We start from the raw sequence: 70952 nt of genomic DNA, 5'->3' as shown, positions 1-70952 counted from the left end.
CCCTGCCCGGTTGCACCGACCTCATAGAGCACCACATTGAGACGCCCCCGGGGGTGGTAGTGCGTAGCCGCCCTTACAGGCTGCCCGAACACAAGAAAAAAGTGGTTCGGGAAGAACTCGAGGCCATGCTCGAGATGGGCATTGTCGAGGAGTCCCACAGTGACTGGAGCAGCCCAGTGGTCTTGGTTCCCAAGGCCGATGGGTCGGTCCGGTTCTGTGTGGACTACCGAAAAGTCAACGCGGTGTCTAAATTCGACGCGTACCCAATGCCTCGTATTGACGAGTTGCTCGATCGGCTAGGCACGGCTCGCTTTTACTCGACACTGGATTTGACAAAGGGTTATTGGCAGATCCCCTTGACTCCATTATCCCGAGAAAAAACGGCCTTTTCCACACCGTTCGGCTTACACCAGTTTGTCACACTTCCTTTTGGGCTGTTTGGGGCGCCCGCTACATTTCAGCGGCTGATGGACAGGGTCCTCCGCCCCCACGCCACTTATGCAGCCGCATACCTCGACGATATCATTATTTATAGTAATGACTGGCAGCGGCACTTACAACACCTGAGGGCCGTCCTTAAGTCGCTGAGGCGAGCGGGTCTCACAGCCAACCCAAAGAAGTGTGCGATTGGGCGGGTGGAAGTACGGTATCTGGGCTTCCACTTGGGCAACGGGCAGGTGCGTCCCCAAATTAACAAGACAGCAGCAATTGCGGCCTGCCCGAGGCCCAAGACCAAAAAGGGGGTGAGACAGTTCCTGGGGCTGGCTGGCTACTATCGTAGGTTTATACCTAACTATTCGGACGTCACCAGCCCGCTGACTGATCTCACTAAAAAGGGGGCACCAGATCCGGTCCAGTGGACGGAGCAATGCCAGCGGGCTTTCTCTGAGGTAAAGGCTGCACTGTGCGGGGGGCCACTATTACACTCCCCTGACTTTTCTCTCCCTTTTATGTTACAGACGGATGCGTCGGACAGAGGGCTGGGGGCCGTGTTGTCCCAGGAGGTGGAGGGGGAGGATCGTCCCGTGCTGTACATCAGCAGAAAGCTGTCGGTACGCGAGGGGCGCTACAGCACGATAGAGAAGGAGTGCCTCGCGATCAAGTGGGCGGTCCTCGCCCTCCGCTACTACCTGCTGGGACACCCTTTCACCCTCTGTTCGGACCACGCGCCCCTCCAGTGGCTCCACCGCATGAAGGATGCCAACGCGCGGATCACCCGTTGGTATCTGGCACTCCAACCCTTTAATTTCAAGGTGATCCACAGGCCGGGGGCGCAGATGGTTGTGGCGGACTTTCTCTCCCGTCAAGGGGGGGGGGAGTCGGCTGCAGGCCGGACAGCCGCCCGGCCTGAGTCGGGCGGTGGGGGTATGTGGCAGCGGGGGCGTGGCCAAGCATCAGTCTGTGACAGGAGGGCGGAGTCAGGGAAGGTAAGTGGCAAAATCACTACACCTGATGTCAATTAACCTGTGTTTGTGTGTCTTCCCAGTGACCGCACCCTATATAAAGAGAGAGAGAGCAGAGGAAGGCAGCTCTCTCTGGAACCAGTCAACTGGTGTGTGTGGTGTGACTGGAGAGATTTGTGTCTGAAAAGAACGAATAAAAGAGCATTATGGAACTTTATTCTGGCCTGCCGTCTTTCTGTGCTCCTCCCCCTCGTACGAACTGCCACAGCTGCATTGTAGGTGGCTGATAAAAGATGTCTTAGACACCCACCTCTGTTCAGTGATGGTCGTTCCAGGTTGACAAAAATAAACGATCCTCTCTGGCTAAGATGTCTGCCAGTTCTCTGGAAGTCCTCTCATTCTCCCGCACCAGTCGAAGGGATCTCATCCCAAAGTGCGTAGAAACATATCTGTAAAGAATCTCAGTCATCCAGGTACATAGTAATCTGTGGTTGGTAGAAGAGAGCAACTGGACTTGCTTGAAGATTCTTGAAAACGTTTCACCTCTCATCTGAAAGGCTGGTGCGGGAGTATGAGAGGACTTCCAGAAAACTGGCAGACAGCTTAGCCAGAGAGGATCGTTCATTTTTGTCAACCTGGAACAACCATCACTGAACAGAGGTGGGTGTCTAAGGCCCTGTTTACATTATTTTGAATCAGCGGATCATCAGATTAACGTTTTTAAAACGATTCGCGTACACACACAAAATTTCTGTGCCCGCAACAAAACCGTTCCCCGTGCACACAGCAACGCCAATACACGGATACGCTAATCACATGACTAATTAGACGGCACATCGCATGATCCCAGTGCATATCGGGCATACGCAAGTCACTCACCACTTGCAAGTGGAAGGATGGCAAGCCTAAAGACCATTTTTTCATGGACGGACGACGAGGTCCAATTGTTACTAAACGTAACACTGGATTATAAAACAACGGTGTCGGCTCAGGGTGTGGACTGGGAAAGTGTCCAAACAAAATATGGGGACATACTGGGCCGTTTTTTGGACCACTACCCCTCGCCAGAGGATGCCCGCGCAAGTGGGAAAGACTTCCCTCACACGAAGGAGGAGATGTCAAAAGGTACACATTTGAAATATGTCTTTGTTTAAAACTGAAGTAAGTAACTAACCCTAGTTTTTCAGCAGTCGCGTCACATGACCAACGTGGCATGACCAACGCCAGCGAATCAGGAAGGTGGATGTCACAGTGACGTTGTCCAATGACGACGTCAGCTAGAGCTCAGCACTGCGTATCCTCGTTCCTCAATGTTTACACAGCACCGGATCAGATACGTACTGGGTTGAATACATGGGCCCTGGCGGATTCAAATTGTTCCGCCTGTGGAGTCGTTTCCCGGCGTTTTAATGTGCACGGACAGTGCATCCGCAACGAAAACAATACGGATACGGTCTAATGTAAACACCACCTAAGACATCTTTTATCAGCCACCTACAATGCAGCCATCAGCATTCTGATTCGGATTCTATGATGATCCATGCGAGGATAAATACTTGATGCTCCCTATTAGTCAGACAGAACTGAGGAAGCCTTTCAGATGAGAGGCGAAACGTTTTCAAGAATCTTCAAGCAAGTCCAGTTGCTCTCTTCTACCAACCACAGATTACTATGTACCTGGATAACTGAGAATCTTCACAGATATGCTCTCTTTTGTGTTATTTTTGACAGAAGTAAAATTCATACATGAACAAATTTTGGCGAGTTGATTTTCTGTTTGGCTAGTTACTTTGGAAGGTAACTAGTCCGGCTGGTGAAAAAATATATGAATTTCGAGCCCTGGAAAGTGTTTGAGAATAACCATTTTCAAATTGTATTAATATTTTTCTTAAAAGCATTATTTTCTTGTGTAGCATTAGTATAGTGGTAACTCAGAAATTGTTTCTTTTTCTACCAGCACAGCACAGGGAATAATGATCTGCCAGCTCAGCCGATGCTTGGGCAGGTAATCTGACCAAAGCTGCATTTTTCATCAGGAACTGTCTTGAGGCAGTTGTGTGATGACAGGTTCGCAAACCAAAACTGGTAGCTGTAGTTGCCAGTTACTCATTAACTCCATTAGCTTTATAGATTCTGTGCAAAACTAAAGATGCGAATGGACCACAAACATATTTTGTCTGATTAAGTATATCTGTTATGGTTGTAAGGGGAAAAAAAAAACAACCAAAAAACATTTTGAATAAAGAAAGCTGTCCAGGCTCTGATATGGTCATATCAGTTTACAAGCCTAGATCTGGTGTGAACTGAAAACAGCTTGTGTGAATTTTTTTAAGGGCTTGCTACACCACCCTTCTAGGGTGACATAATGAAAGAACAACTATGTGGCACCTGGGACACCCCATGACATCACGACAAGAAATTTAGCATGTCAGAATATTTTGTATTTTCTTGCTTAGTTTGACAGCACCTATGATGCGTTCCTTGATAGCCAGGATGGACAATTTTGCAAGGATGTGAAAGATGAATGGTTTGGGTCAAACTGGTAATGTTGCCAGTCTCCTAACCAAGACATGACAATTTATAGAACTATTAATGATCTATTGTAGAATCTGACATGGTTGACCATCGTCCATCCATTATCTGTAGCTGCTTGTCCTGTACAGGGTCGCAGGCAAGCTGGAGCCTATCCCAGCTGACTATGGGCGAGAGGCGGGGTACATCGCAGGGCTGACACATAGAAACAAACAACCATTCACACCTACGGTCAATTTAGACCTACCAATTAACCTAACCTGCATGTCTTTGGACTGTGGGGAAAACCTGAGAACCCCCACGCAGACATGGGGAGAGCATGCAAACTCCACACAGAAAGGCCCTTGTCAGCTGCTGTGCTCGAACCCAGGACCTTCTTGCTGTGAGGTGACAGTGCTAACCACTACACCACCGTGCCACCCTGGTTGACCATCTTGAAAGACTAAAATATTATGCAATCTGTTCTTAACATATCTCCCAAATAGGAGGTCAAATTTAACTGAACAGAATTGTATCGGTGCTAAACCTAATTATATATGACCAGTCGCGAATTCTTCTTCTTCCCATAGGCAGCAAGGGCCGTAGGGACACCACTGATGACATTTTAACAGTCCATCAGTGGTATGTCTAGGACATTTAACCTTGGCAGAGCTCATCCTTCTCACAGCTTGATCAATGGGCAATTTAGAGTAGCCAGTTACCCTAACTGTGGACTGTGGAGGAAACCAGAGCACCTGGAGGAAACCCATGCAGACACAGGGAGAACCCCTCTCCAATCCCTGGAACAGATCTACTCTACCAGGCTGAGAAACAGAGCCACAAAGATTAGGACTGACTGCACTCACCCCAGACAATGTCTTTTTGACACCCTTCCCTCTGGCAGGCTTAGGGTCATAAAGTCACAAACAGCAAGACACCAAAATAACTTCTTCCCCAGGGCTGTAAAAGCTCTGCTGGAGGCCTGATCCGGACTTGGACTCTCACTCTGCACCTTACTGTGTTTGGTTACTTTGTGTAATTACATACTGCAATTTATACTGCTGCTTATATGCCATTATGGTGCCTTTTAAAAGGTTATATATATTATTTATTTTATTTTATTGATATGCTGCTGGGCGGCACGGTGGTGTAGTGGTTAGCACTGTTGCCTCACAGCAAGAAGGTCTGGGTTCGAGCCCCGTGGCCGGCGAGGGCCTTTCTGTGCGGGGTTTGCATGTTCTCTCCGTGTCCGCGTGGGTTTCCTCCGGGTGCTCCGGTTTCCCCCACAGTCCAAAGACATGCAGATTAGGTTAACTGGTGACTCTAAATTGACTGTAGGTGTGTATGGTTGCCTGTGTCTATGTGTCAGCCCTGTGATGACCTGGCGACTTGTCCAGGGTGTACCCCGCCTTTCGCCCGTAGTCAGCTGAGATAGGCTCCAGCTTGCCTGCGACCCTGTAGAACAGGATAAAGCAGCTAGAGATAATGAGATGAGATATGCTGCTGTGATCTGAGCCTTCAAATAGTGTTTCATTGGATAGTAATGTGCAATGACAATAAAGAATCAATCTATCTAACATGCAAACTCCACACCGAAAGGCCCCCATCAGCCGCTGGGCTTGAACTCAGAATCTTCTTGCCGTGAGGCGACAGTGCTAACCACTGCATTAGTGAATTAACATGCATCAAATATTTACTTTTTTACTGGACTGTTTTTGTATCGTATTGTGTACTATATATCGAGATGTGTATCTCTGACAGAGGAAGACTCACTCGCTTAAAGGGCACATCTTGGGTATATTTAGGAGCAAGATCAATGTAATTCTCTTATTTTATATTAAACTTTGGTCAAATATCTGTCACATTTTGCATTTTGTGCAATTTTTTTACCTTGCGCAATACCAGAAAAATTCAGTTGAAATCGAGCCATTTGAGGTGAATTGGTCCGCCTCTGAAAAAACTTGGCATTTGGATTTCCTGGCAAACATTGATTTTCGTGACATCACGTGTGGGACGCCTCCTTCTGAATCCTATGTCAGCGTTGGTTTGTTTATGAGAATATGATCTGGTGGTTTTCTGCAAATTTCTTCAACATTATCACGTAATTATTAAAATGGTTAACAGATGTATCGTAGGAGGGTGGAGCAACACCAATCTTGATAGGATTAGTACTCATCATTTTCCAAAAGACCGGACAATGAGAGAGAAATGGGAGCGCTTCATGTGAGGCTCCCGGAAAAACTGGCAACATGCAACAGACCACAGCATTATATGCGGGGCTCACTTCATAAAGCCTGATGACTTTGAGAACTATTTGCAGTGGGAAACGGGCTTCAAGAAGCAACTTGATCTGAAAAAAGACGCAGTTCCATCTGTTAGAATGCCCAAAGCAACACCGCCTCCATCTGTGTCAGCATCACCAAAGGAGCCAGCCGTGTTCGTCTCCCCTGACAGAAGGCAAAGTGCCATCAGTGAGGCCTCAGTGGAGGGCCTCATCCACTGAGGCCCTCGAAGCCAAGGACCAAGCAGAGCCGAGAAAAAGACCAAGAAAATCAGCGATTCACAAGTTGGCTGTTGCCAGGGTAAGAAATGAGAGACTATACTCTAAATTAGGTGTTCCTGTGTTTGTGTGGTACACGGATAATGTTATTTATTGACACACACAAAAGTAAACAACACGAAAGCTCTGGGCAATAATACATTTACTTCACATGTATCAAGGGATATGCGTGTCAGGGCTTGAGATCTTGGGACCTGTCAAACACAGTAAATGTATATACAACCCTGCTTAGCCGATTCCATGTGTGTAGCTTATGAAATCTTTCTCCTACAGTAGCCAGTACTCTTCTAAATGAAGAAATATATAAAAAAAAATTTTCGTGGTGTGGTTTTCATCAAATCCTGCGCTCTGATTGACTGGCGAGCAGGTCCGTATCCTACGGTACGGACCCCAGTTATGGACCTCTGGCAACTCGCTCATTCACAACAACAACAAACATAGTAGCAATTTTTGTCAACATTTATCTTTTTTATAAGATTTATTTATAAGATTTTTATCAAAAATCTTATAAATTTTTGCCAGCATTTCTCAGCATAATAGCATTAATTTTACATCATGGATAGCGATAACGACAGTCTTCACAGCGAAAGCGAGTTTTACTGACCTGAGGAAGAAGAAATAAAAGAAAACATTTCAGGAGAGCATGTTGGAAGGAGAATGTTGAGGATGGAGCTGCCAGGCAAACGAAAACGAGGAAGGCCAAAGAGGAGATACATGGATGTGGTGAGAGAGGACATGAAAGTGGCAGGTGTGGTAGAGAAGGAAGCGGAATACAGGGAGCAATGGAGACAAAAGATCCGCTTTGGCGACCCCTAATCGGGAGCAGCCAGAAGAAGAAGAAGAAGAAGATTATTTCAGGAGAAAGCTAAAAACCTGTAACTGTTGCTAACGCCGAGCAAAAACATGGCTGAATCCTGAATGACTCCTATTTGTATAAATAGGGGACTACATAGGCAGCAAAATGTAGTTGTTTTCCTGCCATGGAAGTGCACTTGCATACCGAGGATGAAGCAATTTGCATTACAGCCGTGAATGAGGATTCAAAATGACGGCTTGGCTCGCCTCGGTTTTCCCTTTCGGGTGCTCTCGTTTTCTGTTAGAATTTGGTAAAGAAAAAAATAAATATATTATTTACCAGCTTAAGGTCGGTCTGTATGGTGAAATACCGTGACCTCGGCCCAGAGGACCTCACTCAGTACTTTCAAGACCTCGGCCACGGTATTTCACGATACGGACCTCCCAGCTGGTAAATAACATGCATGTAATTTTGAATTACTTTTGAATACTTGAATCATCATCAAGTCCAAACAGATGAAGCCCCAATTCTGACATCTGAGGTGCCCTTGAGCAAGGTACCGAACCCCTGACTGCTCCCCGGGTGCTGTGGTGTGGCTGCCCACTGCTCTGGGTGTGTGTGCGTGTGTTCACTGCTTCAGATGGGTTAAATGCAGAGGATGAATTTCAGTGTGCTTGAAGTGTGCATGTGACAAATAAAGGTTTCTTCTTCATCCGAAGGTGAAGTAACATTGCGCTCAGGTGATGTCATGAATCTGGCTCCAGACTCCCTTGGGATTTTTCCAGACGCGTTTTGTTATGGGTTGTTTTACAATCAGGGTACGCAAGCTAAAAATCACATTTAACACTTATTATCTTCAATATCAAAAGGCTTGACTCAATAAACTTGGTTGTTTATTGTAGCCCTGTGATAGCTCTATTTACCATGCAAAAAAAAAAATTGTGATAACGTTATTTTTGGTGAATGTAGGGCAATGTGTGTCATATTTAGAAAAAATTACTCGTGTCATTTAGAAAAAGTGCTTTTTTGACCACAGGTAGCTCCAAAAGGGATGCACTTACATCATTCTTTATACCATAAAACAAATATTTGGTTCCATATCATTGGAAACATAGTTAAGTTTTAATGTTGAATGCCAGTAAGTTTTCAGACTATTTTGATCAAATTAGTATGCAATTGTGTCAAAAAAATGTCCTCTCTGAGACAGCTAATTTTTCAATATAAAATAACATATCTAAAATGATTATTTTCATCCTAAAATGTGGTCAAGATATTGGGACATAAATATTAGAGACAACTAACACAAAGCTTGCAGCCTTATATTTAAAAGCACTATGGAAGTAGTGGATTCTGAATTGTCAAAAAAAAAGTTCAAATGAATCACTTCATTTGTTTCTCCCAGCCCTGCTTACAGCTACACTTAATCTTGTTATAATACAAACTATTACACATGCCTCTCTGTTCTTTAACTTGTCCTTCACTTAAAAACTGGTACAAGAACCATCTCATCATCTCTAGCCGCTTTATCCTGTTCTACAGGGTCGCAGGCAAGCTGGAGCCTATCCCAGCTGACTATGGGTGAAAGGCGGGGTACACCCTGGACATCGCTGAGGAGGAAGCGATGAGCCGCACTGACACATTTCAACTTACGTGCCGAATTAGTCATGTGATTAGCGTATCCGTGTATTGGCGTTGCTGCGTGCACGCGAATCGTGTATTGGCGTTGCTGTGTGCACGCTAATCGTTTTTAAAAACGTTAATCTGATGATCCGCTGATACGGTCTAATGTAAACCCCACCTTAGAGTCGCCAGTTAGCCTAACCTGCATGTCTTTGGACTGTGAGGGAAACCCACGCGGACACGGGGAGAACATGCAAACTCCACACAGAAAGGCCCTCGCCGGCCACCGGGCTCGAACCCGGACCTTCTTGCTGTGAGGCGACAGCGCTAACCACGACACCACCGGGTACAAGAACCAGTTTGAATCAATTTGAATTTTGGACCCCTGTGACGCAAACTTTGTACCCTGATTGTAAAACAACCCTTATTTTATTTTTTTCTGCTGTAGACAGATGGCCTTGTGCAAAATTACCCTTCTGGATGAGTGTGTAAAGGGAGATTCTCATCTCGTCTCATTATCTCTAGCCGCTTTATCCTTCTACAGGGTCGCAGGCAAGCTGGAGCCTATCCCAGCTGACTACGGGCAAAAGGCGGGGTACACCCTGGACAAGTCGCCAGGTCATCACAGGGATGACACATAGACACAGACAACCATTCACACTCACATTCACACCTACGGTCAATTTAGAGTCACCAGTTAACCTAACCTGCATGTCTTTGGACTGTGGGGGAAACCGGAGCACCCGGAGGAAACCCACGCGGACACGGGGAGAACATGCAAACTCCGCACAGAAAGGCCCTCACCGGCCACCGGGCTCGAACCCGGACCTTCTTGCTGTGAGGCGACAGCGCTAACCACGACACCACTGGGTACAAGAACCAGTTTGAATCAATCTGAATTTTGGACCCCTGTGACGCAAACTTTGGGCCCTGTCACACTATAGCGTTTTGTTCGACGTTTGGTTGCGTTTTTAAAAATTTGAGAAACGCCGGGGAACGTCGACGTTCTTCAAATTAAGTTTCTAGGTCAACGATGTTGTAACGTTCTTGTAACGCTTGGGTAACGCTCAGCCAACGTTCCCTCAGTGTCAGGCGACGTTTGTGGTCCAAAATAGCAGCAAAACCTAGCGTTCTCATAGCGTCCACAGCGCTTTGATAGCGTTATCATAGCATTTGGGTAGCGTCTGCCTTGCGTCCAGGTAATGTTCTGGACGTTACACAGACGCTGGAAAAATTCAGAACGCTGACAGACGTTAGAAAGATGTTGAAAGAGCGTTACATGAGCGTTAAGAACGCTCGGCGAACGCTGACGAACGCTGAAAAACGTTGGCGACACGCTGGACAGACGTTCGATGGACGTTACACAGGCGTTAGGCAAGCGTTACCCAAGCGCTAGGCACGCGCTGGACACTCGACCCTGATGGGCCGGCGTCCGCCTAGCGTCCAGGGAACGTCCTGACTTTCGAGTAACGTTCGAGTAACGCCCGCAAACTTTCGTGTAACGTTCCTCTAACGTGTAAGTAGCGTTTTGATAGAACGTCCTGAATTTTTGTGCACACCCAAAACTATTTTTCACCCTCAGCGTTCGCCGACGTCCCTCGACGTTCCCCAACGTTTGCCGACGCTCGTCTAACTTTCTTGTAACTTTTTTCTAACGTTCTCGACGTTCCTCTGCGTTTCGCAACACGTTACTCGAACGCTGGTGAGAACGTCGTAGTGTGACAGGGCCCTTTGTACCCTGATTGTAAAACAACCCTTATTTTATTTTTTTCTGCTGTAGACAGATGGCCTTGTGCAAAATTACCCTTCTGGATGAGTGTGTAAAGGGACATACTTTCATATAAAAAAAAAAACTAAATTGGTCCAGGATATTTGTGCTCAGGGGGAAATGCTGTGGATTTACGGTAATTCTTGGCTGAACGGGTCCTTTAAAGCTGTGTGGATGCGTTATGAGACATGTATTGCAGTAGATTTCGACCTCCTTTATACCGGAAGTGGATAGTAGTGTTTACGTTCAGACCTTCAGCGCACGCGGTTCCTGTGTTGGTAAAGCCGGATACCGGAAACAGTTATTTTAAAGTGATTTTAATATTTACGTTTTTATCTGGAGTTTTTCAAATGTCTGTCCTGGTATCAGATGAACGCGGCTGGCTGCTGGACGCATGGTCTTTCATAAACGAAGGATTTCAGCGGTGTTACAGTGTGAACAAGGGACACTTGAGGTGCGAGTTCAAAAAGCAGTACTTTGCTATAGTGAAGCCTCATCTAGTGAGCAAGTCCAGGAATGATTGTGCTCAGACAAACACAGAGAGCCAGGCGGCTGCCAGAACCGGGATAAACACACGAAAGGTACGATACACTGGAACCATTTCATTGTGTTCTGTTTTGCTTGAGCATAAAGTCAGCGGCGTTCCTCAAACGGTCTGGAAAAAGTTCAGATCTACAGTGGTGCTTGAAAGTTTGTGAACCCTTTAGACTGTTCTATATTTCTGCATAAATGTGACCTAAAACATCATCAAGTCCTAAAAGTAGATAAAGAGAACCCAGTTAAACAAATGAGACAAAAATATTATACTTGGTCATTTATTTATTGAGGAAAATGATCCAATATTACATATCTGTGAGTGGCAAAAGTATGTGAACCTCTAGGATTAGCAGCTAATTTGAAGGTGAAATTAGAGTCAGGTGTTTTCAATCAATGGGATGACAATCAGGTGTGAGTGGGCACCCTGTTTTACAACCCCGATTCCAAAAAAGTTGGGACAAAGTACAAATTGTAAATAAAAACGGAATGCAATGATGTGGAAGTTTCAAAATTCCATATTTTATTCAGAATAGAACATAGATGACATATCAAATGTTTAAACTGAGAAAATGTATCATTTAAAGAGAAAAATTAGGTGATTTTAAATTTCATGACAACAACACATCTCAAAAAAGTTGGGACAAGGCCATGTTTACCACTGTGAGACATCCCCTTTTCTCTTTACAACAGTCTGTAAACGTCTGGGGACTGAGGAGACAAGTTGCTCAAGTTTAGGGATAGGAATGTTAACCCATTCTTGTCTAATGTAGGATTCTAGTTGCTCAACTGTCTTAGGTCTTTTTTGTCGTATCTTCCGTTTTATGATGCGCCAAATGTTTTCTATGGGTGAAAGATCTGGACTGCAGGCTGGCCAGTTCAGTACCCGGACCCTTCTTCTACGCAGCCATGATGCTGTAATTGATACAGTATGTGGTTTGGCATTGTCATGTTGGAAAATGCAAGGTCTTCCCTGAAAGAGACGTCGTCTGGATGAGAGCATATGTTGCTCTAGAACCTGGATATACCTTTCAGCATTGATGGTGTCTTTCCAGATGTGTAAGCTGCCCATGCCACACGCACTAATGCAACCCCATACCATCAGAGATGCAGGCTTCTGAACTGAGCGCTGATAACAACTTGGGTCGTCCTTCTCCTCTTTAGTCCGAATGACACGGCGTCCCTGATTTCCATAAAGAACTTCAAATTTTGATTCGTCTGACCACAGAACAGTTTTCCACTTTGCTACAGTCCATTTTAAATGAGCCTTGGCCCAGAGAAGACGTCTGCGCTTCTGGATCACGTTTAGAGACGGCTTCTTCTTTGAACTATAGAGTTTTAGCTGGCAACGGCGGATGGCACGGTGAATTGTGTTCACAGATAATGTTCTCTGGAAATATTCCTGAGCCCATTTTGTGATTTCCAATACAGAAGCATGCCTGTATGTGATGCAGTGGCGTCTAAGGGCCCGAAGATCACGGGCACCCAGTATGGTTTTCCGGCCTTGACCCTTACGCACAGAGATTCTTCCAGATTCTCTGAATCTTTTGATGATATTATGCACTGTAGATGATGATATGTTCAAACTCTTTGCAATTTTACACTGTCGAACTCCTTTCTGATATTGCTCCACTATTTGTCGGCGCAGAATTAGGGGGATTCATGATCCTCTTCCCATCTTTACTTCTGAGAGCCGCTGCCACTCCAAGATGCTCTTTTTATACCCAGTCATGTTAATGACCTATTGCCAATTGACCTAATGAGTTGCAATTTGATCCTCCAGCTGTTCCTTTTTTGTACCTTTAACTTTTCCAGCCTCTTATTGCCCCTGTCCCAACTTTGAGATGTGTTGCTGTCATGAAATTTCAAATGAGCCAATATGTGGCATGAAATTTCAAAATGTCTCACTTTCGACATTTGATATGTTGTCTATGTTCTATTGTGAATACAATATCAGTTTTTGAGATTTGTAAATTATTGCATTCTGTTTTTATTTACAATTTGTACTTTGTCCCAACTTTTTTGGAATCGGGGTTGTATTTAAAGAACAGGGATCTATCAAAATCTTTCTATGCCAAAAGAGCAGCAAGTAGGGACAATATAGATATTAATATACAGTATAGTAAGGTGGAAGTCAAAAGCATCATTAAGGCCAGAGTACATGGGAGATGGCAGCACCTTTGGGAGAATGGGTCTTCTGGGAGGCATCTTTTTAACATTCAGCCTGAAATACATAGAGCTATTGGTTCACTTAATGCAAGACAGGAGGAAGTGGCATTGGCCAGACTGAGAATTTGGCACTCCCATCTTAATAGTACTCTATTATGAGTAGGCATGCTGATAGTAACTGCGAGTATTGTGCATCACAAAGCCCAGAGACTGTAGACAGGGGCGGTTTTAGGAAATCTGAGGCTCTGGGCAAAGGACAATTTGGAGGCCCCCCTCAACCCCAACCCATACATCTGTAATAATAATGAGATGATGAATCATACGTACTGACGAACAATATTTATTGTGAACACATGGAAATGATTGAAAAAACCCCAATAAAGATCACTGAATATCAAGCTGTGTGTGTGTGTGTGTCAGTAGAGGAGTGTGTGTGTGTGTGTGTGTGTCTGCCTGTCTGTCTGTGCACTGCTGTCGGTGTGCCCATTTATCAGTCTCATGGGTGGTGGTGGCTACAGTGGATGAGACCTGCACAGAAAGACAGGGAGAGAGAAAAACCAAACGTGGATTAATATACAGTGTAAGATTTAAATAAATGAAATTATTAGTTATTAATTATTATAATTTTACTTACTGTGCGCTTAAAACTTGATTTTTTTCTTGCTTTAGCATTGGCAAATGCAGTGATGACATCTTCCATGTCCAGTTTCCTTCTCACGGCTTGCTCAATGGATATTACCGCCAGATCTGATAGTCTCTCCTGTCAGATTAATCACATTAATGTTTTCAGCTTCACTCACTGATTCTGTGGCCATGTCATCAGTGGATTGATTGCCTGCTTTTTCTTCTGGCTCATGCTCATTGCGAGACGAGTTAATTTGTGATGCTGGTGGTATAATATCGATATCTCTACGACTACCACTGCAGCTAGCATTGCTGTTGGCAAAACCCAGCTCATTAGATCTGCTGGCCCTGGGTTCTTCTTTGGTGGAAGAACTTGTGTGGAAGAAGGTTGTTAATTTCGGTAGCTTTTCAACAAACTGTTCGCTATCCTTTTTCCTCTTCCTTTTCTCACTGCCACTTAGAAATCGTTTCATTCTGATTTTACTTTAACAAAAAATTTTACGAGGGCTCTGCAGCTAGAGCTAGATGGGGCTGGTTCATGTATTCAGCCCGCTCGCGTCGTTGCCTAGGTTACTTCAGACACGGCTCTGAGAAAGAGCGAAGCCAGATAGCTGTGCATGACATCACGTCACATACTGGTGGTTTTGCTTGTGAATCTAGCTGTAGGATTACACGTGAATCATGCTTTATTGCTTTTATTATTTTCGTAGCAATGTGGTTCATGTCGAGTGGAAAATATGTATAATCACAATGAATTATTACATAGTAAATGATGTATAGCATGCAGGAAAACAGGAATACCGTAACGCGACGACGAGGCCCCTGATTGGACGAAGCTCAGGGCAGTTGGCCGACTTTGCCCAATGGAAAGACCGCCTATGACTGTAGAGCATGTTCTTATTCATTGTCAAAAATGGGAAAATTTTATCTTATTTGTTTACTTTTTTGAAAAACACAGGATTATTAAAACGTATTTAATTTCTAGATAAGCAGCAACTCCTGTTCCACACTCCAGTGGTGGTCATACACCATTACTTCTTTGTAAGATATTTCTTTTTTTTTTTTTTAAGGATTTTTTTGGGGACTTTTTTCATCTTTATTGGATAGGACAGTGTAGAAACAGGAAATGGGCAGGAGAGAGAGACGGGGAGGGATCGGGAAATGACCTCGGGCCAGAATCGAACCCGGGTCCCCGGATTTATGGTATGGCGCCTCATCCACCTGAGCCACGACGCCCCCCCTTTGTAAGATATTTCTGACATTAAAGGGTGTATTTATTGGCCTCGACTTGAGCAATAAAATTCTGTCTCTCTTGATAGTATCCGAAACAGTTGTCAACCGCCGTATAAATCATAAGGGGAGAGAGAGAGAAACCCCATTCTTTTTCTCATGCTCTGAGGTTAACAGGTCAGATGTTGTTGGTTGCTCCACGTACTCTGTTCAAAACTCGTGGGGATCAGGTGTTTCAGGCAGTGGCACCAAGACTGTGGAACTCTCTCCTGCTTTCCTTACACTGTACTGACTCCATTGACTCTTTTAAAAAGCAGCTGAAGACATTTTTATACAGAAAAGCTTTTAATTAATTAAATTGGTGTTTCACAGTGTATTTTATTTTATTGTTTTATCTGTAAATCACCATGTTTTATTGTGTTTTATCTGTGAAGCACTTTGTGTTTTGTTTTTTTTTTTTATCTGTGAAAAGTGCTATATAAATAAAGTTTACTTACTTACCCAGTCAGACAGATTGTATACAAATGGAAAGTCAAGACCATTGTTACCCTCCCCAGGAGTGGTCAACCAACAAAAATCACTCCAAGAGCAAGGCGTGTAATAGTCTGCGAGGTCTCAAAGGACCCCAGGGTAACTTCTAAGCAACTGAAGGCCTCTCTCACATTGGCTAATGTTAATGTTCATGAGTCCACCATCAGGAGAACACTGAACAACAGTGGTGTGCATGGCAGGGTTGCAAGGAGAAAGCCACTGTTCTCCAAAAAGAACATTACTGCTCGTCTGCAGTTTGCTAAAGATCCCGTGGACAAGCCAGAAGGCTATTGGAAAAATGTTTTGTGGACGGATGAGACCAAAATAGAACTTTTTGGTTTAAATGAGAAGCGTTATGTTTGGAGAAAGGAAAACACTGCATTCCATCATAAGAACCTTATCCCATCTGTGAAACATGGTGGTGGTAGTATCATGGTTTGGGCCTGTTTTGCTGCATCTGGGCCGGGACGGCTTGCCATCATTGATGGAACAATGAATTCTGAATTATACCAGCGAATTCTAAAGGAAAATGTCAGGACATCTGTCCATGAACTGAATCTCAAGAGAAGGTGGGTCATGCAGCAAGACAACAACCCTAAGCACACAAGTCGTTCTATCAAAGAATGGTTAAAGAAGAATAAAGTTGATGTTTTGGAATGGCCAAGTCAAAGTCCTGACCTTAATCCAATCGAAATGTTGTGGAAGGACCTGAAGCGAGCAGTTCATGTGAGGAAACCCACCAACATCCCAGAGTTGAAGCTGTTCTGTACAGAGAAATGGGCTAAAATTTCTCCAAGCTGGTGTGCAGGACTGATCAACAGTTACCGCAAACGTTTAGTTGCAGTTATTGCTGCACAAGGGGGTCACACCAGATACTGAAAGCAAAGGTTCACATACTTTTGCCACTCACAGTTATGTAATATTGGATCATTTTCCTCAATAAATAAATGACCAAGTATTCTACTTTTGTGTCATTTGTTTAAGTGGGTTCTCTTTATCTACTTTTAGGACTTGTGTGAAAATCTGATATTTATGCAGAAATATAGAAAATTCTAAAGGTTTTACAAACTTTCAAGCACCACTGTACTTATAGTGGGGCAAAAAAGTATTTAGTCAGTCACCAATTGTGCAAGTTCTCCCACTTAAAAAGATGAGAGAGGCCTGTAATTTTCATCATAGGTATACCTCAACTGTGAGAGACAAAATGAGGAAAAAAAAAATCCAGAAAATCACATTGTCTGATTTTTAAAGAATTTATTTGCAAATTATGGTGGAAAATAAGTATTTGGTCAATAACAAAAGTTCATCTCAATACTTTGTTATATACCCTTTGTTGGCAATGACAGAGGTCAAACATTTTCTGTAAGTCTTCACAAGGTTTTCACACACTGTTGCTGGTATTTTGGCCCATTCCTCCATGCAGATCTCCTCTAGAGCAGTGATGTTTTGGGGCTGTCGCTGGGCAACACGGACTTTCAACTCTCTCCAAAGATTTTCTATGGGGTTGAGATCTGGAGACTGGCTAGGCCACTCCAGGACCTTGAAATGCTTCTTACGAAGCCACTCCTTCGTTGCCCGGGCGGTGTGTTTGGGATCATTGTCATGCTGAAAGACCCAGCCATGGTTCATCTTCAATGCCCTTGCTGATGGAAGGAGGTTTTCACTCAAAATCTCACGATACATGGCCCCATTCATTCTTTCCTTTACACGGATCAGTCGTCCTGGTCCCTTTGCAGAAAAACAGCCCCAAAGCATGATGTTTCCACCCCCATGCTTCACAGTAGGTATGGTGTTCTTTGGATGCAACTCAGCATTCTTTCTCCTCCAAACATGACAAGTTCAGTTTTTACCAAAGAGTTCTATTTTGGTTTCATCTGCCCATATGACATTCTCCCAGTCCTCTTCTGGATCATCCAAATGCTCTCTAGCAAACTTCAGATGTGCCTGGACATGTACTGGCTTAAGCAGGGGGACACGTCTGGCACTGCAGGATTTGAGTCCCTGGCGGCGTAGTGTGTTACTGATGGTAGCCTTTGTTACTTTGGTCCCAGCTCTCTGCAGGTCATTCACTAGGTCCCCCCGTGTGGTTCTGGGATTTTTGCTCACCGTTCTTGTGATCATTTTGACCCCACGAGGTGAGATCTTGCGTGGAGCCCCAGATCGAGGGAGATTATCAGTGGTCTTGTATGTCTTCCATTTTCTAATAATTGCTCCCACAGTTGATTTCTTCACACCAAGCTGCTTACCTATTGCAGATTCAGTCTTCCCAGCCTGGTGCAGGTCTACAATTTTGTTTCTGGTGTCCTTTGACAGCTCTTTGGTCTTGGCCATAGTGGAGTTTGGAGTGTGACTGTTTGAGGTTGTGGACAGGTGTCTTTTATACTGATAACGAGTTCAAACAGGTGCCATTAATACAGGTAACGAGTGGAGGACAGAGGAGTCTCTTAAAGAAGTAGTTACAGGTCTGTGAGAGCCAGAAATCTTGCTTGTTTGTAGGTGACCAAATACTTATTTTACCGAGGAATTTACCAATTAATTCATTAAAAATCCTACAATGTGATTTCCTGGATTCTTTCCCCCATTCTGTCTCTCATAGTTGAAGTGTACCTATGATGAAAATTACAGGCCTCTCTCATCTTTTTAAGTGGGAGAACTTGCACAATTGGTGGCGGACTAAATACTTTTTTTGTCCCACTGTATATACCAATTGACAAGGTCCATTTAGAGAAACGGTCACAAAGATGTACAGATAATGGTATAAGCCACTAGTTTATTCGTATCACTTGAAAATTTTTGTAAAATGTAATATAGCACATACACTATATGGCCAGAAGTACATACAGTATGTAGACACCTGACAGTCATAGCTGTAATGTGGTTTTCCTCCACATTGTTGCCACGAAGCTGGACGCACACAGTTGTGTCTTTGTATTCTGTAGCCTTATAGTTTCCCTTCACTGGAAGTAAGGGGCCCATAAGAGTGGCAGCAAAAAAGGACTAAATCTGGAATGTGATATTCAACAAGCACATATGGGTATGATGTTGCTGGGTTTCACGTGACGTCACATCCGCCTCATTAGTTCTTCAAAACTTTAGCTGGTGGTCTACCAAAGCTCAGTTGACAAAGCATATGTACAAAGAAGGTGCATTGCTCGCATGAGAAATGCCTTAAGCTTGTGTTGTTTTTGGTTGTTTGAATCAATCAAACCATGAAACTGAAAAGTTTCTTCAGGGTTCCCCGTGAACTAATAAAAAAGGGTGAACAAACACAGGATTTCACAAAAAGACGTCGAGAAAGGTGGCTTTTGAACCTCTCACTGAAATCAAAGAGAGCCAGTCGAAGCATGCTCGAGTTTGCAGTGATCACTTGGTGAAAGGTTTGTATCTCCCTCTCAGCAATGTCCTTAGTGTTTTCCAAGTACTTTTCTTGCTATGTGTTGTTATTTTACGGTATTTTTTTCGTTACGAAGTGCTGAAGTCCCCAGCTGTTTCTTTGTTTACTCCTCACAAAGTCCATATGCATGAAGGTCGTGACAAAATTCTTACCCAGCCATAGTTACGATGCGCCATGATCACTTCTCCATTTTGTTTAACTAATGCCGCTTTTCCACTACAAACGCGGCTGAGCCGTGCCGTGCTGAGTTGGGCTGAGTCGAGCTGAGTGGGGCTGTTGGAGTTGCATTTCGACTACAACCGCGCTGAACCGTGCTGGCTGGAAGTGGGTGGACACATTGGGTGGAGTTAGCGAAAGTGGGTGGACGTCACGTGATGTCGTTAAGCAGCACAAACAGTGACATCAGTGAGCTTTTAAGCGGTAGTCTCACAACCCGGATAGTAAACAATAAACATGGAGGACATGGAGTCGTTAGTGTTGCTGGTCTTGGTTCTGTGGCTTTTTGTCACCGACAACGCCAACAGATACTGGCAAGAGCGTATAGATGAGGCGAGGCGCATAAGGCTTCAGAAATTCTCGTAATTCTTCTTCCGGGTTTACGGTGTTTACAGATCCCAGCGTGCTCGCGGGGCGTGTGTGGGCATGTGAGGACACTCCTCCTCACCAATCAGTGCACAGGGGAATGTCTGCTCACGCCCCCAGCCTCACTCGGCTCGGTTTGGCTTGCTTCAGCCCTACTCCAAAACCGTGCGAGTTTTAGGGGCTAAGCGGGGCTGAAGCGAGCTGAGTCGTGCTGTTCTTTGGTAGTCGAAACGCGAGCCGTGTCGGGCTGAAGTGAGCTGAAAAAGGGTAGTGGAAAAGGGCCATAAGATCCAGGTCTTTAAAGGAGTTTCTGATGATCTTTGTGAATGATCTTACCTGTGTGATAAGAGCCAACACAAGTGAGAATCAAGCCAACTGTTTGTTTACACTTCAACTTGCAGCGCTTCGTTGTAAAGACGCGAACAAAAAGCTTAAAAAAAATACTTCCACGGGCAAAAACAATACAGGATTCATTCGGCAGTGACTTGATACCGAGGTCCTTTACCCAGCCACATACAAAAAAAAGTTGTAAGGCTCCATACTCTTCCACACTTTCATCTGTTTTGCGGTGTAGAAGGACGTCTGCAACACCAGATAGTTCGAGATGTCGGGGAACTCAACTGAAGGGTAGTTTTTGAGATCATATGACCAATCCTTCTTTCACAGACTGTAAGGGTCGATTCCATTGCACATAGCAACCTTCTGATTAGATTAGATTAGATTAGATTAGATTAGATTAGATTAGATAGAACTTTATTGATCCCTTTGGGCAGGTTCCCTCAGGGAAATTTAAAATATATCTAAAGCGAGCAGTGGCTTCTAGATTACGAGCGTACTCTGATAAGTTATCGCTAGTTATTTGCACTATGGCAGCCGTTTAGACCACCAGCTATTTCACTTCCGGTAAAACTGTGAAGAAAAGTCACATGACTGAAACCCAGCAATTTAGGTGTCCACAAACTTTTGATCACAGTAGTATTAACCTTAATTATGGGCGGCACGGTGGTGCAATGGTAAGCACTGTCGTCTCACGGCAAGGTTCCGGGTTTGAACCTCATGGCCAGCAGAGGCCTTTCTGTGTGGAGTTTGCATGTTCTGTGTGGGTTTCCTCTGGGTGCTTTGGGTTCCCCCCACAGTTCAAAGACATGCAGATTACATAAAAATACCCAGCCACTGGGGTTGCACAAGCCAGTGCATACTTGGTGTCAGTCCCAAGCCTGGATAGGTTGGGGAGAGTTGCGTCAGGAAGGGCATCCGGTGTAAAACCTATGGCAAATCAAATATGCGGGTCATAAATTGATCCGCTGTGGTGACTCCTAACGGGAGCAGCTGAAAAAAGAAGTATTAACCTTATTTATGGTTTTTAACATCCCCCAATCTAACTGTATTGTTTTTCTTTGATTTGCAGATAGTCATGCCTACTTTATATTTGGTACAAGAAAAAAATGACTGAAGTTTCTTGTTAAGAAAAGAAGTATGTTCATGCTTATTCTGATGCCGCTTGTAATTCTGCTATAGCTCCTATTTGTACTGATTTCTAACTAAAAGAATTCTATTATTAACTTGTTGTTACACAATATATCTATTAGTTTGGTGAATGTGCCCATCCTGTTTTATTAGATACAAATGTAACTGGAACCTTACCTGCCAGGTTTGTATAGAGAATGTTCCTTTAATGATTAAGGAACATTCTCAGAACCATCCCAGATTTGTGCAAGGTTCCCAAGAGGTTCAAATTATTTAAAGGTTACAAGAACATTGGGGGAACATTGTCTGAACCATCATAAATTATCACAAGTTTTTAGAGAGGTTCAGATTATTCAAAAGTTATAGGTATTGCTTGATTGGTAAAGAAAACATTCCTGAAAAACCAAACAGGAACTAAAAGCATCTATTGTCAGAACAGTTAGGGAACCAAAAACAAACATTCTGGGAATGTTCTGGAAACCAACCAGTTGTTTGGGAACTAATTTGATTTATTTAGGACAGGTAGTTTATTGGAAGAACTACTGTATATAAGGCAAAGCATGACTTTCTTACAAGCTAAGATTTTAATGACTTTTTTTTTTTTTTTTCATGTTGCAATTAATTTCTTTTGTAGAAGAGGAAGCGTCAACGGAGTGAGCTGAATCAGGGGGAGTTAGATGCTGAAGTGTACCATAAAAAGGTGACTTTTATTATTGACAGACCTCAGTCTGTTTTCAAAAATGCTATTCTCTTTGAAATGTTAAAGATTCAGTAGCCCTGACATTTTGGAAATTGCTGCCCTCTTTCGCTTTGTCTTTGTACAACAGGTCAGGTTGTTGGTTCTGGAGGGCATTCGTTCTCTACTGGAAGCTGGGCATCACTGTGGTTATCTGACAGAAGATTTACTTACAGTGCCAACTAAACAAATGCCTGTTCATGAGTGTCAGCTGGCTGCACTATGTGACATGGCCAAGCAGCTGCTGAAAATGGAGAATTCTGATGCCCCATATGTACAGGCTGTTAATGGCCATGCAGACTTGGATGCACACCTTGATTTGTTCTCATGCCTCACAGAAAATCCAGATGACTGTGCCCGTGAGGTAACCCTAATGGGGGAGACATATTTCCTGCCTCCTCGCAGCCGTTTTCTGTTGTCTGACATCACGTGTTTACAACCCCTTATCTGCAGTAAGTTCATTATAGATTTGTGAATAGCCTCAACTCTTGCGTATCTGAATATGTATTATACAAAAACAGTGAAATGATTGTGCTCTAGTAATGCTCCTGTAGTGACCGGAGTGTGGAGACAACATAAGGAGAGAGCTGCTCATATAGTACATGCTTGAGATTGCATGTAATATGAATAGGGCAGTTTATGTAATATTGATGCAGTCCACTAACTTAAAAAAAAAAAAAATCTGGCCTTATCTCATTATCTGTAGCCGCTTTATCCTGTTCTACAGGGTCGCAGGCAAGCTGGAGCCTATCCCAGCTGACTACGGGCGAAAGGCGGGGTACACCCTGGACAAGTCGCCAGGTCATCACAGGGCTTAATAATAATAATAATAATAATAATAAGGTTAATTGGCAACAGGTCGTTAACATGATTGGTGATAAAAAAGAGCATCCCAGAGAGGCGGAGTCTCTCAGAAGTAAAGATGGGGAGGGGTTCACCGCTCTGTGAAATACTGCATGGGCAAACAGTGCAACAATTTTTAAGAATAAAGTTCCTCAATATAAAATTGCAAAGAATTTGGGGATCACATCATCTATGGTACATAATATCATTAAAAGATTCAGAGAATCTGGAGAAATCTCTGGATGCAAGGGACAAGGCTGAAAAATCAACAATGGATGCCCGTGATATTTGGGCCCTTAGGCGACACTGCATTAAAAACAGAGGTTTCTGTAGTGGAAATCACTGTATGGGCTTAGGAGCACTTCAGAAAACCATCATCTATGAATACAGTTTGTCACTGCATCCACAAATGCAAGTTAAAACCAAATACAAACAATATCCAGAAACGCCGCCGCCTTTTCTGGACCTGAAGTGAAGTGGAAAACTGTCCTGTGGTGTGATGAATCGAAATTTGAAATTCTTTTTAGAAATCATGGACACCATGTCCAGGCTAAAGAGGAGAGGGACCATCTGGCTTGTTATCCGTGCACAGTTCAAAAGCCAGCATCTGTGATGGTATGAGGGTGCATTAGTGCACAGGGCATGGGTAGCTTGTACATCTGGGAAGGCACCATTAATGCTGAATGATATATACAGGTTTTGGAGCAGAATGCTGCAATCCAAACAGCATCTCTTCTCAGGGAAGGCCTTGCTCATTTCAGCAAGACAATGCTAAACCGCTTTTTGCACATATTACAACTGCATGTCTCCATAGTAAAAGAGTTTAATAATAATAATAATAATAATAATAATAAATTTATATAGCGCCTTTCAATAAACCCAAGGACGCTTTACAATATAGACAAGGAAAGAAAATAAATAAATAAAAATATAATAAATAAATAAAAAGTCCACCAAGTAGGGGTCAGGATGTAATTCCCATGGTGTAGCAGCCACAGTCCCACCAAAAGGCGCACGAAAACAAGTCCCACATCTCCAGCACCGCCACCGTGACGCCATCAGCAACATCACTCGAACACCACGCCATGGATCCACAAAGCGAGCAGAGAAGCTCCGCCATGCAGAGTGCTGGTGTGTCCCAAACCGCCTGCACAGCCGCTGCGACGCCACCGAGCAACATCGCTCGGAACATCATGCCAAGCGTTAAAGCGCAGAGCGCTGGACAACCACGATGTAAAATGAGCAACGAGCTCACTGCAGTCCACAGCTGGGAGCGCAGGCATCGCCCACGGCGAACCAAGGCCTGGAGGGAATCAATGCCCAAAACTAGGTCCGGAGCTACACCACAACCGGTGGAAAAAACACTCAAACAAACCTCAAACTACACAAAAAAATAGAAAAAGAAATTTAAAAATAAAAAAGCTCTGGTGAGAAGCGGCAGCCAGAACGCGCACGACGTACTCTCAACCGGAAATAGACACGAAAAGTTTAGGTGCTAAACTGGCTTGCCTGCAGTCCAGACCTGTCTCCCATTGAAACATTTGGTGCATTAAGAAGCACAAAATACAACAAAGGAGATTCCAAACTGTTCAGCAGCTGAAATTGTATGTCAGGCAAGAATAGGACAACGTTTCACTTTCAAAAATGATCCACTGTGGCAATTCCTAATGAAAGAACCTGGAAAAAGAGGAAGCAGATATTAATACTAGGTATGACCTCCCTTTGCTCTCAAAACAGCCTCAATTCTTTCTGGCATGGGTTCCACAAGATGTTGGAAACTTTTCTTTTAGATTCTGCTCTATGATCAGAGCAGAATTGTGCAATTGCTGCAGATTTTTGAGGTGCACTTTCATTCTGCAGTCTGGTGTTTGGAAAGGTCACTGAAGAACCTTGAACTCCTTGTCATGATCAGGAAACCAGTTTGAAATGACTTTTGCTTTGTGACATTGTCATGCTGGAAGTAGCCATTAGAAGTCGGGTAAACTGTGGCTATGAAAGGATGCATGTGGTCAAGAATACTCAAATAGGTTGTTGCATTCAAGCAATGATTGATTCGTATTAACGGTTCCAAAGTGTGCCGAGAAAACATTCTCCACACCATTACATCACCTCCACCAGCCTGGATTGTTGTTTGGCTCCCTGGATTCATGCTGTTGGCATCAAATTCTGACCCTAACATCTGTGCGTTTCAGAAGAAATCGAGATTCATCAGACCAGGCTAAATTTTTGCACAGTCTTCAACTGTCCAGTTTTGGTGAGCCTGTGTCCACTGCAGCCTCAGCTTTCTGTTCTTGGCTGACAGAAGTGGAACCCAGTGTTGCCTTTTGCTGTTGTAGACCATCCGCCTCAAGGTTCTACATGTTGTGTATTCTGAGATGCTCACCACAATTGTACAGAGTGATGATCTGAGTTACTGTAGCCTTTCTCTCAGCTTGAACTAGTCTGGTCATTCTCTGTTGACCTCTCTCAACAACAAGGCATTTCTGTCTGCAGAACGTCCCCTCACTGGATGTTTTTGCTTTATTGCACCATTCTGAGTAAACTCTAGATACTGTTGTGTGTGAAAATCCCATGAGATCAGCAGTTATAGAAATGCTCAAACCAGCTGATCTGGCACCAACAATCATACCACGGTCAAAATCACAGACATTTTCCCTTATTCTGATGGTTGATGTGAACATTACCCAAAGCTACTATCATGTATCTGCATGATTTTATGCATTGCACTGCTGCCACATGGTGTAGTGGTTAGCACTGTCGCCTCACAGCAAGAAGGTCCTGGGTTCGAGCCCCGGGGCCGGCGAGGGCCTTTCTGTGTGGAGTTTGCATGTTCTCCCCGTGTCCGCGTGGGTTTCCTCCGGGTGCTCCGGTTTCCCCCACAGTCCAAAGACATGCAGGTTAGGTTAACTGGTGACTCTAAATTGACCGTAGGTGTGAATGTGAGTATGAATGGTTGTCTGTGTCTATGTGTCAGCCCTGTGATGACCTGGCGGCTTGTCCAGGGTGTACCCCGCCTTTCGCCCGTAGTCAGCTGGGATAGGCTCCAGCTTGCCTGCGACCCTGTAGAAGGATAAAGCGGCTAGAGATAATGAGATGAGATGAGACTGCTGCCACATGATCGGCTGATTTAGATACTGGAAATATATGAATAGGTACTGTAGGTGTTTAGATGTTTGGTGAGTGTAGATCTAAACTGACCAAGTTTACATTAGACCGTATCTGTCTCGTTTTCTTCGCGGATGCACTGTCCGTTTACATTAAAACGCCGGGAAACGGGAATCCTCCAGGGTCCACGTATTCAATCCAGATCGTGTCTGGTCCAGTGCTGGTAAACATTGAGATACGCGGATACGCTGTGCTGAGCTCTAGCTGGCGTCGTCATTGGACAACGTCACTGTGACATCCACCTTCCTGATTCGCTGGCGTTGGTCATGTGACGCGACTGCTGAAAAACGGCACGGACTTCCGCCTTGTATCACCTTTTCGTTAAAGAGTATAAAAGTATGAAAATACTGCAAATACTGATGCAAATACTGCCCATTGTGTAGTTATGATTGTCTTTAGGGTTGCCATCCTTCCACTTGCAAGTGGTAAGTGACGCGCATGCCCGACATGCACTGAGATCACACACACAGCGGCTCAGTCCCGAATCACTGCTCGTGCGCTCCACTCGCGCGCTCTGTGAGCTGCACAGGGCCGGAGTGCGCACCCTCCAGAGGGCACTCGCTGTTCAGGGCGGAGTGATTTGGAGCGCAGGATGCCTGCGGAGCTGAGCGTATCCGTGTATTGGCGTTGCTATGTGCACGCAAATCGTGTATTGGTGTTGCTGTGTGCACACTAATCGTTTTAAAAACGTTAATCTGATGATCCGCTGATACGGTCTAATGTAAACCCCACCTAAGTACCAAAACATAAGTGAACAGCAATCACATAATTCATATTTTTAGATTTGTTTTTTTTTTATATACATTTAACATTCACTTGGTTCAGAGTTTAAAAAATTGGATTTTTAAAGTGTATGTACTGTCTCTAAACCCCACTTTTTTCCTTGTACAAAGCAACATTCATTATGTTGATTGACCATGTGTTTTCGAACCATAGCTGATCCAAAAGGCCATAAATTGATGGAAAAAAAATCAATAAGATCAGCCGATTTTCATGGAATCTGCTGAGACTGAACCAGAAGATCCCGAAGGGGCGCGTGACGTCACACGTGTAACAATCCAGGTATCATTTTTGTTCATGTGCGCAGCAGTGGTTAGACCAGTCTGGATATGGAATCACGTTTTGGAGAGAATTCTGATAGTGATTGGGATTCTTATATGTCGGATGAAGGGGCGGATGATTATCAAGGATATTCCGGAGCAAATGGTTATCTTTTCGAGGCCCCAAGGCAAGAAACTGCCAGTTCACTCAGTTCATGACAGTTTTCCTCTATAGCGCGCACGAGATGGGGAGAGAGAGAGAGAGAGATGTGCAGAACGCGGTGGTTACCTTTCATCATGTTTTCCTGAACAAAACTAAAAACAAATAGTCTTGTAATATTGCAATCTGCGAGCATTTACCACGTTTCAGTTAATAATTAATGATGATGATTCCACTCACACATTTTTCTTCCTGTTAAAGTGCATCAGATATGATAAGATTGGATGTTGCGAGTGTGTAAATGTTGCTTATAATCCTGCGTCTGGTGCACTGTGTGTGTGTGTGTGATAATGGGGGAATCGATGAACTGTACAAATGTCGGATCAAATGTCATTTATTAAATAAAGGGGTTTCTTTTTTGCTCCGATAATTCCCATGTGGTTGTTCTGGTGGTGATGAACACTTGATGAATCAGATTTATTATTAGTAGGTGACACAAAATCTGCCCACTTCGTTTGCACAAACCTCACCCATTGTCACTAAGTTTTTTTTTTTTTTTTTTTTTTTTTTTTCCCCCCTTGGAAATTCGTGAACTGAATGTCCTGTTTATGGATTTGAAGATCCAAACACAACTCGGCGCTTTCACATAGTTAGTTATTTTTGTAAGATTCCTACAACAGTATCCAATCTCAGTGAATAAACAAGCATGGAGTCAGATGAATGGAAATGACCCAGATAACCAGGGTTCCACGTGTGACGTCATGCGGGATTTGCCCTGAGGCAAGGCTGCCTTCTTCCAGGATCCGGAAGCCGCGATTTATCAATAGTTTTGTGCTTGATAATAAAATAACAAATTTTTATATTTTTCTCCCTGCTTTATTAATTCATTTTGGTCGTTACTAATGATGTATGTTCATTGTAAAGCATTACATTCACTTTAAAAAGAAGTACAGATCAAGATAAGTCAAGCATAATTCTTCCCTATATACATTCAATAAACAGTCCTGACAGAGTAACACAGCAGGACTAGCCTATGATGATTTGGAACTGTTTTTAAAATGTGCATTAATTTTTGCCCTAGGTGGAGACAAATATGACTTAATTGTTATTGATCCACCGTGGGAAAATAAATCTGTGAAAAGAAGCAGTAGGTAAGTTTAACATGTTCTCATGCTACGTATATGTACAATATGCTGTCCATATGAGAAACAATACAAGCTCCTTTAAAAGAAAAAAAAACTCAAGCTGATTTTTGAATGGTCAAATCAAAAGTACATTATGTAAACAGCTAAGGGCTCCAATGTGCCATAATATTAGTCTTATTTTATTTATTTATAAGTATTCATTTTAAGTTTACACAATGGTTGCTTTGCATTACGCCTAGAGATGACTCAAAATGCACACACGAGTATTCTGACCTACCAGTCATAACTGCACAGCGGTGGCTTGTGACCCTAGATAATATCTGGATGATATCAATAATGACCCATCCTCAAGCAAAATTAAGTTCAGAGGTGATCACACTTGACCGAAGCTATTGGCTACGATGTTTAGAGTAGGCAGTTGAGAGTTGACATTGTACAGTCATCCAGCAGTGTAGCAGCTTGTTTTCAATGGTCTTAGACATGTGTTTGTTTAGCTGTGTTTATTGAGCAGATATGTTACTGTAATCATTAACAAGGCATGCCAGATTACAGCAAAATTTCAAGCCCAACTTCACCTGAAGAAGTACACAAAAGACCTGAAACTAGCCCAAAAATTTCAGCCCCTGAAAAAGTGCCCCCAATCCCCCACCACCACCTTTGCATGGGAAACAATGTCCCCTTGGTGCACATACTGTACTGTGCATGGTCTTTAACCACTTCACAATACCTTTTTCCCTCTCCCTATCATTGCAATATATCACTTTGCATTTGTTTGCAGAAATCTATTAGATTTAAAGCTGTACTGCCTTTCAGATTTTTCAAGTTTAGGTCATAAAAAGAATTTTTCCTGACACCCAATTATTTTTGTTTAGTGGATCGAAAGTTACAGAATTTGAATCACAGACTTCCAATTTTGTTAATCTTTTTTTTTTTTTTAAAAATAGAACCATTAATGAATTTAGGGCCACATGGCCCTAAATTCTCAGCTATTTTTTCCTGCTTCACCATGATCCATTTCAAGATACTATGTCATGCATCACGTGGTGGGCTTTCCCCGTTCGTGCAAGGCATTGTGGGATACAAATTTGAAACAGGAGAGAAAAATGGAAGACGCGAATGAAATGTGAAAGACTGACTACAGTAACGGAAAGCGAGAAGAAAAGACGTTATGTTGGGAAGGAAGGGAAACGCAGGACCAAACTAATAAATATCGGTGGTCAGCGAGCACCTCGGTGTGATCAGCTGTTCGTTTAGCGACAGAATGATGGGACTGTCAGTGCACGGTCAAGGTAAACCTGTAGATGGCAGTAATGCAACACTGTGGATGCCAGCTGCCGTAAAACCCAAAAGAAGAGCGTGCGCACACAGACTTCCTGTGCCTGCTTGACTGTGTGAAGTGAGCGATTTCATGCACATTATTTGCTCGGGAATCCCCTCAAATTAAATAACTTCCCAGCCACAGAATGGCCTGTGGTGTGGTTGTTTTGTTTTTTGAGATATTGCAGAAATAAACATATCACAATGACCAAGTTTCAGAGGGAACTAAATTTCACCGATTTTATGAAATCGAAAGGCCGTATAGCTTTAATTATGATTATTTGCTAGGCGGCACCAATATCTTGTATGCCAATCCTTTGCCTTTATAACTCCCTCCAGCCTTTTTGTGTCCTCCGAGCACTTTTGGATCTTGTCAGTTGTAAAATTCAGTGGCCGCACATTCCTCCTTGCATTTCTGTTAACTCATGTCCTACACTTCCACTTCCTTTTTCAAATCAGACCTGGAGACTGAATGGTCATAACGTTTTGACTTTCCTGTTGATTTTGTTTTGGTCTCTTGACTCTTATGTCTGTAAATGTGTTCAGTTCACCTTTGCATTTATGCCAGCTTAAGTTTGAGTTGTATGTACTGGCATTGTAGTGCTTGTGTGTCTGTTCCTAGATCAAGGACCCCTGCTCTCAGCAGATCTCTTATCACACCTCCCTCTTTCTCTCCATTATACTAATTATATCAATTTTGTTCTCCGACTGGTTTGAACTGGATTGGAGAGGGCAATTCTGAATAATTGAGATGTTATATTGATCATCTGTGTGTGCCTAATTAAAGAATATCTGAATTCCACTGTGCAGTCAGTCTTTAGAGTCTCTTGTAAAAATGGTTTAATGAAGCACGAACCGCAACTGATAAATGATAGATGTCAATGCTTGATGCCAGTTAGTCACTGTTATGTGAATTAGCGACTTTCTTTACTTGTAGATTACGGTCTTCTCTATAGGTGCACGAGTACATTTTACATTTCCGTTTTCTATTTTTTCCCAAAATTATATTTATTATGTAATTTTAATATGAATTAATAATAGCTGTGCAATATATTCTGACCTGCTGATCAATCGTATCATTTAATCAATGCAATTTTGCCATGTCCACCCAGCTTAAGCATGCACAATAGTTTTAGCTATAAAAAGTATCTGCAAGAATGAAAGTAATTGTCATCAGTAGTATTCAAATATTTTAGTACATTTTTATAAATATTTAAATGTGTCATGTCAGCCTTTTGTTAAATGTTAAGCTATTTACCATTTCTTATGCTATATGAGTAATTCTATGCTTAGGTATAATATTCAACAACAAAAAAAGTCATGCAGTTATTTGAAGGATAATCAGCAAGTGAAATTTTGTGATCATGACCATGTAATTTTAAATTTAAACAGCCTGAACACTAGGGCTGTAACGATATGCGTATCGAAATCGAAATTGCGATACGCAGAGCCACGATCCATATCGCGATACAAGAAGGCAGAATCGCGGTACACCCTTTCAGACTTCTCCTCAGCCCCAAAACGGAGGCGCTTCCAAACTTCAATTTATGAATACTTTTTATTTAAATTACATTTTAAACTTACTTAAATTACTTTTATTTTTTTATATCTATTCGTAAGTCGTTTTTTCGCCGACCTGCGACAATCTTCTGCGAGTCACGCAATGTTCACACTCGCCACTGGCAGAGCATTCATTTCTTTTAAGCGGTCGCCATTCTGGTTGCGACGCGGGGAGCGAATCTGTAAACAAGCAGCTCATTGGCTGGCTAGGTGTGCCACAAGCCAATCACAATCACTTGACCGGAAAGGCATGCAGTGTTGCCAGATTGGGCAGGTTTAGGTGCTTTTTGGCTGGTTTTGAACATATTTTGGGGTGGAAAACATTAGCAATATCTGGCAACACTGAAGGCATGTCTGCTTGGGCGGAAGCCTTCTGCGGCAGTTACATTTTGACACGCGAGCAATGTTTCACCATAAAAATTCCGTAATTTCCGTCTGTTTTCCGCGATCACAGAAAATCATTGGCCCTATGAGAGTGAGACAGTGAGAGAGCCATCCCCCCCAAAAAAAATCTTAACGGATTTACACGATTTGGAAAAATGACTTTTTCAGAACCGAAAAAAACAGAGCTTCCGGCTCAACAGTATTATTTTGAGAAATAAAACAATCTTTGGATATACATTTGTTCTTTTTTGCATACATATTACTCATTCTCTGCAGTGGTCTGAATTATTTGTTATTAAATAGTTAATGTAAGTAAGTAAATGTTAATAAGTCAAATTTACTACTTTAAAAAAACATTTTTAAAAAAATCGTGGGCGTATCGAATCGTGGGTCAAAAATCGCGATACGAATCAAATCGTGAGTTGGGTGTATCGTTACAGCCCTACTGAACACATTGCCTAAAAATCTAAACTATAACTCCCATTACCTTGGTTTGCAGATACAGTTTTCTGCCATCCTCTCAACTCAAACAACTTCCTGTGTCAGTGTTGAGTGCAGCAGGATGTATGGTGGTTACTTGGGTAACCAACCGTCCCCGCCATCTCCGGTTCATCAGGGAGGAACTCTATCCTCACTGGGGCGTGAAACTGCTTGCAGAGTGGTTCTGGGTGAAGGTGCTCTAGCCATCATGCATACAAAACATACTCTTGGGACAGGAGTTACAATATGTTCATATTCTTATCAATCTCTTTCCACTGTATGTAGTCTATATGTACACTCGCTGTCCACTTTAATAGAAACATCTGTATACATGCCCATTTATGCAGTTAACTAATCAGCCAATCCGGCATAAAATCATGCAGATACAGGACAAGAGCTTCAGTTAACCCTTTGATGCAAAACATATGCACAGCCCTTCTAATGCACAACATGGGTCAAAAATGACCCGCATTCATTTTCCAGGTTATTTCATGCTGACTGAGTTTTTCTTTGCTCTATCTTTTGAAATCAATTTATTTTATGATTGAATATTCCAAGTATTCTTTAAATATCTTGTTTTTAATTACCACAAATCATTAATTTTTTCTTTCCTACTTTATGAACAAATGTACTTTTTATATTACTACACATGGATCATCCAAGTGTGATTTAAAATTAAATGTCTTAATACTATAATAATTTGTTTCAAGTAATTACTTTAGCAGTGAATGGGGCCAGTTATTTATTTATTAACTATGTAGTTAGCTAAGCCAACTACAATAAAATTAGCTAACTAAAGTAGAATATGTCAACAGCTCAGTAGCTAATAGTAATTACTTGTAACTTTCTGACGAGTAATCTACTCACTCTCAAGGTAACCTAAACATCATCAATTTTTTTCTAAGGTAATGTTAGAACAATTGAAAAACATTACTTGCATGTATTAGATGGGCAAAGGGCGCTGTGCTGTGCTGAGCTGTGAAATGTCTGACACAAGCACAATTCACAGTTCCCACCAAACGCTGGAGTAAATGCATGCGGGTCGGTTCTGACCCATGTGTGTAAACTTGATGTAGAATTACAAAAGCTGTGCTTGTTCATAACTTAAGAAAGGAAAAATAAAAATGATTTGTGCTAAACAAAAACAAGATATTTACTGCATATTTGGAAAAGTAAATGACAAAATGAATTTATTTCAAAAGTATATCATAGAAACACTGAGCCATACATGAAATAACCTGGAAAATGAATGCAGGTCGTTTTTGACCCATGTTGTGCATTAGAAGGGTAGTGATACAAAAAGGGTTTTTATTCAAAAAGTAAGAAAGGAAAAAATAAAATAAGGATGTATGACGATCAAAAACAAGTTAATTGAGGAATACCTTGAATACTGAATGATGGAATTAATTTATTGCAAAGATATAGAAGATAAAAACTCAGCCGGGTCACTTTTGACCCATGTTTTGCATCAAAGGGTTTTAATGTTCACATCAAGCATCAGAATGGGAAAAATGTTTTCTTTGATCCTGGTATGGTTGTTGGTGCCAGATGGGCTGATTTGAGTATTTCATAAACTGCTGATCTGGGATTGTTAAATCTATTAAACTAGATTGAGAGTGTATATATCTGTATATCAAATGCCAAATAAGTACAGTATGATCTCAATATTTGTAGCAAGTATCTGCGATTTTCAGTGTCATCTGAGATTTATAGTTGTGGTTGTTTTGCCAGCTGAATATCTTTTTCTAAAGTATGTTCAAACCACTGTTTTGTGTTTAACTGTGTGTAGGTGACCCGGAAAGGGGAGCTCGTTTTCCCCCTGGATTCGCCACACAAGAAACCTTATGAAGTGTTATTACTTGGAAGGTTCTGTGATAACAGTGACAGCACAGCTAGGTAATGGCCTAAACTTGAACCATTTAGAGACATGAACATCATAATGCTGTTGTTAATTAGCATCTGCTTTAAAGCTTTGTAGAAGTTTGTTTGTTTGTTCATTCGTTCGATCATTCATTCATTTATTCGTCTCCGGTAGTCACTTTATCCTAGTCAGAGTCATAGTGGATCCGGAAAACTGGCAAGTGGGATAATTCACCCTGGATGGGACACTAGGCCATCACAGAGCATCATGCAGACACACATTCACACAATCATTCATACCTAGGGAGGAGTCCCATGTGGACACAGAGAGAAAATTTGCTTTGTGGATGTAATTATCAATTTCTTGTTTTTGTTGCAGTTAATTTTAAATGACTTGAAATGGCATACAACATTTTCTTTCTATTCCAGTGTTTATATAATGTTAAATGGTTCAAGGCAGCTTTCACAGAGGCAGGTGTTGTACTTATTAAGGATGGGAAGGGGGGTTCGGGGGAAGGGGGCACTGACAGCTTAAAATATGGTGAATATCGAAAATATCCTTGTTCTTTATTGGAGCAGCTGACACATATGTAACTAGAAGGGCACTTGGTAGAGTGCATACCTCCGCCAAGCCACATATTAGAATATCCACAAAAAAAAAAAAAAATCCTGGATCCACATACACTACCGTTCAAAAGTTTGGGGTCACCCAGACAATTTTGTGTTTTCCATGAAAAGTCACACTTTGATTAACCACCATAAGTTGTAAAATGAATAGAAAATATAGTCAAGACATTTTTCTGGCCATTTTGAGCATTTAATCGATCCCACAAATGTGATGCTCCAGAAAGTCAATCTGCTCAAAGAGCTCAACTGTTTTCAGCTGTGCTAACATGATTGTATAAGGGTTTTCTAATCATCCATTAGCCTTCTGAGGCAATCAGTACGTTTACATGCGCATCCAAATCGAGCTGCTGTCGGTAATCGAGGCAGGGGTGCCAGAGAAATCCAATCCTACATGCATACTGTGAAATCGAACTATTGAGTGAGGTGCATTGTGCACCCGAGCCACAGGTGGCGCTACATGCCCCATCGTGTTGGTACACTTCCGGTTGTCGTCATGAAGAAGAGCTATTCAAGAGTATAAACAAAGGGACTACAGGCGGAAATTAGCATGCACTGCTATAACCTGGTACAGACATCTGTCCTTACCACAAGGATAATGTTTAATTTGTACACTGTCCCTTTTAAAAATAAAATAAACTCTAAGAAGAGTGTTTGTAGTTTGTATGTACGAACAGAAGTGTTCCTAATAAAGTGGGCGGCTAAGGTGAAGTGTCATGCCGACCGAGGCTGTTGTGTTTCCCGCTTGTGGTCTCGTCACTCGTCACTTCCGGAAGGGGCAGCGCTGAAGTAAGTAGCTCGACTACGTAGCTCGATAGGGTTTACATGCACTAAGTAGCTCGGCAGAAATCGCATAATCTAGGTCGTGTAGCTCGATTGCGAGAAATCAAGTTCGGTTCAATTTCAGCCTAGCTAAGGTGTTTACATGCCATTTAGAACTTCGATTTCAGACGAGCAACGGCAGAAATTCGATTTTCTCTGTGCATGTAAACGCACTGAATGAGCAAACACATTGTACCATTAGAACACTGGAGTGAGAGTTGCTGGAAATGGGCCTCTATACACCTATGGAGATATTGCACCAAAAACCAGACATTTGCAGCTAGAATAGTCATTTAGCACATTAGCAATGTATAGAGTGCATTTCTGATTAGTTTAAAGTGATCTTCATTGAAAAGAACAGTGCTTTTCTTTCAAAAATAAGGACATTTCAAAGTGACCCCAAACTTTTGAATGGTAGTGTACATATCAGGATTTGAATCAAAATCTAATCAATTGTTCCATGGCCAATCTTTCCTCAAAATTTCATCAAAATCCATTCACTACTTTTTGAGTTATGTTGGAAACAGACAGACAAACAAACAAACAAAACGGAGCTGAAAACATAACCTCCTCCAACAAAGTTGGCGGAGGTAACTAGACACAAGGTGGTACAGTATGTTTCCTTTATTACTTCTAAAACAAATCCATTTAGCTGACTTTTGACTGGTTGGTTGTAACAGATTGCGAATCTCTTTGTAGGTTATTCAATGTGCTGCCTGGTCCCATTATTCACTAAAAGTTTGTACACATGATAATGATTAACTGCAGCCTGGTACTTTTATATACAACAACTTTCTATTGGCTGTTTTTGTTTTATTCATAAATATGGGCACCCTAAAGGCTTGGTCTTTGTGTATGTGTTTTTAAGTTATACCAAATGGCTCACAGTCTATCCCATTTCTTTCAGATCTGATGTGCGCGAGATCCCAGATCAACGGCTCATAATTAGCATTCCCTCAGCACTGCACTCTCAGAAGCCAGCTCTATCAGGTACACAGAACCTTTTGCATGTTGATTTATAACTGTTTGTGTGTAAAGTCTACACATAATATCAAATGGCATATGAGGCCAGTATGTGTAGTGAGTGCAAGTGGCAATGACTTCTATTCTCACATACACCATCACTATCAGGGATAAAAAAAAGTACATAGCTTTTCATGTTGATGAGACATAATTACCTCCATGGCAGCACACCATGAATTTCAGTTCTCACTTTAAAGGCTATTTAAATTCTAGACCCCAGTCAAATTCTCGTAGGGAAGAGTTTGAGTGACAGAACTACGCTCCAGTGTCCATCTGGTATGAAATTAGATGAATGCTCACATTTTTCCCTTCAGAGAAAGAATAAAGGTGCTTAAACAGACGGTGTATTCAGTTCACTGTTTTACAGTTATAATTGGTTAAGCCTAGGTAACACTTACCTGATCTATTAAAAAAACCCTGCAGATTTTTGTCTTTGCATTAATGTATTAGTAAAAAAGAGCAAATGTTATAGAGAATTTTTTGCATATCATTAACCAATATTAATAAAAGATTTAGATTAAAAACCCAATGCAGCATGAAATAAGGAGAACTACAGCAAGTTGTCCACGATGTTCAGAACCTACCAACTAGTTTCCTTCTGTAACATCATGACAGCAGTATGGTGGTTAGCACTGTCGACTCACAGCAAGAAGGTCCTGGGTTTGAGCCCAGTGGCCGACAGGGGCCTTTCTGTGTGGAGTTTGCATGTTCTCCCTGTATCTGTGTGGGTTTCCTCCGGGTGCTCCGGTTTCCCCCACAGTCCAAAGACATGCAGGTTAGGTTAACTGGTGGTTCTAAATTGACCGTATGTGTGAATGGTTGTTTATCTCTGTGTCAGCCCTGTGATGTGGGAAAGATACTGTGGGAAAGATATACTTTCCCTGTGTCTGTGTGGGTTTCCTCAGGGTTCTCTGGTTTCCTCCCACAGTCCAAAGACATGCGGTTAGGTTAAGTGGCTACTCTAAATTGCCCATAGGTGTGAATGTGCTTGAATGTTTGAGAAGAGAGAACCTCTATCATAATCCAGTAGAAGGCAACGGGAAACCAGTAGTGTAATTCTTCCCTAGAAACTTTGGCTACATCCACACGACAACGGCAACGAGATGTTATTTAAAAAAGTATCGCGTCCACATGGGCAACGATCAGTAAAATATCAGGTCCATATGGCAACGCAACGCTTGCTGAAAACGATGCAATACACATGCCACACCTCTAGGGGCGCTGTAAGACGGTCCCTTCGGAGACACCAGAACAATAGAAGTAGTAAGGACGCACGCGCATAAACTATTATGCGCGAGACTTCATATTAGCCACAAAGTCAGGAAAATCTGTTCGTAAAATTACATTATAATGACCAAATACAATGAAAAGTATTTTTCCAGTCTCACCTGTGAAAGGTAATCCCATGTGATCTCATTTGGATGTCAAACCTGTTGGTACAGTTAAACGCAGCTAATCTTTATTCTCCACTTTGACCTATCCAATATGGCGGCGAGGATGACGTATGATTCTACACGGAAGGTGGCGTCTTTAATGGTCCGGAATAAATTGAATACTACACGTTGATGGATTAATTTGCTCTTCTACGCCCTTTTTGAGGAATGTATTGTAGGACTTAAACCAACATCTGAAGAGGTGAGATCGCTCCTTTTTTTCCCTATTTTTGCTGGCGGGATTGACTCTGCCCTAAGGGCAGAGTCTCTCTCTCTCTCTCTCTCTCTCTCTCTCACTTTGCACCATTACACAATAAATATTCACAGTGAAAATATTTTGTAAGTGCGTTTCATGAACCAAGTTATAGGATTTGTTGACCACTCGCATCGAGTTCGTTACACTTCTACCCGCCGTGAAGCACTCACAGTCATGTGGTTGTGACGTCATCGTAAACAAATCCGTTCTACTCATCCAGATGACTTTGCAACGGCAACGTTGCCAGATCTTTCCACTCTGGAACCCGTTCTCAAAAAGATTGCGTTTTGGGGCACCCAATACGCCGGTGCCGTGTGGACGCCAGGCCTAAACGATAAGCAATTGTATCGGAGTCACCTGAATCCGTTGCCGTGTGGACAGGGCCTTTGATGGCTGGAGCAGACAGAGCAGCCACACCACTGCAGTGACATGCCAAATAGATAGATGGAATATTATCACAGTGTAGTTGAAAGAAATTAAGCATTTTTTAAAGGAAATATATACTTTCTCTGTTTTTTAATAGTATTTGTTTTATAACATTCAGATATTTAGAAATGATATTTATGAAGGACCTAATAAAGTGACTTTGGTAAGGCTCCACTTTAAGGTTCCCTAACTGACATTATTTAATACTTTTAATTAATGAATCACGCACACCATAAGTAACATTAACCAACTTTTTTGCCATCCATCCATCCATTATCTGTAACCACTTATCCCGTTCTACAGGGTCACAGGCAAGCTGGAGCCTATCCCAGCTGACCTGGACAAGTCACCAGATCATCAAAGGCTGACACAGAGATAAACAACCATTCACACCTACGGTCAATTTAGAGTCACCAGTTAACCTAACCTGCATGTCTTTGGACTGTGGGGGAAACCGGAGCACCCGGAGGAAACCCACGCAGACACGGGGAGAACATGCAAACTCCACACAGAAAGGCCCTTGTCGGCCGCTGGGCTCAAACCCAGGATCTTCTTGGTGTGAGGCGACAGCGCTAACCACTACACCACCGTGCTGCCCCCAACTTTTTTTAATTAACCAAATAAGGCAAATGATAATTACCTATATTAACCAATATTCATAGTATGTTCTAATATTTAAATCTGGATAACAGAGTCTGAATATTTAAGAACATGTTGTAATTTAATTTTACTAAGTAATGGCAACTTCTTTTCAATTATGGATTGATAGTCAATGTTCATATATATCCATCCATTATCTGTAGCCGCTTATCCTGTACAGGGTTGTGGGCAAGCTGGAGCCTATCCCAGCTGACTATGGGTGAGAGGTGGGGTACACCCTGGACAAGTCCATCGCAGGGCTGACACACAGACAAACAACTGTTCACACTCACATCTATGGTCAATTTAGAACCACCAATTAGCCTAACCTGCATGTCTTTGGACTGTGGAGCACCTGGAGGAAACCCACACAGACACGGGGAGAACATGCAAACTCCACACAGAAAGGCCCTTGTCGGCTGCTGGGCTCGAACCCAGGACCTTCTTGCTGTGAGGTGACAGTGCTAACCACTACACCACCGTGCTGCCCTCATGTACATCATTTAAGACAAATTAATACATGTGCTAACAAATTTCCTTATGGTTTATTAATGCTGAAGTTCATGGTTTGGTAACATATTAACTAATGCAGTCAAAAATGTTAGTTAGGTTAATGTAAAACATGACCATAATTTTCAACCACAATTCAAGGATGACTTGTTTAAGTTGTATACAGGGAATATGGGATATCTAGCACAAAATAAACACTCGGTTGTAATTCTCATCTCATCTCATTATCTCTAGCCGCTTTATCCTTCTACAGGGTCGCAGGCAAGCTGGAGCCTATCCCAGCTGACTACGGGCGAAAGGCGGGGTACACCCTGGACAAGTCGCCAGGTCATCACAGGGCTGACACATAGACACAGACAACCATTCACACTCACATTCACACCTACGGTCAATTTAGAGTCACCAGTTAACCTAACCTGCATGTCTTTGGACTGTGGGGGAAACCGGAGCACCCGGAGGAAACCCACGCGGACACAGGGAGAACATGCAAACTCCACACAGAAAGGCCCTCGCCGGCCTCGGGGCTCGAACCCAGGACCTTCTTGCTGTGAGGCGACCGCGCTAACCACTACACCACCGTGCCGCCCGGTTGTAATTCTGTTCATACTAAATATTACAGAATGTTAAGGGAAATAATTAGCTAGTATTATGTTTTAAAATTGTGCAGCCCTTCTATAACATTGTAGAAACTGAACTGAGGTAGTGATATGTAGGCTGTTTCATTCTTTGAAATAACTGCTCAGGAAGTCCCCACCCAAACCCTGATTTTCAAAAAAACCCACCAATGGTATTCAAGAATATATTATTTGGAACTGCGAAAACAACATTAAAAGATTTCATATTGTATTATATTTCATTCAAATAATAACAGTGCTAATAACAGTAATTTCTTAATGAATGATAAATAATTAAGATGTTGATGAGCAGAACTTTATTATTTTTCCATATTGATGGTGATAATTTAATAGTGTAATAGAGTTTAATAGAGTGGGCCATATAATATTTTATACTCTACTACTCTTCTTTATTCTGTTTCAGCTGTGCTGAAGCCATACATTAGGCCTCATGCTAAGTGTCTGGAAATGTTTGCTCGAAGTCTCCAGCCTGATTGGACAAGCTGGGGAAACGAAGTCATCAAATTCCAACACCACAGCTATTTTACCACTGAGAGTAGTGTGTGTGCATGTGACACATTTACGCATACTACAGATGCAGATCAACAGGTAGATACTAGACATATGGAGAAATCTGCCTGTCTGTGAACCGAAGAACAATTTTAGAAACATAAATCACGTAATATTTATTTTTTTCGTAATGGAAAACAGCATTTGATATTAAACAAGTTTTGTACAATACCTCGCCTATTGTTTCTTCGTTTGCTTCTTCTGTCTAGAATTAATCACTGCTGATCTGTAGACTAGCATGTACACACTGTACATGCTATAAGCCTTGACTTCCTGATGCAGGGGCTCAGGAATGGATGTGTAATTACATTATAAGGGTGGATGGCTTTAATAGGCTGGAGGTGGCCCAGCACATGACTGTTTGGATTAGTAACTGAAAGGGTGGCCCTTGAGTCGGAGTCTGTGAACAGTTATACAGTTGTCCCTCATCTGCAACTCATTGCCCTCAGCCAGAACAAACATCATGCTAGATTTCCTCATTCGCTCTCTCACCCTGCACTTGCGTCTATTTGCCCTGGTTTGAGATTTTTTCTAACCCCAGTGTGAATTTGCATCCCTGTTTGTTCTAAACTGTTGGTGTGGCCCAGCTGCATGTGTCCTTCCTGCATTTATTCACATGCACATGAGCTCACCTTCCTGTTCAGAGAGAGAGAGAAAAAAACAAACATAAATCAGACCTGAAATAAAGGCACGCCTCATCAACCATCACTGTTTTGCCCTGTCTCCTAAATCATCCCCTCCTACTGCAGGCTCCTGTTAAGCCACCTGCTACATGCTTATTTAAGGGGTTTATAAATCAATCAAAAAGTTGCAGAACAAATTTACTTGCTGTAAAATTACTTTATGGCTTTTTGGCAGAATTTAATGATGCAGATGAAGGGGAAGTTAATCCATCTTCATGGTGTTTGGCTCTATCTGCTGGCCACCCATTGCACTACCAATCTCATTATTAGAGCTGTGAGACCAGCAATCATTCAGTTTGGTCCTGCATAATAATAAGTATGCATAAACATATGCTCCTACAGTCAAGAATACTTTTTTGTACACTATAACCACGATTAGGCAATTAGTGTATATAGTACAGTGTGTGTGTAGTATATTATATATGTCTCATCTCATTATCTGTAGCCGCTTTACAGGGTCTGTTCTACAGGGTCGCAGGCAAGCTGGAGCCTACCCCAGCTGACTATGGGCGAAAGGCGGGGTACACCCTGGACAAGTCGCCAGGTCATCACAGGGCTGACACATAGACACAGACAACCATTCACACTCACATTCACACCTACGGTCAATTTAGAGTCACCAGTTAACCTAACCTGCATGTCTTTGGACTGTGGGGGAAACCGGAGCACCCGGAGGAAACCCACGCGGACACGGGGAGAACATGCAAACTCCGCACAGAAAGGCCCTCACCGGCCACGGGGCTTGAACCCGGACCTTCTTGCTATGAGGCGACAGCGCTAACCACTACACCACCGTGCCGCCCCTGTATATTATATATCTCATCTCATTATCTCTAGCCGCTTTATCCTGTTCTACAGGGTCGCAGGCAAGCTGGAGCCTATCCCAGCTGACTACGAGCGAAAGGCGGGGTACACCCTGGACAAGTCGCCAGGTCATCACAGGGCTGACACACAGACAACCATTCACATCTACGGTCAATTTAGAGTCACCAGTTAACCTAACCTGCATGTCTTTGGACTGTGGGGGAAACCAGAGCACCCGGAGGAAACCCATGCGGACACGGGGAGAACATGCAAACTCCACACAGAAAGGCCCTCGCCGGCCACGGGGCTCGAACCCAGGACCTTCTTGCTATGAGGCGACAGCGCTAACCACTACACCACTGTGCCGCCCCTGTATATTATATGTTTTTCTTTATTTTTATTAATTAAAAGATGCTTCATATCTTAAAGTAATGATGGCCTGTCATTTCTCCTTACTCAAACACATTTAAGAAGGCAAGAAATTCCACTAATTAACAAATTTCATCTTTTGTCTGGTCAACTTAATATCGTTTGTTAATATACAGTATATTCATTCCTGCATTTCAGGTCTTTCACACATTCCAAAAAAATTAGAACAGGGCAATTCTGGGCTAGTAATGAGGTAAAACAATTAAATAATCATGTGATTTGAAACTGGTGATGGCAACAGGTGATTGTAATCATGATTTGGTACAAAATTGGTATCCAGGAAAGGCCTGGTCTTTGAGGAGCAAAGCAGAGGATCTCTAGTTTGTCAACAAATGCATGAAAAAATTGTTGAAATGTTTAAAAACAATGTTCCTCAAAGAAAGATAGGAAGGGATTTGGGTATCTCACCCTCTACTGTACACAATATCATGAAGCAATTCAAGGAACCTGGAGGAATTTTGCTCCATAGCAAGCGCACAAGCCTAAGCTGAACACCCATGATCTCCGATCCCTCAGACAGCACTGCATCAAGAACTATCATTCATCTGTAGCTGATATAACCACATGGGCTCAGGATTACTTTGGCAAACCTTTGTCAGTTACTACAATACAGAATTACATCCACAAATGCCAGTTAAAACTTTTCTATGGAAAAAAAATATTCTAACTGTGTCCAGAAGTGCTGTCAACTTATTTGGGCTCAGTGGCATCTGTGATGGACCATTACACAGTAGAAATGTGTACTGTGGTCAGACGAATCAATATTTCAGGTCTTTTTTGGAAGAAATGGATGCCGTGTGCTCTGGATCAAAGACAAGAAGGATCATCCAGAATGTTACCAGCAACAAGTCCAAAAGTCAGTGTCTGTCATGGTATGAGGTTGTTTCAATGCCCTTGGCAAAGGTAACTTACACTTCTGTGATAGCAGCATTAATGCAGAAAAGTACATTGAGACTTTGGAGCAACACATGCTGCCTTCAAGACGACATATTTTCCACAAGACAATGCAAAACCACGTTCTGCATTACAAAGGCATGGCTGTTGAAGAAGATGTTTGTCCCCTTTGCCCTCAATAGAGAATGTATGGTGAATTTTGAAACAAAAAATATGACAGAGACGACCCTGTACTGTTGCACCAATAAACCAAACCCAATATAATTTACGAGATAAACCATCAAATAACATGTTGTTATATTGTTTTGAGTGCAATAAAGGCCAAGGATTATTTACAAAGCATCATTTTACTTTTTTTTTTTTTTAAATTTCAACATGCTGTCAACTTTTTCTGATTTGGGGTTGCAAATATGAACTAAATGAATTTATTATGTGCTGATGTCCATAAGACAGTCTCACATTGGAGCTGATATTCTCTTTTTTTATTTAAAAATATGTTCAGATACTTTTTAAATATTAACTGTTGTCACCTACTATAGCCCTGCTGGAAGAAAAGCAGCCTGGGACAGTTAGCTGGTCATATCCCCCTCAGCTGGTCATGGTTGGGTTTGATGGTTTTATATGGATTTTTTTTTTCATTTTCACAATGGTTCTAGGTGGATAAGTTTATTTGTTTTAAAGGGAACCTGAGCAAACGTTGCAAAATTATAAAGTTACTGTCTTCCAGTTCAAAAGCAAGTCATCATCACTTGCTTCTGCAAGGTGATACTGGCCAACAGCATGTGTAGTGTAATCTGAGGAATGCCATTTATGCATACACAATCTGTACTGGAAAAATTGACGGTTGATATCAGTTAATGCCTGTTCAGTGTTTAAAGATCAGCAATAATTTACCTTGTCATGTTTGGAGAAAGAAAGGTTGTATGATCCCAAGAACAGCATAACCATAGTGAAAATCAGAGGTAGGAGCATCATGAAAGTATTGGAATGGCAAGGCTCCTAACTAAGTGAGAAAAAATAGATCTTGAATCTGAGAAAAATCGATAATAGCCATTGCATGAGCATTGGGGATAACCAATACAACAATTTGGAACGTCCTGAAAAAGAAACAGGCCTGCCAAGGAAAACAACAGCAGCTGATAACAGAACCATTGTGGGAGCTCATCTCATTATCTCTAGCCGCTTTATCCTGTTCTACAGGGTCGCAGGCAAGCTGGAGCCTATCCCAGCTGACTACGGGCAAAAGGTGGGGTACACCCTGGACAAGTCACCAGGTCATCACAGGGCTGACACATAGACACAGGCAACCATTCACACTCACATTCACACCTACGGTCAATTTAGAGTCACCAGTTAACCTAACCTGCATGTCTTTGGACTGTGGGGGAATACGGAGCACCCGGAGGAAACCCATGCGGACACGGAGAGAACATGCAAACTCCACACAGAAAGGCCCTCGCCAGCCACGGGGCTCGAACCCGGACCTTCTTGCTGTGAGGCGACAGCGCTAACCACTACACCACCATGCCACCCTATTGTGAGATCTGTGAAAAAAACCCCAAAAACAGTGAATGACCTTACAAACAACCTCAATAGGGCAGGGGTGAAGGTACCACAATACACCATTTGAAGAAGACTTCAAGAGCAGAAATATAGAGGCCATAACACAAGATGCAAACCACTTATCAGCAGCAAGAATCAGAAAGCCAGATTGGAATTGGCAAAGAAATACAGAGATGAGCCACAAAGGTTTTGGAGCCCAGATTAACTTCTACCAAAGTGTGGAGAAAGAAAGAATCTGCTTATGATCCAAAACATACAAACTCATTGGTTAGGCATGGTGGAGGTATTGTGATGACTTAGGCTCACATGGCTGCTTCTGGTACAGGCTCACTACTATGTATTGATGATGTAACTCATGATGGTAGCAGCAGAATGAATTCAGAAGTCTACAGAAATTACACTGCAACGCCACTATAATTCTTTTACTGTGAATTTTCACATATAAGGAACTAAGTTCCTCCCCCCGCCTTTAATGACAATGAGTCAGAGTCTTAAAAAAAATCACTGTGTCCCCCGCATGTAGCACCATTAGGACTAATTACCATGCATCTGTTCTGGATTAGAGCACAATCACAGTGTGCGCTTAAAAGGACTCTCTAAACACACAGATTTGGCAAAGTATACATGCTATATCTAATGTCTTACGTTACCAAGCCTTTAATCTGTGTATTGCCTTTCTGGTTTTGACTTTGTTTTTTGTATTTGGACTCTGCCTTTTGTCTTTGCCTCTGCCATTCTGTTTGTGCCTCGTGTGACCATTGCCTGTTTCACGACCCTGCATTTGTCTTACATTTTTTAACTGTTTGCCTCCCTGTTTGTAAATAAACACTCCTCCTGCAATTACATCCATCATTTGCCTCTTTACATGACACACTGAGCCATGCGTTCCTCTTCCCACCAGAGACAAACAATAAGTAATCAAGTCCACAGTCAAGTTAACAATATGTGCTAATGCCATAAAACAAAGGCTAAACTAGTTTCTCTTTGGTGTTGATCACAAACAATTATCGAGAACATTGATCAAATGATTGATAAAAGGATGAAACTAGAAAAGCACTCGAAGAGCGCAGACCTCCGCCAAGAATCCTTTAAAAAATTCCAGGATCCAGACGGTGATCCGGATCACTGCCAAAATTTAATGGATTGTTACTTGTGCCCAGTCACACCTCTGGAAAAAATTTCAGAACAATCCATTCATAACTTTTTCCGGAATGTTGCTAACAGACAAACCAACCAACCAACCAACAAACAAACAAACAAACAAACGCTACCGAAAACATAACCTCCTTGGTGGAGGTAATGACTGCTGATGCCTCTAAACTTAACACCTATTTAAAGCATACCGGCAGCATGTTTATACCCCCCACCCAGCCCCACGGCACAACGTAAATGACATCATTGGTGATTTGCAACACATGACTGAACTGAATGGTGAAGATTTAGAAACATAACGAGTCAGTGGATGGACACTGACAACGATACACCAGTAATCGCCATCATTTCCATAACAGATAAAGAAACCATCACCTCCATTCCTGATCCTTTAACTCAGTCAATGAACTGCGACAGTGACACAGAAGAAAAAATTTGTGATCAGGAGAATGTGCCTAGAATTTTGCATATAATGTGAGTGCTTGTTGTGACAAGTAAGTCCATTTCATTTTCATTTATGAACTTTTCAAGATAATGAACTATTTGGATATCCCCTAAGGAATTCGTTATAGCAGGGTTGCAGTGTATTCTCTCTGCCAGTTTACACAGAAATGCATCCACAGAGATGCCAACATGTATGATTTGGCATCTACTGATTTAAGCTAAAATTACGATGCTATGCTCAGACCTGAAAAAAATTTTTTTTGAGGGTAATTTCCTCCAACTTGTTGATCAGACTCAACATTCCTTTGTTCCATGTGTTGCTTGTTTACGTTTAGCACCGAAGCCTCATGGTAGCTGCACTGTAATTGGGAAGCAGCCCATGCATGGCTCTGGGCCAATCACAGCACATTTTGTAAATGACGCTGACCTAGATTCCGGGAATGCACAGTAGTGATGCGCACTCATTTTTCCTGGAAGGTCAAGTCTTTCTTGTGCATGATACACACTCGTCTTTCCTGGAAAGTCAGGTTTCATGAGTCAGTCTGAGTCTGCTATCACACACACAGATGGCGGAGTCTCCAGCAAAGAGGCAGCGGCTGGCTGAGGAGCATTTTTTTTTTACCAAAATACATGGCTGAATGGGCGCCACGGTGGTGTAGTGGTTAGCGCTGTCGCCTCACAGCAAGAAGGTCCTGGGTTCGAGCCCCGGGGCCGGCGAGGGCCTTTCTGTGCGGAGTTTGCATGTTCTCCCCGTGTCCGCGTGGGTTTCCTCCGGGTGCTCCGGTTTCCCCCACAGTCCAAAGACATGCAGGTTAGGTTAACTGGTGACTCTAAATTGACCGTAGGTGTGAATGTGAGTGTGAATGGTTGTCTGTGTCTATGTGTCAGCCCTGTGATGACCTGGCGACTTGTCCAGGGTGTACCCCGCCTTTCGCCCGTAGTCAGCTGGGATAGGCTCCAGCTTGCCTGCGACCCTGTAGAAGGATAAAGTGGCTAGAGATAATGAGATGAAATGAATGAGACATGGCTGAATGGCCGCTTATTGTGAAATCGAAACTTGACCCTTACCATGCCTACTGCATATTATGTAGGTCAGACTTCAGCATCTAGCATGGAGGCAGGAATGATGTGGCAAGGCACACCAGAACATCAAAACACATGTCTTACAAGTCAGCGGTTGAAACCAGCATTTAAGTTACAGGGTATTTCACTGCAGATTAGGACACCAGTGTTATCAGTTCCAAAGTTCTCATGATGGACTTTATGGTAGAACACAACCTACCACTGTCAGCGGCTGACCACATTGGGCCTCTGGTCAAAAGGATGTTTCAGGATTCCAAGATAGCAGGTAAATAGACCTAGTACATTGATACCAGTACACTAATGGCCCTTTTCCACTACCCTTTTTCAGCTCACTTCAGCTCGCTTCAGCTCACTTCAGCCCGACACGGCTCGCGTTTCGACTACCAAAGAACAGCACGACTCAGCTCGATTCAGCCCTGCTTAGCCCCTAAAACTCGCACCGTTTTGGAGTGGGGCTGAAGCGAGCCAAACCGAGCCAAGTGAGGCTGGGGGCGTGAGCAGACACTCCCCTGTGCACTGATTGGTGAGGAGGAGTGTCCTCACATGCCCACACACGCCCCGCGAGCACGCTGGGATCTGTAAACACCGTAAACCCGGAAGAAGAAGAATTACGAATTACGAGAATTTCTGAAGCCTTATGCGCCTCGCCTCATCTATACGCTCTTGCCAGTATCTGTTGGCGTTGTCGGTGACTACAAGCCACAGAACCAAGACCAGCAACACTAACGACTCCATGTCCTCCATGTTTATTGTTTACTATTCGGGTCGTGAGACTACCGCTTAAAAGGCCACTGATGTCACTGTTTGTGCTGCTTAATGACATCACGTGACGTCCACCCACTTTCGCTAACTCCACCCAATGTGTCCACCCACTTCCAGCCAGCACGGTTCAGCGCGGTTGTAGTCGAAATGCAACTCCAACAGCCCCACTCAGCTCGACTCAGCACGGCACGGCTCAGCCCAACTCAGCCGCGTTTGTAGTGGAAAAGCGGCATAATACCAGTAATAGGATACTGTAGTACACACAGAACACAGATGCATGTTCTCCACTCATATTTTACCCCATTCATAAGAGAAACAGTAAGTGGTTTGTACAACCCCAATTCCAAAAAAGTTGGGACAAAGTACAAATTGTAAATAAAAAAGGAATGCAATAATTTATAAATCTCAAAAACTGATATTGTATTCACAATAGAACATAGACAACATATCAAATGTCGAAAGTGAGACATTTTGAAATTTCATGCCAAATATTGGCTCATTTGAAATTTCATGACAGCAACACATCTCAAAAAAGTTGGGACAGGGGCAAGGAAAAGTTAAAGGTACAAAAAAGGAACAGCTGGAGGAACAAATTGCAACTCATTAGGTCAATTGGCAATAGGTCATTAACATGACTGGGTATAAAAAGAGCATCTTGTAGTGGTAGCGGCTCTCAGAAGTAAAGATGGGAAGAGGATCACCAGTTCCCCTAATTCTGCGCCGACAAATCAGAAGCCTGCATCTCTGATGGTATGGGGTTGCATTAGTGCGTGTGGCATGGGCAGCTTACACATCTGGAAAGACACCATCAATGCTGAAAGGTATATCCAGGTTCTAGAGCAACATATGCTCCCATCCAGACGACGTCTCTTTCAGGGAAGACCTTGCGTTTTCCAACATGACAATGCCAAACCACATACTGCGTAGAAGAAGGGTCCGGGTACTGAACTGGCCAGCCTGCAGTCCAGATCTTTCACCTATAGAAAACATTTGGCGCATCATAAAACGGAAGATACGACAAAAAAGACCTAAGACAGTTGAGCAACTAGAATCCTACATTAGACAAGAATGGGTTAACATTCCTATCGCTAAACTTGAGCAACTTGTCTCCTCAGTCCCCAGACGTTTACAGACTGTTGTAAAGAGAAAAGGGGATGTCTCACAGTGGTAAACATGGCCTTGTCCCAACTTTTTTGAGATGTGTTGTTGTCATGAAATTTAAAATCACCTAATTTTTCTCTTTAAATGATACATTTTCTCAGTTTAAACATTTGATATGTCATCTATGTTCTATTCTGAAGAAAATATGGAATTTTGAAACTTCCACATCATTGCATTCCGTTTTTATTTACAATTTGTACTTTGTCCCAACTTTTTTGGAATCAGGGTTGTACACTGATAGTATAGTGTAGTTGTATGTTCCTGATGTGGGTGGAATCCTGAAACATGGTAGGTGGGGACTGATGTCAACAGAGCCTTTATTTTTTCACTTCTTGCTTGCTTTTCAGCTTACTATTCTTGTTTGTTCGTTCGTTCACACTCTCTCTCTCTCTCTCTCTCTCTCACACACACACACACACACACACACACACACACACACACACACACACACACACACACGTGCTCTAGTTTGGAGAGATCCCCTTTCTTTGCTTTCTCCCTCCTTTTCTATCCTCCGTTGTCATTGCAAAACATACACACACATTAATCGACAACAGGTGTACTGATTTTGTCACTCACCTTCCCTGGCCCACATACAGATCTACTATACTATACATAGTAATGTTTTATACTGTTCATTTGATAAACTCTAAGCATTTTGTACAGATGTATAGGATTAATTAGTTTAAACAATTTATTTTGAAAGGTGCAGGTTTAAGTTAAGTTCCACTTATTCTTTCAGCCAAATATGGATCTGGCCGCACAAAAAGTGGTGATTGTTGGAGTGCTGTCAAGGTCGGATGCATCTGTCGTCACAAAGAGCATGCAGTCTGTACCATACTCTCTGGCCACTGATGGCAGCACAGATTATGGTGACTGTAAGCTTTACCCATTAGTGGTGAAGTACTTATGACCCCACCACAGCAGGCCACATCCTGACAGTACTGCTGTCCATGCCAGAGTGCCATGTGACGTCAAGAGGGGAGAACATCATCTTGCTGCTGCACAGTGAGCTGACCAGTTGGGATATACCCTGGCGCAACTGCATGAGTTTTGGTGCAGACAATGCCATGGTCAAGCAGGGTCTACAGAAGGGTCTGGCAGGCTTCATCAAGAGACAAAACAATACAGTACATGTTAAGATGCCCCTGTCACCTCATGCACTTGGCTGCAGAAAAAGCTGCCTCTCAACTCCCAGTAGCCATGGAAGAACTTCTTGTGGACATCTTCTACTACCTGGAAAAGTCCAGCAAATGAAAGCAGGAGCTTCAACAGTTCCAAGAACTGTGTGATGTAGAGATCCACAAAATTGTGAGACATGTAAGCACTAGGTGGCTCTCCCTAGAACAGTGCATCAGCAGGCTGCTCCAGCAATGGCCTACTTTGGCAAAGTACTTTGAAGCTGAACAGGCCAAGCTGAGGACCAGCAGCCAAAGCACACAGGACAGGAGCTGATAAGCCAAAGACAACTGAGCACAGGAAAATCAGAACTCTTTTGCAGCTTCACAAGTCCTACACGGTAATAGTAATTTGGTACAGTGGTCCCCCAGTGTGACCAGCCCTAGTGCCAGAGAAAAGTGGTCACATAAGAACAGTAGTCTCTCATCAGGGGGACATTTAACTTGTTGCAGTAGACTTGGCACCAAGCTCAGGCCTGAATAATGAGGGAAGAGTTTCTTGTCAGAGGGGTCACATATGGGAGAACCACTGTGAGAAATTAGCATAAAGATTTTAATGATCATTTACTCCCTTTACTTGTCCAGAGTGTACCCTGCCTCTTGCCCATAGTCAGCTGGGATAGGCTCCAGCTTGCCTGCGACCCTGTAGAACAGGATAAAGCGGCTAGAGATAATGAGATGAGATGAGATTTACTTCCTTTACTTGTCCAGAGTGTACCCCGCCTCTCGCCCATAGTCAGCTGGGATAGGCTCCAGCTTGCCTGCGACCTTGTAGAACAGGATAAGTGGCTACAGATAATGGATGGATGGATTTACTCCTTTTGTAATACTGTTACAGCAGCATCAGCCATCATGAAAACAACAGCAGCAAGAACAACCACCGTAACACCAGCAGCAAGAGCAGCAGCCAGCATGGCAAGAGCAGCCATCATGACAGCAGCAGCAAGGAAACTTCACTCAGCAACAGCAGCAGCAGCAACAAGGGCACCAGTACCGATGGTGGCAGCAGCGGAGGTTTGCAGAAGATTCCTGTACAGTTTGCTCTGGCCGGGTATCTTTTTTCACAAGCCAGCTTAGCTAGAGCCAAACAGACACAGAAGATGGCAAGTGGTGCCAGCAGTGACAAGACAGAAGACGGCAGCTGGTACCAGCAGTGGCAAGACATCCACCAGGTCACAGACATTGTCAGGTTCATTTGCACAAGGAAGAGTACACAGAGTGTGCCAGAATCTGCAGGATCTGAACTTTAACTTGTACTGTTACTTCTTGGATGCAGTATTTCCCATTTTTGACCATACTAATACTTTGCTGCAGCAGGACCAACCCTGCATCCACAAACTACACAGTACCTTACAGCAGCAGCTAAAGGACTTGCTGGCTTGTTTTGTCAAGCCAGAGGTCATCAATGCAGCTGTGAAGATCAACCAAGTGCACCAGCAAAGAGAATCAGAAATCTGACAGCCATCTTTCTGTGGGTCAGGCCACCAAGAACTTTATTAAGCAACACAAAGAGCTGGATCTCAAAACCCTCTACTCAGCAGTCTGCCGCTTCTACACAATGGCAGTAGAGTACATGATCAAAAAATTTCCATATGATGAGCCACTGCTGCAGAATGCTGAGGTGGCCAACATATCCAGGAGAGAAGAAGCAGCCTTCTCATCAGTGAAGTACTTCACTGACCAGTTTCCATGTCTGCAGAAGTCAAGCAAGGACATGGACAAACTGGAGGGTGAGTTCCTGGCCTACCAAACTGACAACCTGCCAGACAGTGTCACTACATGTGACAGAGTTGACACACAGTGGCACCTGATGGCTCCAGTCAAGGATGGCAATGGTCAGGTGAAGTACCCAGTACTGTGCCAGGTGATGCTCTCAATCCTCTGTATTTTCCACTCCAATAAGGTTCTGGCAGCAAGGCACTTTTCGGTGCAATGTGGCAGATGAACCCAACAGGGTCAATGGCACACCACCAGATGGCATGCTGAAGAGCCACTCAAATGACCAATAGATGGCATCACTCGGCAAGTCAGTTGTCACTGCGGGGCAACTTCCATACCCGTCAGGTCTGTGGCACTTTGGTGCACCACTTGGCACCAGGTCTGGAGGTACAGAGAGACAACACAATGGGGGCATGACATTGTTTGTCTTATCTTACTGTGCAAGGCGCTTTGCTAGGAGAGGAGAATAGTATATGAAAGCTCACGAGGCCAGGCATTCCATGGTGGCTCCACTGGGCCATTTGCACCACCACTGTGGATGGCTCTGTTGCTGTGGTGCAGGCCTCATGGCCCATCTGCGTTTCTGTGCATCCTAATGAAGCAGTCATCATCGTTAGCAATAGACAGCCGCTGCCTCCGATTTTCCACTCCAATACTGACTATGAAAGGATCTTCAGCCTGATAACTAAGAACAAGACTGAATTCAGGCCCAACATGAAAACTGAAACCCTGAGTAATCTGATCACACACAAACTGTACATGGTGGCCGAAGGCTCTGTCTGCCACTGTCAATCATACAAGAAGACAACACTGCAGAAGGCAAAGTCAGCAACATACATGCAGTTATCTAAGTCTCAGTGATTATACTTATTTCTGTCTCTTCTGCCAGCATTCACTGCACAAGTGCCAAGGTAGACTACAGGAACTCTTCACTGCCAGGTGACAGATCTGACCTGTTAATAGTATGCACTTTAACATGCTTAATGTACTGTTATTAATAGTCACACAGAGTGTACTGCAATACTGTGTAGTTTGTTCAAGAAAGTTGTTCTCCAGTGCCAGTATTATCAAGCATGGGCATCGCCACCATTGAATGTGAAGAACCTTCACATTTCATAATTCTTCGTTTGGACTCCCCCACATTTAGCATAAAATATTAGTTCACCCAGCGTCGTTTCTATTGCTTCGTGAAAGAATCCATTCCACTTGATCGATAAGAGAATACACATACCACTGAAAATCCACTCCGGGTTTTCCAGGCATTACCTACAACAACTCACCACATGCAAGTGAAGTAAATCTCAGTGCAAGCAGAGAAATGTTGGTGCAGCTGCTGGAACGTGGAGGAGGTGACGTCAGCCCCATTGCCACCTCACAATGTCTAGCTTTTGCTAAAACCTTATTCTTTTGTTATATGCCCTCAAAATTAACCCTAGGCCACATTAAATTAATATTCAATGAAACAAGCTTAGCCTAATGGGGTATTCTTGGTTGATGATGAATTGTTTGCAGTATTTGCTCCTCCCCAGACACAATGGACATAAGGAAATTCTTTACAAAGAAGCGGAAAGTAAGTCAAAATTTCCCCACAGGACGGGTTTTTTTGTCCCAATGGAAATGTTAGTGCAGTTAGCTGGCTAGTCAATGTTAGGAGATGTATCAGCTAGCTTAATGTTAGCTATCATTTAATTCAAACCCAGTAGGCTTACCTTAATTGTAATGCCAAGAATGAGGTCAAGTCTGCTCTGATGATATTTATTGATTCCCTGTTGTGATTTGAAGAACTTGTTTTGTCTGGTCTTTGCCAGTTTTCTGGAAAGTAACATGGGAAATCAGTGTATGGGGAAGGAATAGTAGAAAGGAAAGCAATGGAGAGAGATGGATGTTATTCCAGGTGGATTGTGAAGGAAAGGGGGATAAAAGTTATGAAGGGGTAAAAATTGTGGTGGCACCAATGTAAGAAGGAGTTATATCTATAAATCTATTTGTTATACTAATCTGTAAATGTTACTGTAGTACCACCATTGCATGTAGGTTGACAAAACTGCACTTGTTCATTGTGTGAAGTTCTCTTTTATGTGTCATTGCTTGACACAGTGCGATTTTGTGTTATGAAGACTGCATGATGCCATGCCATTTTTGTTATGAGTATCACTAAATCGGAAAAAAGTAAAATGCACCCACTAAAGTCACTGTTGGTGGTTAACAAAATTGCACCTGTTCATTGTGTGAAGTTATTTTTTATGTGTCACCGTTGCTTGACACAGTGTGATTTTGTGTTATGAAGTTTGCATGATGCCATGTCATGCCTGCTCATTGTGTGAAATTATGAATATTCTTATTTTTAAACATACAGTTGAGTGTCACTATTGCTTGGCACAGTGGCATGTTGTGTTAGATCTAAAACTAAATAAAAAAGGAAACACAAAATAAAAGTTAAATGCACCCATAAAGTCATTGTTGGTGATAAATTGTGTCACATTCATCTCATTATCTTAGGCAGAGCAGTGGGTTTAAAAACAGGCTGATGAATATATGGACTAGTTGAATGAGGACTTATTGTTGAGTTTCTAAAATAGTCATTGAATTAAGTGACTTTTGTAGGTAAAATTAGGTGTTTAACAACCTGTTAAAAATACACCAGAATGCAGGAAATGACATCTAATTAATTAAAAATTGATCCCCAGACCCCCCGCCAGTGTGTCCCACCCACATTAAAAATGCTTCTGACACCCCTGTTATCAAGTGTGTATATGTTAAAGTTGTTGTGGACAGTTTAAAAAAAAAAAATTATTACCTGTTGGTCATTGTTTTTGGAACTTCACTGTTCAAGGAGTGTTGAAGGTGGCGGGCTAATGAACAGAATAAACATTCTGCTATAATATTGTGGTTCTCTTTGACTTAATACAGACTAAAATCAAGAAAGGCAGGTTAAAATCCGCCATTTATTTTGCTTTAAAAAGTACCTGAAAATGATCTAGATTGCATTTCTGAACTTCCCTGAAATTTGGTTTCTGGGGGCCTAGGCAGCTCCCAGACCCACGGCTTAAATTTTTGGCCACCTCGCTATGCTCAGCTTCACTATTCTTTTCAAAATCAAATGTTGGCATCTCTGCATCCAATCTAATTGTGAGAGACTTCATCATGTAGCAATACAATGACCCAAAATATACTGCCAGTACAACAAAGGACTTCATCAGGGGAAAAAAGTAGGAGCTTTTAGACTGGCCAAGTCAATCATGAGTAATTGACCCAGTGCATTTCACGTCATGCATTTCACCTCAAATAAGCAAACAAACAACTGCAAGAATCTTACAAGCCTGGAAAACATCACAAAAGAAGAATGCAACAAGTATTAAAATACAACCCCAATTCCAAAAAAGTTGGGACACTGTGTAAAACATAAAAACAGAATGTGAAGTTGAAACTGAGAAATGTTGAAACTGAGAAATTTTATTGTTTTTTGAAAAATATATGCTCATTTCGAATTTGATGTGTAAGCAACATGTTTCAGAAAAGTTGGAACAGGAGCAACAAAAGACTGAAAAAGTTGTATAATGTTGAAAAAAAAAATTTGGTTCATTGGCAACAGGTCAGTAACATGATTGGGTATAAACGGAGCATCCCAGACAGGCTGAGTCTCTCAGAAGTAAAGATGGGGAGGGGTTCACCACTCAGTGAAAGACTGTGTGGGCAAACAGTGCAACAATTTAAGAATAACGTTCCTCAATATAAAATAGCAAAGAATTTGGGGATCACATCATCTATGGTACATAATATCATTAAAAGATTCAGAGAATCTGGAGAAATCTCTGTATGCATGAGACAAGACTGAAAACTGACATTGGATGCCTGTGATCTTCAGGCCCTCAGGAGACACTGCATCAGAAACAGACATATGTCTGTAGTGGAAATTACTGTATGGGCTCAGGAACACTTCACAAAACCATCATCTGTGAAAACAGTTCATTACTGCATCCACATGCAAGTTAAAACAATTTATAAACAATATCCAGAAACACTGCCACCTTCTCTGGGCCTGAGCTCTTTTATGATGGACTGAGGCAAAATGGAAAATTGTCCCGAGGTCTGATGAATCAAAAGTAGAAATTCTTTTTAAAAATCATGGACACCACATCCTCCAGACTAAAGAGGAGAGGGACCATCCAGCTTGTTATCAGTGCACAGTTCAAAAGCCAGCATCTGTGATGGTATGAGGGTGCTTTAGTGCACATGGCATGGGTAGCTTGTACATCTGGGAAGGCATCAGTAATGCTGAATGATATATCCATGTTTCCGAGCAATATGCTGCCATCCAGACAAAATCTTTTTCAGGGAAGGCCTTCTTTCTTTCAGCAATACAATGCCAAAACACTTTCTGCACATATTAAAACTGCATGGCTCTGTAGATAAGAGTCCAGGTGCTAAACTGGCCTACCTGCAATCTAGACCTGTCTCCCATTTAAAACATTTGGCACATTATGAAGCGCAAAATACTACAAAGGAGACCCCAAACTGTTCAGCAGCTGAAATTGTATATCAGGAAAGAATGGGACAACATTTCTCTTTCAAAACTAAAGCAACTGGTCTCCTTAGTTCCCAAACATTTACAGAGTGTTGTTAAAAGTAGAGGTGATGCAACACAGTGGTAAACATGCACCTGTCCCAACTTTTTTGAAACGTGTTGCTGACATTAAACTCAAAATGAGAATATATATTTTTTAAAAAACAATAAAATTTCTCAGTTTCAACAAATTTCTCAGTTTTCTCAGCTGATATGTTCTCTTTGTACTATTTTCAATGAAGTATCCTCCTGAGAACCAACCCATAGACTTGTGTCCTCTGTAGTTGACATTTGTTTTACATGCACACCCTCTTACTCTTTCAAGCTATTCACTTGAATCCTGGTGTCTTGTAAAGAGTACATCCTGGGCTTTGCAATGATATATCATGTGACTAGGAGGGTTGCTGGGAAATTCCTAGTAAGGAAATCACAACAAAAGAGAAACGGAGACACATTTTTTTATTGGTTCCCAGGAGGATATAGGGTTTCCCTGATTTGCAAATTATTGCATTCTGTTTTTATTTACAGTTTACACAGCATCCCAACTTTTTTGGACTTGGGGTTGTAGTTATTTTAAGTCTATCTATTCCTGTACTTTTGCTTACCCTCAAAATTGGGTGGTTTGCCACCAAAGGTGCCATGTTCCAAGTTGTTTAACACATCAAGATGTAAATATCAGGAAATTAAAGCTGACATTCATATTCATCTCTTGATCTCAAACCCAACTATCTTCAGTGTATAGCACATTCAATGGTCACCAGTAAATGTGGTCTCTTAATTTTTTTCCATAGCTGTACACACACACACACACACACACACACACACACACACACACACACACACACACACCCCATATATGACATTCAGAAAAGTGCATATCTGTGCATTAAAACATTGCTAAGCAGCAAGTAATCCAATATTCCAGTACTGTTTTTAATATGCCCTCACTCACTTCAGTTCATGAAATCATAGCATCTCACAGAGAGATGGTTATAACTGAGTGAGATTACTTACTTTCAGAACTATGGCAATTTGCCAGTTAGCTAGCTACTATACCAAGTAGGTGATTTGCTAATCCACTAGCATAGTAACACAATGAGGCTTCTTCAGCTATTAAATAAAGATGGAGTCATGGCTGATATAAAGCACTGTTTGAATGTAACAAATCTAATTTATTTATGTATTTATTTATTGATATGCCAGTTCATATTTATAAACACTTAAATCTGAGTTAACTTTGATGCTTCCTAGATTCTGCTTCTAAGGTCTGCAGCCATTGATTCCTCTAGCCTCAAGAGGATAACAACAACAACAACAACAACAACAATAATAATAATAATAATAATAATAATAATAATAATATCTCTTGAACTTTGAAGATGCATGTTAAGACAATGTTGCAATTGGCAAGTAAAAGATATCTAACATTTGTAGAATTTCAGTAATAATGTGTAATTCATTTATCTCGGTTCTTTTTACTTTCTAACTATTTATAACAAGGTGAAATGAGATTAATTAGTCTGAGTGCACTGAAATACACTGGTTTGCAGGGTTATTGATCTGATTGAGCGTGTGTAGGCATGTGTCCCTGGTGGCGTGGTGATGGCAAAAGCACTAGCGCTTCTGTGATTTCAAAACTAAATGCATTGGACAAAACAGACACCTACTTAGCTTTTGTGTGTTTCTAAGGAAACGCCTATACAGAATATCCCCACTTGTGTCGTGACATTCCCTGCTGAACTACACCCACACAAACCATTGACCCAGTCGTTGTCCTACTGTATACTCTCCACTTGACTATGTTTTTGGCTTAGAGCCCCATGCATGGAATATCACTTTTCTTTTTCCTTTATGTATGTTAAAAATCTCTCCATTTCCAATATTCTTCCATCACACAAACTCACAAAGTATTTTTTAGGTGGTGCTGTGACATGTTGAACATATACAAACTCGACCAATAAGAAACTAACAGAATCAACCTCAATCAGCTTAGGTTACTAGATGCTTCATAGGATTATATTCTGAAAATAATTTGCACACTGTCCTTGAGCACCCTGAAAGCTACTTTTTAATAAATAATAATAATATTATTATTATCCATCCATTAATTCATCCATCCATCCATTATCTGTAGCTGCTTAACCTGTGCAGGGTCATGGCCTGGAGCCTATCCCAGCTGATTATGGGTGAGAGGCGAGGTACAACCTGGACAAGTCACCAGATTATCGCATGGTATTATTATTATTATTATTATTATTATTATTATTATTATTATTATTATAACACCAATTCCAAGTTGTGAAGCTGTGTAAAATGTAAATAAAAACAGAATGCAATGATTTGCAAATCACGGAAACCCTATAGTTGATGCCAACGACACATTTAAAAAAAGTTGGGACAGGCGCAACAAAAGACTGGAAAAGTTGTGAAATGTGGAACCCCCCCCAAATAATTAGGTTAATTGGCAACAGATCAATAATATGATTAGGTATCAAAAGAGCATTCCAGAGAAGCTGAGTATCTCAGAAGTAAAGATGGGGAGGGGTTTACCGCTCCATGAAAGACTGAATGGGCATTCACAGTTTTATTTACATTTTACATAGCGTCCCAACTTTTTTGGAATTGGGGTTGTATTATAATCTCATCTCATCTCATTATCTCTAGCCGCTTTATCCTTCTACAGGGTCGCAGGCAAGCTGGAGCCTATCCCAACTGACTACGGGCGAAAGGCGGGGTACACCCTGGACAAGTCGCCAGGTCATCACAGGGCTGACACATAGACACAGACAACCATTCACACTCACATTCACACCTACGGTCAATTTAGAGTCACCAGTTAACCTAACCTGCATGTCTTTGGACTGTGGGGGAAACCGGAGCACCCGGAGGAAACCCACGCGGACACGGGGAGAACATGCAAACTCCACACAGAAAGGCCCTCGCCAGCCCCGGGGCTCGAACCCAGGACCTTCTTGCTGTGAGGCGACAGCGCTAACCACTACACCACCGTGCCGCCCTGTATTATAATAATAATAATAATTATTATTATTATTATTATAGTTTTATTCTTGCTTTTCATATTAGGCAATGTTCTTTTTAACATAGACAAAACCAAGTTGTTCTATAACTGAAGATGATACATACTGTGGACCCATCCAAAATTGCCAAGATCATTCTGCAGTCTGAAGAAAGTTAAATAAACCATTGCCAATTGAACAGAAAGCTGTAGGTTTCGTCTGGGAATTAAAGACAGTGGACAGAGGAAATGGAAATTGATACAGTCCTTTGAAACTGTGGCTCATCTTTAATTTCCAATTGATCATGGGTAAACAGTAGAAGTGTGTGTGTGCGTGTGTGTGTGTGTGTTGGGTAACATCAAACCAACTAATCTTGATAGTGCCAGTAGTGTATCGACGTGCATGCATTCATTGTTGCATCTTCTGTAATAGTATAGTGAAAGCTCACTGATATAAACCTCATCTGGGAATTCTCTACCCTCTTGCATTCTCAAGCATCTGTGTGATGGCTATTGCATGAAAGAGACTTCATAAGAGACACTAAATAAACTGTGTAAGAGAGGAGATATGAATCAGGATTTGATCAAATACTTTCTCTTTGCCTTCTCTTGGACAAAATGAGACCTATAGAATTAAAACTTCACAGGAAACAGGTGCTAAAACATTTCTTATTTAGTTTCACAGGGGAAATCGGTGTCTATGCACATTTTCATATCTAAAGAGGAAATTGTACTCATGAGCCTCAGTTCAAAACAATTATCTCAGTTAACTTTAAATTTTAATATACCATCTTATTACTCCATTATTCCATGACCTAAAAGCATATTATTTAGTAACAACTATAAACTATACAGTAACAACAATTAAGCTAATGGGAAAAGCATACAGTTCCACAAGGGAACAGTATAAAGCTGGACCCAGTAACAATGTTGAAAAGGTCAAACTTGGTAAATGTATTTGGAAATTCCTGGGAATTTAAAATTTAAGTGATATATACATGGCCAGTGATGTATGTTATGCAAATACAAATAATACAGAACATGAAGGAAGTGGAAGAACAGGCATACTGTATCTGTGGAGAATGAAAATCACTCTGTCAGAACGCTGTCTCTGACAAACATTGCTACCTCATAAATCGTTGATTTAAATAAAGAATATCAAATTCATCTCACATCATTAATGTCTGAAGAGATATGGAGATGAGAATTCAGTGTGTGTATGTGTTTCTGTCAGATCTTAGCTTCTGTCAGAAGATGTCTGTGGACGGGTGGACAAGGCAACGTGACATCATTTGTAATAGGCCCATAAACTTGCTGAATGACAGGTGGCAAAATCTGATGCACTGACTCATTCACAGTTTGATGCTTCTGTTCAAAGTTTTCCTTAATTTCTACAGCACACACACACACACACACACACACACACACACACACACACACACACACACACACACACACACACGAAACCATAAATGTGATTATTCTTTTTAAACGACATTTTGAACACAAAATAATTTTATATGAGTTCCATAAATGAAATAACCAAGTCAGTATGCACAAAACTTTGAAACAGTGTGAATTAATTTGCACAAATGGTATAAATATTAACTACTCCATGTTAAAATATGGGATATTTTGTCCAAATAATACATTAATACAACGCCAATTCCAAAAAAGTTGGGAAAAAATTACAAATTGTAAATAAAAACGGAATGCAATGATGTGGAAGTTTCAAAATTCCATATTTTATTCAGAATAGAACATGGATGAGATATCAAATGTTTAAACTGAGAAAATGTATCATTTAAAGAGAAAAATTAGGTGATTTTAAAATTCATGACAACAACACATCTCAAAAAAAGTTGGGACAAGGCCATGTTTACCACTGTGAGACATCCCCTTTTCTCTTTACAACAGTCTGTAAACGTCTGGGGACTGAGGAGACAAGTTGCTCAAGTTTAGGGATAGGAATGTTAACCCATTCTTGTCTAATGTAGGATTCTAGTCGCTCAACTGTCTTAGGTCTTTTTTGTCGTATCTTCCGTTTTATGATGCACCAAATGTTTTCTATGGGTGAAAGATCTGGACTGCAGGCTGGCCAGTTCAGTACCCGGACCCTTCTTCTACGCAGCCATGATGCTGTAATTGATGCAGTATGTGGTTTGGCATTGTCATGTTGGAAAACGCAAGGTCTTCCCTGAAAGAGACGTCGTCTGGATAGGAGCATATGTTGCTCTAGAACCTGGATATACCTTTCAGCATTGATGGTGTCTTTCCAGATGTGTAAGCTGCCCATGCCACACACACTAATGCAACCCCATACCATCAGAGATGCAGGCTTCTGAACTGAGCACTGATAACAACTTGGGTCGTCCTTCTCCTCTTTAGTCCGAATGACACGGCGTCCCTGATTTCCATAAAGAACTTCAAATTTTGATTCGTCTGACCACAGAACAGTTTTCCACTTTGCCACAGTCCATTTTAAATGAGCCTTGGCCCAGAGAAGACGTCTGCGCTTCTGGATCACGTTTAGATACGGCTTCTTCTTTGAACTATAGAGTTTTAGCTGGCAACAGTGGATGGCACGGTGAATTGTGTTCACAGATAATGTTCTCTGGAAATATTCCTGAGCCCATTTTGTGATTTCCAATACAGAAGCATGCCTGTATGTGATGCAGTGCCGTCTAAGGGCCCGAAGATCACGGGCACCCAGTATGGTTTTCCGGCCTTGACCCTTACGCACAGAGATTCTTCCAGATTCTCTGAATCTTTTGATGATATTATGCACTGTAGATGATGATATGTTCAAACTCTTTGCAATTTTACACTGTCGAACTCCTTTCTGATATTGCTCCACTATTTGTCGGCGCAGAATTAGGGGGATTGGTGATCCTCTTCCCATCTTTACTTCTGAGAGCCGCTGCCACTCCAAGATGCTCTTTTTATACCCAGTCATGTTAATGACCTATTGCCAATTGACCTAATGAGTTGCAATTTGGTCCTCCAGCTGTCCCTTTTTTATACCTTTAACTTTTCCAGCCTCTTATTGCCCCTGTCCCAACTTTTTTGAGATGTGTTGCTGTCATGAAATTTCAAATGAGCCAATATTTGGCATGAAATTTCAAAATGTCTCACTTTCGACATTTCATATGTTGTCTATGTTCTATTGCGAATACAATATCAGTTTTTGAGACTTTGTAAATTATTGCATTCCGTTTTTATTTACAATTTGTACTTTGTCCCAACTTTTTTGGAATTGGGGTTGTACATGCAGGTGATGATAGACATTATTGCTCAATATCTGCTCATTGTAGATGAACATAAACTCAGATGGTTAGCCAAAAATATTTTAATATCACATCTGTAACCTTTACTTTTTACGTCTTTAGTTTTAGGAATAAATATGCATGCAATAAAAATGTAATAACATCCTTTCTGTTGAAATATAGTATGATCTATCTCTTTATGCTTCATCTTGCCTCTAGGGGCGCACAAGTTGCATGCAGCTGTGCTTTTCAACTGAAATAAGACATTCATTGATGAACAAAGATGCAGCAAATATGAGTTTCTATACATGCCCTGTATAAAATAGACTAACTATATCATAATATTCATAGCTGCTGTATTTAAGCATTTCCTACGTATGGGCTGCAGGTGTACATTACATCATGATAGATATAGGAATGAAGAATAGTGATATATAATATTTTAAAACATAATATATAATGAATGCTTTTCTCACTCATGAACAGAGTTTAAAAAAAGAGAATTGTTTTGTATTACAGTCTCTCCTGCACCCTCTCACGCTTACTCTCCCTCTCTGCCTCCCTCTGACTGTCTGCAAGTTTCTTTTATTCCACAATGCCATCATGTAGAGCTCTGTGGGTTGACCTTCACAGAGGTGTCACTTATTCAGTCATTTTCTGAAGCCTTTTCTAACTCCCAAACCCCAACCCTCCTCCCTGGACTGCTGTCAATTGCTTGCAACATTTTGAATAAAAAAGTGCAATTTTCACTGACAGTTTTCATACACATACACATACTTTTGCATATCTGCTTACATTCATGTATGATTAGCTAGTAGAAAGGGTATTATAATCTACTAAAACCACTGTGGTCATACAACTACAATAAAGAAAGGAGCTGTGATGTTCTGTACAAAAATATGATGTTATGCTGGCAAAATGGCAACAGTTCATTGTGATGTGAGTTTCTTGTATTATACAGTACCATGGGCAAGTTCACCAAACACCAAACATCTGAGAATTATTTTTGGATGTGTAATTCTGGAATGGTATGTAAGACACATAAATAAAGCACACAAGGCACATAAATAAATGCTTTCTGGTCTAGATATTCTGCTATACTTAATAGGGCTGAAGAGCACAATGAAAAATTAACTCTTTTTTTCTATTCTGATGTTTTTTTTTATTGCTTTCTTTGTTGTTGTTTTTATTAAATAAACACATAAAGAAATATGACTACTCATCTTGCTGATCATGACAGTTGATTCTGAAATATTTTCCAAGTTCCTGTATTCACCCTTTCACATTGGCCATGAGACTGGGGATGATATACCAGTGTCAGGCCAAAGTTAAAAATGAGCTTTCTTTTTATTGGGAGTAGTTCTCTATTAGCAGTCATAATTTTGTTCAGCAGTAGAAGGTTTATGGGGGAAAAACTGCAATTTTGGTACAGCTTGGGGTCTTCTCTCTGATTTTGTGACAATAAAGCATCTGTTCCTATCTCAGAAGGATCTGCTTCAAAAAGGAAGGTCCCAGCCAAGGCCAATCATTCGCATGATTAGGCTGTTTGAGAATTAGAGAATGGTGAAGGCTAATTTAAGGGTGCAAAATGCTCTTTCAGCTTGTTCATTCCTATAGGAGCCATCTTTAAGGAGGTTGATTAAACTTGCAAGTAGACTACTGAAGCCCTTGACAAAGCACCTGTAGAAGTTAACAAACCTGTAGATCTTAACTATATATCCTTTACATTACATTGGGGTTTGGTGAATTCAGAATTGCTTTGACATTTTTTTTAACTATCATCCACAGTAGTCCCTTAAAGACATCCTGTATTATGATGTAACCAAGAAAAGGTTATTTTCAATTACCCTCTTGAATAATGCTCTGAGATGTTCAGTGGGATTGTATAAAGAAGGCAAGTATTTTAAAATAACATCAGTAAAGCCAATTACAAAGTTATCCAACATGTTTCTTAATGAGCTCATTTATGAAAGACTGGAAGGGCAAGGGGGGACTTACCAGGCCAGAGAGCATAACTGCATACACATAGCATCCAAAGTTTGTAATAAACACAGTCTTCCATTTGTCCTTTTCCCTGACAGTTCAAGTGATATGCACTACAGTGGTTACACACTTTATGGAATAGTGGGCTCCAGTAAGCTGGTTCAGTGACTAATGTAGCCCTAGGCCTAGTCTTTGGAAATGCAATCCTCCACAAGATATGGTCTGGACCTTGGAGATATGGAAAGCTGTGATAGCTCGATTGCACAGTCATATCTGTATTGTAGTAGCAGGACAGTGGCTGTGTTGTTATTAAAGGCTTTTGAAAGGACAAATTGCAGCACTGAACTCTCAACTGAGGTGGAGGAGACTAGAAGATGCACTTTAGAAATACATTTTTGCACCCAGGATAATGTCCAGAAAACAATGTCTAATCTGACCCAACAAATATGGGATTATATTTATAGAGCAAGGGGGACTTAAAACTAATAATGTGTAGGCTGGATGACAAACAGGTGAATAGCACTGACTGAAAGACGGAGTGGTTGTGTTGTTATAGATTCAGAGCCAACAGGTGTTTCATTGAGGGCTGGAATCCATAGAGTTATAAAACAGAAGAGTATTTTCTGTAGTACAGAACCACATACGAATGGAAAGGAAGTGAGATGAATATTTAGGATCATATGCACATTATTATGCAGGAGAACCTCAGCATACATTCAGAAGTTGGTAACACCTTGATGCTGAAAGAGTCTCTGTAGTCTCTGATGATGGGTCATGGCTGTCCATAACACAGATAAAGGCCTCCCTGATATCTTTGCTGTCTTTCCTCTTGGGAAAGATGAATACCCTGCAACTGCATAGGTTATGGAGTATTTGTGGGTGAAGGTTGAAAGTTTTCTGGAAGGGACAAATTAACAGGTCCACTTCTTCACTGGTGTATCCAGATGGATTGAAGAATCAATGAGAGTGTTCAGGTTTGTTTCTTTTTGTCAACAAGCTATTTCACTAGACAGATCCAAGCTCAAACCCTTGCAAAATGGTATGGTGGCACTCGCCCCTAACCTAGTGTGTTGATACAGAGCCAACCTCCTGAGGAGAATATACAGGCTTGCCAAAACTTCCTGTCCACACATTGCATAGGAGGGTGAGAGCCAGAAACTTGGTGGGGGAAAACAGAGCAACAAGTTAACAATAACAGAGTGAGGCTAAAACATATACATTCACTTAATACTTTCACAATATAGTGAAACAAACACCCGGTAACCAAAAAAATCACATACATGCCAAGCAGCCCCGCAACCGCATGCTTCTCAGCAATCTCTTTTATATGCAAAGACCTGCCTCTCATCTGCAAACTGCAATTCCCGTTCATCGACCAGGGAGTACCAACCGTGTGCCAGTGCCCCAATGATTGATCAAATCACCACCTGTAAACAAGTGAGGAAGTAGGGAAAGAAAGAAAAAAGGCAGAACAAACAAATAAACAAGCAAAAAACATACGAGCTTCTCTGGCATGTAACAGCTGCTATTTTTTTTTTCTTTTTGAAAATGTTCATGCCTGTATCAACAGATCATTCAATACTAAAAGCATATGGCTGGATGTACTGTGTTTATTTTTTAATGAATATATTAAGTATTTTGTGTTCCTCTTTGGGTAGAAAAAGTTATTTTCATGTCAGTAATAATAGTACAAAGAGCTGTGTTTATACTTTTATGATGCTTGACCTACAAATTTATACAAACAAGTTAGCTGAACAACCATAAATAACCTTCATTACAATTAGAAGACAATTTATTATTAAGTGCAAAATAATATGTAAATGCACTTGTTATTTCTGTTACAGTCGCATAATGTTAGAATGTCTCTCTCACACACAAAGTTTGCATTCATTTATTCTCTTTTTCATATACTACCTCAGTTCCTCATGACATCAGACTTCTCAACTCCGTGGGACTGGACTGATACTCACTGACTGCTGAACACACCACTCACACTGCAATCTTTGCCCAGCAGATAATAATGCACTATTGCTTTACGATGTTTACAATATCTCTCACATACACAAGGTATACATTTATTTATTCCCTTTTCATACTACCTCAAAATGCACACTCAACTGTACACCTTATGTTGTTTGTGTCGGCGCTTTATGTTGTTTGTGTCGTTTATTGTCTGCACTGTTGCACTTTATGCGTGTTGTAGACTGTAGTCCTGTGATGTTTAGATTGTAGACTATAGTCCTTTAATGTTTAATGTAGCACTATGGTCCTGGAGAAACATTTCATTTTAACTGTGTACTGTATATGGTTGAAATGACAAATAAAAGAACCTTAACCTAAACCTATAAAATAGGCTTATAGAATTAGCTGGTTGCCTTTAAATCCAAACATTGCAGATTACGGTTAAATATTAACCAATACATGTTGTTTTTTTTCATTTAGCCATCTTGCCCATCAATATATGCTATGTAAATTTTTTTGTGGTAAACTATATGACTATGCATACACTTAAAAAATAGGCACATAATTAAGAACTAGAGTTAATATTCATTTATGCAGACACACTACCATGACAGGCCCTTGATGCTAAACATGCTACTCTAAAACCACAGACACATCCTGTTTCCATGGTAATTACCAGAACTAGAGCTCACTGACTCAGTGGTGTGAGGATTGTACAGGTGTGTAATAGAATTTGTGACCAATCCTCCTTGTTCATCTCCTGAACACCTGTGAATACAAACTATTGTACAAACGCAACATTATTTTAATATTTTTAATTCTCATCTCATCTCATTATCTCTAGCCGCTTTATCCTGTTCTACAGGGTCACAGGCAAGCTGGAGCCTATCCCAGCTGACTATGGGCGAAAGGCGGGGTACACCCTGGACAAGTCGCCAGGTCATCACAGGGCTGACACATAGACACAGACAACCATTCACACTCACACCTACGGTCAATTTAGAGTCACCAGTCAACCTAACCTGCATGTCTTTGGACTGTGGGGGAAACCGGAGCACCCGGAGGAAACCCACGCGGACACGGGGAGAACATGCAAACTCCGCACAGAAAGGCCCTCGCCGGCCACGGGGCTCGAACCCAGGACCTTCTTGCTGTGAGGCGACAGCGCTAACCACTACACCACCGTGCCGCCCATATTTTTAATTTAAAAATAAATAAATAAAAAAGTAGCACCAAATCATAAATCTGTTACTAATCATGGTTGTTTCCAAGAATTAACACAAATTACTAGCCTGAGACGTGTGCACATTCCACCACTGAAGTCCTCCATTACAAATGCTTAGTTTCCACTTGCACCCATAGCTACTACTTCAGTTTCCCAATATATTCCTCCCAGTGCCCACATGGCCCTGCCAAATGTAATGGAATAAGGTATAATGGCTCCCTGAACAAAAACAGAGGTCTGATATTTCATTGTTCATCATACTTATATGCTCACCAAACAGCTCTTAAACATTAAAGTCTGAACTGACATGTGGACACAAGAAGTGAACTTTAGATGGACTCACTGAAATCTCAACCAATGATAATATACTACTTTGCAAAGAAAAAAAAACACGTAAGCCAAGCCAAGAAGCCTTTATTTGTCACACGTACACTTTGCACACAGTGAAATTTAACCTCTGCATTTAACCCATCTGAAGCAGTGAACACACACATGCACACACAAGTGAGCAATGAGCACACACACACACACACACACACACACACACACACACACATATATATATATATATATATATATATATATATATATATATATATATATATATATATATATATATATACCCAGAGAAGTGGGCAGCTATGCTACTGCACCTGGGGAGCAATTGGGGGTTAGGTGCCCTTGCTCAAGTGCACTTCAACCCAACCTCAGCCCATGGCTGCCCAATGTTAACCTAACCACATGTCTTTGGACTCTGGGGGAAACTGGAGAACCCGGAGGAAACCCACACAGACACAGGGAGAACATACAAACTCCACACAGAAAGGCCCCCATCGGCCGGCTGCTGGGCTCAAACCCAGAACCTTCTTGCTGTGAGGTAACAGTGCTAATCACTACACCACCATGCTGCCCAAGAATCTGCTGCTGAATTCCTTTTGCCTTGCATCAGAACTTGAACACATAACATGTCTCTCTTATGTCTTCATTTTCACTTACATTAAAATAAGTTAAAAGTTGTATTTCATGTTTGGAATAACAACACAGACAATGACAATACAGACAAATTGTATATTTACTTACTCATGCTGAGAAAATACAGAATGAAGCTTCATTTTTAATGAATAAAGGTTTTGAGTTACCCATAATTTGAACTTAAATGCCAAGACTACAATTACTAAAAATGACAGCTACATTTCTCTAAAGATTTATTTGTTGCTTGGTGTTGGGCTTCAGCTGTTTGAAAGAGATTTTTAAAGAGAGTTTTACTCAACATTCAGTGCAAAAGCATACTGCTGAGCTGAGCAAATCTCATTCTGGAAAAAAGTCCTTAAAATATTTGAAACCAGACACACTTGCAGCAGTTTTATATTAAGGCAAGTACATCAGTTGCCTTTGCAGGTTTTCAGTACTGTGGCAAAAGCAACATTTAAATATTCTGATTAGACCTCACACTAATCATTAAATGTTACACTGCAAACAATACATTTACAAGGCCTGATTTTTTTTTTTTGCTATTTGTCATTAGCTAGTTTTGGACCTATGAGTCTGATTTAGTGTTTGTTAGATGAGCACAGGCGGCACGGTGGTGTAGTGGTTAGTGCTGTCACCTCACAGCAAGAAGGTCCGGGTTCGAGCCCCGTGGCTGGCGAGGGCCTTTCTGTGCGGAGTTTGCATGTTCTCCCCGTGTCCGTGTGGGTTTCCTCTGGGTGCTCTGGTTTCCCCCACAGTCCAAAGACACGCAGGTTAGGTTAACTGGTGACTCTAAATTGACCGTGAGTGTGAATGGTTGTCTGTATCTATGTGTCAGCCCTGTGATGACCTGGCGACTTGTCCAGGGTGTACCCCGCCTCTCGCCCGTAGTCAGCTGGGATAGGCTCCAGCTTGCCTGCAACCCTGTAGAACAGGATGAAGCGGCTAGAGATAATGAGATAGATGAGCACAACTATGCATTTTGACCCCAGTACATGGTCCATCACTCACAACTAAGGCCAGCCTATGACTGTTTTTTTTTTGTTAAATAAGCTATTAAAGGAACAATTTTTGAAATAAAAATATATAAATGAGAACAATGCAGTTTTATGATCTATTGTTTTGTATTATTTTGCATCATATTATTTTGATTTTGTTACAATTTTTTCCATAAAATTTGCTGAAGCTGCCCTTTACCAAACATGTGTTAAACTATATTTCAAGCCTACAAGCCAACTGTATGATACTTTTTGAGAAACATAGAATTGTACTCACTGAAATAACTGCGCACACACACAT

At 41.8% G+C, this 70952-nt stretch overlaps 1 protein-coding gene across 1 annotated transcript; it reads left to right on the top strand.

The window, feature by feature from the left end:
- The first annotated feature begins 10908 nt into the window (after positions 1-10908).
- Positions 10909-40967, top strand: mettl4 (methyltransferase 4, N6-adenosine). Its single transcript, XM_060923270.1, has 8 exons — positions 10909-11239; positions 21824-21889; positions 22017-22377; positions 28215-28284; positions 32039-32213; positions 33809-33915; positions 36233-36315; positions 40651-40967. Exons 1-8 carry the CDS (start codon positions 11009-11011, stop codon positions 40872-40874), a joined length of 1317 nt encoding a protein of 438 aa, XP_060779253.1. The 5' UTR covers positions 10909-11008; the 3' UTR covers positions 40875-40967.
- The last annotated feature ends 29985 nt before the right edge of the window (positions 40968-70952 follow it).

This window comes from Neoarius graeffei, chromosome 1 (assembly GCF_027579695.1).
Source record: "Neoarius graeffei isolate fNeoGra1 chromosome 1, fNeoGra1.pri, whole genome shotgun sequence".
NCBI classification, from domain to species: domain Eukaryota; kingdom Metazoa; phylum Chordata; class Actinopteri; order Siluriformes; family Ariidae; genus Neoarius; species Neoarius graeffei.
Note: the sequence above shows the minus strand (reverse complement) of the source record. Positions and strands in the feature narration are given on the sequence as shown.

What these genes read in the sequence shown, in the direction of transcription:
- mettl4 (XM_060923270.1), top strand. Translation starts at nt 11,009, where the DNA reads ATGTCTGTCCTGGTATCAGATGAACGCGGCTGGCTGCTGGACGCATGG. An exon ending in CTGAAGTGTACCATAAAAAG is followed by an intron (nt 21,890 to 22,016) that starts GTGACTTTTATT and finishes TTTGTACAACAG; the next exon opens with GTCAGGTTGTTGGTTCTGGA. An exon ending in AACAGTGACAGCACAGCTAG is followed by an intron (nt 33,916 to 36,232) that starts GTAATGGCCTAA and finishes CATTTCTTTCAG; the next exon opens with ATCTGATGTGCGCGAGATCC.